Source organism: Lactuca virosa, chromosome 5 (genome assembly GCF_052849685.1).
Source record: "Lactuca virosa cultivar CGN04683 chromosome 5, Lactuca_virosa_CGN04683_v6, whole genome shotgun sequence".
Taxonomy (NCBI): Eukaryota; Viridiplantae; Streptophyta; class Magnoliopsida; order Asterales; family Asteraceae; genus Lactuca; species Lactuca virosa.
In genome coordinates, this window is record NC_136430.1 from 408813227 (window position 1) to 408885315 (window position 72089).

The following is a 72089-nucleotide window of genomic DNA, read 5'->3' on the forward strand; positions in this document are numbered from 1 at the left end:
GGAGTTGAAGAAGAGCTTACTGTATGATGTTACACTGACGTTGGTTTCAACACTGATCGAGATAACTCACGATCACAGTCGGGATATATGTCCACACTTAATGGAGGAGACATTGCCTGGAAGAGTTCAAAGAAATAAGTGGTTGCACTTTCTACAACAGAATCAGAGTACATAGTTGCGTGTGAAGCGACTAAAGAAGTTGATTGGATGAAGAAATTCATCGGTGATTTGGATGTTGTTTCAAGCATCAAAAATGCCATTGAGACGCTTTGTGACAACACTGGTGCCATCGCTATCGCAAAAGACTCGATGGTTACCAATAAGACTAGACACATTCAACGAAAATTCAATTTCATTCAACACGAATTAGAATTAGGAAATGTACGCATTGAAAAGATTCATACAGATAATAATCTGGCAGATCTGTTCACAAAGGCTCTACCTCAAAGCAAGTTTGAGATTCATGCAAAAGGAATCAGTCTACGATTAGCTAGTGATTGGATTTAAATCTATACTTGACTAATATCTGGATATTCAAAACTATATAGCAATGATATGTAATCTCCTTTAAATATGAGATATCTCATTTGTGTTGAATATTATTGTGTTCTTTATTAGCATGGTATTTAATCCTTGAATAATGTAGTTATTCAAAATTTGTCCATAGTTAGTCACTGTTGCGGGAGAAACTGTGAATTAAGACTAATATGAATCGGCTTGGTTGATTTCAAGAGGTGAAATAGCAAGGTGTTGCATCCAAATTCATATGTACTTGTTTGAGAACAATTATTGGAAATCACCCGCAGCAAGAGTCACTCCATGGATTGATATCATAAGTGAATCTTGATCACAGGTAAATATCTTTATGTCTTTCGACCTGAGATTCATATTGGAGAACTTGAGTATGGAGATTGTTATACTTTGACATGGTTAAACGTTGTTCGTAACTGTGCAATTATAAAAGCCTCCGTTGGGTATAGCATGAACTCTATGAGAGTGTGTATGTAGTCAAGATGGGATTTGTTCCTCTTATGTGTTGAGAGTTATACATCTAAGGCACCTTTCTTATAAGTTGGATGGAAAATCAGAATGATCATGTTCCATGTCTCATATCCAACATGATGTCTGTAACAAAGAGAATATTGATACACACTTACCTTATACCTCAATTGTAGCTAGTTAGCTCCTAGAATTGGATGTTGATTGATGGCACCCCTTCATATGTAGTTAGGGGCAGTAGCTCGTTGCTATATGCCAACTACTATCTATGTCAGTCTATAATGAATATTGTGTAAGTGGGAGATTGTTAGATCTATCTGCTCAATAATCATTATTGAATGACATTGCTAATGAAATATGATCCTATAGGGTCACACCTTAATCAATTTGGTACTTACTAAATATTTATTAAGTATTTCATATTAATAAATAAATTCAACTCTTGTATTTAATTAGAGAAAAATTGTTGTTCTATGAAAACAATATTGTAATAAGAAAAAGATAGTCTTTATATGATAAAGTATCATATAATAAGTCATGTACAAAGTTTTGGACACTTTCGTTAACCATGATTAAATCAAAGGCTTACTCTACCATGGTTAAAAGACTAGTGAACATTTTTTATATCTTTTAGGCCCTATGGCCGAAAGTATGTAGAGGGATGGAGGTTGCTTGTCAACCACCATCAACTTGTCCTCCATGCCTCTCCTTTATAGCCCATACCTAGAATATTATATTCAAGAGGCCATACTTGGATGGGGTTATAAATAGAGGGTCTTATACATGGAGAAGTTGCTAGTTTTTTTTTGGTCTAAAAACTCCTTCTCTTTTCTCTCAAAAACCGTAAGCTCATAGGAGCTTGGAGCTCCCTCCTCTTTTGAAGAAACTACTTGCTTTTGGTGTTCATTTTGTGTCTTCCTTCAGTGCTTAATTGATTAAGAAATTAAGGCTTAAAGAACAAATTTGTACAAGAATAAATATCTAGCAATTTTGGTACCTTATTCTTGTTGGTGGATTACTTGTAGAAAATATCAAGCTTCTTGCTCTTGCCATCTACTTCAACACCCCAAATCCAAGAGGGTCCAAAGGCTACAAAGGTTGTTATTTCTAAACACCCTATGGTTGTTGTAACATCATTCTAACCTCTTTAAAAGGATCCTTGATGGTTTGTTTTGTTGTCACACTCGAAACTTATAAGAAATTTTTAAAGCTTCCGTTGCTGGTTTTTGTGAAAAACTATCTATTTTATGCAACAAAAACCTTCACTCTCATGTATCTCTCTCTCTTTCTCTTTCTCACATCTCTTTCTCTCTCTCTCTCTCCCTCTCTCTCTCTCTCTCTCTCTCTCTCTCTCTCTCTCTCTCTCTCTCTCCTTCTTTCTTGCTACATGGACCGCATTGGACCACCACTCACGTACATCACCACCTTCACCTCTTTGCTTGCATTCATTTGACTATAAATAGAGAGCTTGAGCTCTTATTCTCATCACCAATCCATCATCTCCATCTCTCAAACTCACCCTCTCAATATCTCTTGCTTTTCTCAGTTGAAAAAGCACCACCAATCACCACCACAACTCCACCATTCTTTAGCTACTGTTTTAGGCAATGAAACTCCACCTAAACACCTCTCCTTTCCCTCCCCTCCCTCCTCCCTCTCGTCGTTCTCACCGGATGGAAGCAAAAACAAAGCAGCAAGAGGCTGTCGGAGCAACCTCCTGCCGCCCACTACCACCATGCCGATAACCCACAACCATCGGGTTGCTGTTGTTTTCGATCATCACCATCCCCCTCCCTCCTCACTTCCTTCCCTCGCCCATCGATTTACTGTCGACAAAATAGAAGAGGATCACGAGATAGCAAGGTCGCCACCCCACTACCATCGTGAGACCATCCCATCGGCCACCACCAATCTTGCGACACCATCACCACCTAACTAGTGCCACTGTAAGTATTCGACCACCACCACTACTCATCCGATACGAGAGACCCAATTTTATAGGCCGTGTTCCTTCTCTGCGTGAAGTCATAACCAGGAGGGAGAATGAGCACTATTCAAACTTCCATTTAAATTGTTTAAGAACAACCCCTCTTCCAAATTGTTAACAAAATCAGTCCCAAAAAATCCAAACTTCATTGCAATTAAATTAAAAAGGTCCCCCACTTGATACTTGTTTGCAAATAGGTCCCAACCCTTAAACTTGGTTACCATATAATCGAAATCAGTCCCTATAGTTGGTTAAATTACAAAACCACCTCCATTCTTATTAAATAATACCAAAACTTCCCTTTTTGTTAATTAGGTAACAAAAATAATCCCGGTGGTCCACTTAAAATGAAAAGGACATCACGTAGCGGTTTCTCACGTCACGCTTCACACCAACAAACTTAGTTCTTGAATTTACGCATTTAAGGTGAGTGTTTACGGCCCCTTTTTAATGTTTTTATTATTTTGGGGGGAGAATACTCGTGAAACACGTATATCGATTATGAAAAATGCATACAAAATTCATATCTAGCATACTAAGTATTATATCATATATTTGTTTATCATGACATGCTTATGTTATAGTGGGTTAAGCATATTGAGAACTAGAAAATATAACATATCATAATGCTATGATTTGCATGAGATGATGCATGTGTCACAAATGTCTATAAATTTTATTATAATTAAACATATATCAAGCATGTATTTATACATATGTTAAAATATTTATGTATAAGATATAACACATATATCTTGAAATTTTATACATGCATTCGAGAAACATAGTACCTATTTAAGAAGGTAATATACATTTTCACGAATATATAGAACTTACGCGGCTTTAATAGTCAACCTTTATCGTCTATCATAGTTAATAGCATTTATAGTGTGACACTATTCATTACCTAAGTTTGGTCACTTAGTATACCCTCTTGACTATAACCTTAATCCTCGGAGCGAGATACGTATGTATAGATCTATACGGGTTGACACTCCTACCTGCGGTTGCTAGCTACAACCTCGACAGATCAATCGAAGCGGGTGATATTTATCTTTAGTCTTTATCCACGACGTCAAATGAAGCATTGTAAGGGGTTATATCTATTCACGTAGCTCGGTTATAAGAATCACTATAAGCATTAACTGGATTATTTATCTAGAAATCACGGATTCAGTTTCTCTTTTTATCAAACATTTTAAAACATCGTTTTAACTACAAAACATATGCTTTTTAGACTTTTAAAAGTATTATTATTGTGGTTCGCAGAAATCTTGTAACTCTCACCAACCTTTGTGTTGACTCTCAAACTACATGTATTCTCAGGAGATCACTAAACCAACTTTTAGCAAAAGAGATAGTCATGGATTCTGGGCAATCTAGTTTTCTCTAGCTTTTGTTATATCATGCAATCTGTTAAGGCAAATTCATGAACTTAGTATTATTATATGTATAAACCATGTATTCAAACCTTAAATTGGAATATAATTGGTGTGTTGTTATTGTTGTAACTTTTGATGTATATTCAATTTGCTTTTGATCCATGAACTGAGTCGCACAGCCCAGCATGTTCCGCCACCTCGGTCGGGGGTGTGGCAAATAGGTTGTACAAAAATAGAATTCCAGTTGAAAGACTCATTTGTTTACATAGTCGTGTAGGAGATCAAAACTGGTTGTGGCATGCAAGACTAGGTCATGCTAACTTTAACACAATTTCATATATGTCATAAAAAGATTTGGTTATTGGCTTACCATCACAGAGAATAACCAACTATATGATTCATGGATAGTAGTAAAAGCATAGTCGAAAACCTTTCCCTAAAACCTCTAAATATCGAGCAAAAGAAACCTTGGAACTGATTCATGGAGATCTATATAGACCAATCTCACCATCTACTATTGCTGGAAATAGGTATGTTTTTGTCTTAATCGATGATTACTAACGTTTTATGTGGTGTTATCTTATGAAAGAAAAAAGCGATGCAATAACCTATTTCAATAATGTAACATCCGGATTCCCAGGTATCTTATTTTAAGTATTTACCTTGAGTTTTAGGGAGGGACTCGGCGAGTAGGCGCTTAGACTCGCCGAGTAGGATCGCGAATTCTTGCCTAGATTAATGAGGGACTCGACGAGTCGATGCGTGGACTCGGCGAGTCTGCGCTGTAAAGTGAAACCCTAAATCTCAGGGCCTGAGCCCTATTTAAAGGCCTTTATGGCCTCCATTTGTGACTACCAGTCCAGAGAGAGATACCCTAGCGATTGTGAGCGAGTTGTGAGAGAGTTTGAGCCTTTTTGATCATTTTTGGTGTGATTTTGCAAAGGACAAAGTGTTTCCAGGAAAGGGAGGTCAAGAGGATTTCATTTCAGTGGGTTTTCGGCTTGGATCTTCAAGTTTGAGGTAGCTATTTGATCCTATCCTTCTGTTTTGCTTAAGGGCATTGAATTTAGGGCTTTCTATACCCTTTTATGGCTTGTTTAGTTGTGTATAGTGTCCCATTGAGTGCTAAACTCTAGATCTGGACCTTTTGAGGTCCAGAGAGCCTGAACCATGCTTCTTTTTGTAGTTCTATGAAGGAAATGGACATAGGTTGCCATGTTAGAAGGGATTTCACCAAAATAAGCCTAAAGTGCCTTGCATGTGTACCAAGATTCGACCTTTACGTGTTTATTGGTCATGGGGAAGTCAAATCTATAGATTGGAGAAGCAGATCTGACCTCAGGAGGTCAGATGAGTGTTTTCATGGGAGGAACTCGCCGAGCCCATAAGGGACTCAACGAGTCGAGTCGGGTTGCCCCGCGATTCGCGACCTGTGATAACCCGATGAGTGCAGGGTTGACTCAGCGAGTCGAGTGTGGACTAGGGGCGAAGAGAACACGCATGTACTCGTCGAGTCACACGAGTGCACTCGACGAGTCCTGTCAATGTTGACCGTTGACTTTGTTGACTTTTAGGGTTTAGTCAGTGTTTGGACTTATGAGCCATTAGAGGGGTAGAATGGTCTTTTACCCTTCTTAGAGAACTTATAGAGAGGGGTTAGCCTAGTCTTTAGAAGTTGTATTAATTAGAGTAATTATTTATGTGATTAGGCGGAGGCTAGTGCAGTATTTCAGAGTTTGAGGTTTACCGAGTTACCCGAGGTGAGTCTTCTCACTATACATTACCTTGAGTGGTAATTAGAGTTATGTGACAGAGTATCTTGTATGCTATGTATGTGATGTGTTGCACTGCATTATTTCTATGTGATTTATGCTGTGTGTATTCCAGAGTTTACAGAGTTAGGACCGGAAGGTCCACAGAGTTAGGACCAGAGGGTCCACAGAGTTAGGGCCGGTGGGCCCACAGAGTTATAGCCTCGAGTGGCTAACATGTGTTATATGTGGTATTTTGGGGAACTCACTAAGAATTTATGCTTACAGTGTTTTGTGTTATGTGTTTCAGGTACCAGTGAGGATCGCGGGAAGGCGCCGGCATGATCAGTACACACTATTAGAGTTTTATACATTTTGATCTTAGGATGTGTTTTTATGGATTTAAGATGTGATACATTGAGATTTGAGAATATTTGTGAATGTAATTATATTTTTAAAAGTGAAAAATTATTTTGAAAAATTACGGTGTTACAAAGAAGTTAAAGGTGTAGAAAAAGAAACCAACAACTCAATCCACGTGTTTTGAACAGATAGAGGCGGAGAGTTTACGTCACAAGAGTTCAACACTCTGTGTGAAGGTCACGGAATGATAAGACACCTCACAGCTCCATACATGCTACAATAGAACGACGTAGTGGAAAGACGGAATCGTACTCTTATTGAAATGACATGAAACATCTTTAAAGCAAAACAAGTTCCTAACTACCTTTGGGAGAAGCAATAAACCATGCAACCTACATCATAAATCGAATCCTAACAAAAGCAGTGAAAGAAGCAACTATATTATATCAGCTATACTACAATTGAAAACCCAATGTTGAACAATATTTGGATGTGTGGCCTATGCAAAAATAGTTGGAACTCAGTTAAGAAAGCTTGATGATCGTTTAAGAAAAACGATTCATCTTGGATCAGAACCAAGAACGAAAGCATATCAGTTGTATGACCCAATTTGTCGCAAAATTATTGTATCTCAAGACGTAATTTTTGACGAAAACACAAAATTATTGTATCCGAGCTTGGTTACGACATGACAGGTGATAGCACCTGCTCCTGCGACGTTGAGGATCACTGATGGCCTTCAGGACCGGGCAGAGGCGCCTACAGCGAGGAGCAGGGCTTTCCAGCCGACCACAGAGGAGGCGCGGGCAGCTTCCGATGTTGCAGGTGCGTATCTTTTACTTTCCTATCAGCTTTTATTTATGATTTTATTGTTATGGTACTGCATCGATAGTAGTAAATGTATTTTAGAGTTATATTCTTCAACTCATGTTCGGATTATATGCCATCTGCATACCATGGATTTTAGAGTAGTAGTTCGAAGTCGTCCCCTTTTAAAGTGGATGCTCATGATGCGGTAACTGCAGCAAATGTGACTGGAACTCGGGAAGTGTTCTGCTAGCCTTCAAGAGTTGTATTGTTTAGTATTGGTTAGTTTGGATCACTAACAGTGGTAAGCGTTGGTTGCCAGCAGATTGATCATTGGATGGTAAGAAGGATTGGGAATCCTTTCCAAGCTGTGAGCTATAAAGATTTTGTCGAATCAAAGTGGGGAGAACCATCCAAGTATTCTGGAACAGGAGTATATGCGAAACCAGGATGAGTTCACATTCTCATCGAGGGGGAAAGCAGCCCAAGTGGTTGTTTGGATAGAGAAGTGTGTGAGTTGAGAGTATGGGAAACTTCCCAACGTTGGGTTCGCGTCATCTTGGTATTCAATAGCTGGTTTTGGGAAACCAGGTTGAGGAATTCTCGTCAGGACGCGATTTAGTCAGGATGTTAGACTGCGTGAGTGCTCGACATTGGATGTTTTTGGTTGTTAGTCAGCAGTTAGACAGTGTGGAAAGTGTTGTAAGACTGCGGGATAGCCGTAGCATTCGCCAACAGTTAGACAGTCTGGAATATGTTGTAAGACTGCGGGATAGTCGTAACATTCACCAGCAGTTAGACAGTGTGGGAAGTGTTGTAAGACTGTGGGATAGCCGTAGCATTCACCAGCAGTTAGACAGTGTGGGAAGTGTTGTAAGAGTGCGGGATAGCCGTAACATTCACCAGCATTCAGATAGTGTGAAAAGTATTGTAAGACTGCAGGATAGTCGTAGCATACATTAGTGGCCTAGATAGTGGAGTGTGAGCGGGGGCCCGTATCTCCTAGTCAGCAGAGTGTGGGCGAGGCCCGTATCTCCTAGTTAGCGTGATCGGAATCAGGAAAGGATAGTTTTATGGGATTCGAGGTGGAGTTGGACCGGTGTAGTCCTAGATGGCGGAGTGTGGGTGGGGGCCCGTATCTCCTAGTCAACGGAGTGTGGGTGGGGGACCGTATCTCCTAGATAGCATAGTGTGGGCGAGGCCCATATCTCCTAGTTATAGAGCCCGGAGTGGCAATATGGATATAGTAGTTTTCGATGACCGAAGTTTCTTCGGAAGTCGCTGGGAGCGACTGAGAGGGTGTTCTTTAGTTCAGCAACCAGGTGGGAGTCTGGTATTCCAGATAATGGCAGATCAGTTGGGACCAGGGTGGTCTCGGTTCATCCGGAAAGCGAATAAGAAGCAGCATGATGTTCGGACAGGAGTAGTGATGCGAGGATTTTTATGTGGAGTAGTTTGCTGATCGAAGGTACTAAGCCACTTATAGTTGGGTTGAATAATCTCAGAGTAATTGGTTTGACCCTGTTGCGTAGCTCTCGTCTGAGTCTAACCGTTGCAGGGATGAATCTTCTACTCGAAGGATTATCTTAGCCTTCTGTCAAGTATAATTGTTCTGCAGATAGTTATGCATGGGCAATCTGTCAGGGAGACGAACCTGTACGGACCCAGACTCTGGGGAGGCAGAAGCGATTTGTAGAAGCTCAAACTTCGCTTTCTTCATGATAGAGGTCCGGCTTGGCGTTCGGTTGTCTTGAGAAGATTGTTTTACGCGTGGAATCATAGGTTGCGTTCCTCAGATCATTTGTTGGGATATGGGTGTTAGTAAGGACCCATTTACTCTGCCCCTTGGACCCCGCTAGGGGCGCTGCCCCTAGATCCCGCCAAAGGGGCGCTGCCACTTTGGAAACCCCAGACCCAGGGACGCTGCCCCTGGACCCCCGACTTGTCGTCGAACCGGCTTCTAACTAGATCTTATACATGTGTGCACTCCGCACAACCCTGAACATATATTAGAGTACAAATTATGAAGCCCCTTAGCTCACATGTTAATTCCAGTTACATAAAATGACATGGTGACATTAAAATCACCAACATCAACCTTCAAATATCACACCATTTTTGTCTTGGTTTATTTTTTACATCAAATATAAAGGCCAAAAATGAAAGACCTCTAAAAACACTATTTTAAAGGTTGGTTGGAGTGAAATCATCATTTTTGTGTTAAACCATCACAATTTTTGTGTTTATCGTTAGAGAAGCTCTGAGTAGTTTGTATTATAGCTAATAGTACAAGCTACATTGCATAGTATACAATTAAATCAATTGCTTAAATTACAATTTCAAATCATTAACTTGATATAATCTGTTACTTTCAACCTTTTTATTTTGTCAAAAGATATTTTTTATCCCTTTACGTTTTATAATATCACTTTCACCCCTAATTTTGTATAATTCGTCAAATGCAACCCTCTATTTTGTAAAATATTCGTTTTTCTCCCTGTCCCTCTAATATATATAATATGATTTTACTCTTCTACTTTATAAAATGCATTTTTCATCCCTCTATTTTTTTTTAAATGTTATTACATGTTTGTCAATGTGTAATGTACAACTTTAATCCTTCAACTTTGAATAATCCGTCACTTGCAACCTCTTTATTTTGTAAAATGATATTTTCATCCATTTACTTTTTAAAATATCATTTTCATCCCACCACCTTTAGCTATGTAAAATATTATTTTTACCCTTTTGTTTTTTAGACTTACGTTTTTATTCCCCGTACCTACCGTATTATATATAATATAATGTACTACTATACTTTATAAAATACATTTTCCATCCCTCTATTTTTTTTAAATTTTACTATCACCAGCAGTTAGACAGTGTGGGAAGTGTTGTAAGACTGCGGGATAGCCGTAACATTCACCAGCATTCAGATAGTGTGAAAAGTGTTGTAAGATTGCAGGATAGTCGTAGCATGCATTAGTGGCCTAGATAGTGGAGTGTGAGCAGGGGCCCGTATCTCCTAGTCAGCAGAGTGTGGGCGAGGCCCGTATCTCCTAGTTAGCGTGATCGGAATCAGGAAAGGATAGTTTTATGGGATTCGAGATGGAGTTGGACCGGTGTAGTCCTAGATGGCGGAGTGTGGGTGGGGGCCCGTATCTCCTAGTCAGCGGAGTGTGGGTGGGGGCCCGTATCTCCTAGATAGCATAGTGTGGGTGAGGCCCATATCTCCTAGTTATAGAGCCCGGTGTGGCAATATGGATATAGTAGTTTTCGATGACCGAAGTTTCTTCGGAAGTCGCTGGGAGCGACTGAGAGGGTGTTCTTTAGTTCAGCAACCGGGTGGAAGTCCGGTATTCCAGATAATGGCAGATCAGTTGGGACCCGGGTGGTCTCGGTTCATCCGGAAATCGAATAAGAAGCAGCATGATGTTCGGACAGGAGTAGTGATGCGAGGATTTTTATGTGGAGTAGTTTTCTGATCGAAGGTACTAAGCCACTTATAGTTGTTGGATTAATGTATAAGTCCATAACTATAATTGGTAAGACTTGACCCGACCCGACATGGTCCATTTGGGTTGCATGGCATCGGGACAATTGGATAGACAAGATGAGGAAAAAGGATACTAGTGATTTATATTAATATATTATAAGTTCTAATATATTAATATATAATCATATTATTTAATTAGTATTGATCAAGAATTAATTTATAATTAATTAAGTGATCAAAAGGAACTAATTAAATATGGACTCTAAGATATATGTGTGTGATGGGCCAAGTTCATTTAGGTTGGGCTAAGCTTTCATGGATAGTCCATGGAGTGTTTAACCCATGGATCATATGAAATGAAATGTCATGGGTATTAGGGTTTAACCCTAATCTCCACACTATATAAAGATGTTCTTGGTTGGTGAAATGGGCACAAGTGTGTGTACACAAAAGGGCAAGGCCGATTTCACTAGAGAGAACCAAAGTATCCTTATTCTCAAGATTATTCCAAGTGTTCATGGTGTTGTGTGAACCATTTGAGGTGTCACACTTGGGGCACTAGGCACTCAAGCTTCATGAAGACAAGTTACATCAAAAAAGGTATGTATTCTATCTATTTTATTACCCAAGTATATGATATTTGTATGCTAGTATAGGGTAATATCTTGAAAACTTAATATTTGCATGTATAATAGAGAAAACATAGATCCAAGGTATTTAGGGTTGTATGTGCACCATAGGATGTTGTAGTATACTAAAACCCAACAGTGGTATCAGAGCCATGGGTTGTTTTCTGTTATATTCATGCAAATGTTTGATTTTCAAAGTTGAAAAAAAAACATGAAGTTTGTCAAATTTTAAGATAATTACTTGTTTTGTGAAAAACTAATTATTTGTAAAATTTGAATCATTTGCTATATGAGTTGAATTAGGTCAAATTTAGTAAAAGATAAAATGATATGATTATTTTATTAGTTTTAAAAGTTTGATCTAAATGTTTTAAGGAGTTACAAATTTTTTCATAAAATTTTGGAGCTCAAAAAGTTTTTTTTTTAAAGTTGTGATCTTATGTGTTTTGAAACCTCCATAAGTTATGGATATGAAAAGGTTTTAAAAAAGAAAAAAAATTGATTCAAAGTTTTTATGGAGTTACAAAATTTGGTATTAATGTATTAAAGAATTCTATAACTTATTCTTAAGTTATGGAACATGAAAAGTTTCATCATAAAACAAGCATTTAACTCCATAAGTTATGGATTACCAAAAGTTCTATGTTTCCTTGATTTATGAGTTAGTTTAGATTAATGGAAATAATATTGTGTTTTAGTTGTTTTCAATCCTAATTAATCTAAAAGTTGTTCATAAAATGTGTTTTTTTTGTAACTTGTCCTCAAGTTATATGAAAAGTCACATTTATGAATATTAAAAACTCATAGATATGCCTTAGATTACAAAAATAATGAAGAGTCTTTTCTTATAAATAGTTTTTATGGCTCCATAACTTGTCCTCAAGTTATGGATGTCCAAGAGTCTCTTCATTAAAAGTTTTAAAGCTTTACTTAAAACTCATAAGTTATGAAAATCCAAGAGTTTTGAATAGTTCAAAACTTGCCCTCAAGTTTTGGAATTTGAAAAGTTTTCTCTAATGAATATTTTAATTCCAAGTTAAGCCCTTAGAATTTTAAAAGTTAAATTTCAACCCTTATACTTTATAATATTATAAGTTAATAATATATATGTGTGTATAAGAGCAAGTCAGTCTTACCATTAGTAGGCCTCATTCACGAAGCCGGTCTATAAGGGGGGTATAAGGTTGTTGCCTATAAAATGGCAGCTTAATGGGTGTCCACTCTCACCCACCGCTTCTTTGACTGGTGGAGGGTCGTTAGCCGAACAGGTAGGACAAGGACTATAATTCTCCCTTCATTAAAAGTATTAATGATAAATACTAAGTAACTAAACACTTATAAATTCTCAATCTTAGTTACTTAGGAAAATGTGAATAAGGTGCTAATCCATGAAATTACACTTTGCACTTTGGTTAAACCGTTAGTGGAGCGTGTGTGGTTAACCGGCACACTAACCTGGATTTAAGAAGGTAGGCAAAGGGTAACTTAATATTTATCATAGTATTGGTGGAGCTCGTGTGGTTAACCGGCACATCGATTGAGGGGTAAATATTAAGGGTACCAAGTATATTTGCATGGTTACTTCACACCTTGTTTTGTGATCCTCGGCATCCCAGTCACAAAACCTGAAGGGCACACTTGAGATTGAAACATGCCATTGAAAAGTTCAATGAATCTCAAAAGATCTAGGAGTTTCAAATCCAATTAAAACTTAATTATATTTCGTTTTTCATGGTGGAAATTGGTAAATCGTCATTTACCTACCTTCAACTATTTTATAACTCAGATTACGGCATCCCTCTTCCAGTTATAAATAGGTTATTGGATCCTAGCCTTAATATTTCATGTTGGGTGTTATATTAAGGACTTTAAATCAACTATCTTGAATATCTCCCAAAAGATGTCTAGCTCAGACATCTATGATCTTCCCAAATCTCTTGGAACTTTACTTCCTCCACCTCCTCCAATTATTCTCCCTAACCCACAAGTTCAAAGGTCACTCAATCTCTATTGGCATGCAAGGTCTATGTGTGATCGCATCTTGGAGATGAAGTCACATATTGACAAGCCAGGAGAGTTGGGTGTCAAAGTCTTAAGAAGGTTGGATGTTCAATCACTTTCTAAGTCACTTAGTGAGTTCCTTTGGGACTACTATGAAACAGACTATGACATGACCCTTAATGATCTTATCTATTTGCTTGGTCAACAATGATTTAAGGACTAGTAAAGCAAATTGATTAGGAGATCAACTTCCCAATGGACATTGACAATGGTAACATTGGATATCTAGAAAAGCCTTCTCATCCCAAAGAAAGGGTTTGACCATAGTCAACTAGGTTGACCAAATGGTAAAGAGAAAGGCTAAGTCTGCGATAGTCCCATGTACCATTCCCAGTGAGTCCATATGTTTCTCTTGCCAAAGGAAGGGGCATTGATTGCGAAGCTACCTATTTACCTGAAAGATCATAAGGTTGATCAAGTCAAGAAGTTTGACTCTGCTTCAGGTAAAGTTCACTATCTAACTCTGTTAAGTTTCTATTCTGAGATTCTTATTACATGATGTGACTTGGTCACATGTTGATGTTTTAAGAATCAAAGAAAAGTGAAGAAACTTAAAGGAAGAATATGCTGATTCTAATCGCGAAGATGGTTTTCGATCGCATGGTAGTGTCTAAATTTACCAAATAAGGAAAGTTTCTCATCACCCAAGTTTCAATTGGACCGAAACTTGGAATCATGCAAGTTGTATAGTATGATGAATGAGAACTTTCAGCTTTCGAAAATTAAGACTAATTCCTTGTTCACATGTATATGTGAGTCAAGTAAATGACTAAAGGGATCGAGTACACATTCTTGTGCACTGGTCAAGTCCACCACAAAGATCGATAAGACTATTCGTCATGATTTACTAAAGTTTAGTAAATATGGTTATACTTACAGGCTTAAGTGTAATTCTGAAGCATTGGAAAAGTCTCGATGTATGGCAGAACGAATGAGAAGAATCAAATTAGGCAGAAAGATAAAAGTTTCTCAAATCTGAAAAGATGGGAGAGTACTTTAGTATCATGTTTTGTGATCATCTTAATGATTTAAGAACCACATCACAATTGGTCATCTAAGGACATCTTAGTGCATTCTTATGACTAAGAAGAGGAGTCATGAATTGTTGAAATGGTTAAATCAAGAAGATGAGTCATACTTCGTTTCAAAACAAGTCTTAGAGTCATACTCCAAGACTATAAGTTGAGTGACATATCTTAAAGAAAGGTTTATAACACTTGTCAAATGTAAGAGTAAAAGTGACCTACTCTTGTACATTTGAAGTTGGTAAGTTGTGATGTTTTGGATTAAACAAAGACCAACTAAGGCCAATTATGTGAAGTGTTTGTCTTGATTAGAATCCACACTATCTCTTGAATATTTGGCAAGAAAGTCTTAGAGGTCAAGGAGACAGTGGGAGTCTAAAAGATCCTGAAAGGGTTTCAAGAAGTAATCAAGAATAAAACCTGTATTTCATCACTAGCACACAACTAGAGGCTTATAACCTATCATGTTGACATTTCTGTGCCCATTCCAGTTAAGTTGGCTATATATTTGAGTTCTACATGTTCTCAATTGTTTGCATAACTACTTGGAAGCAATGGCAGTCCCTTGTGCTGCCAGGTGGCAAGAGGTTAAGATTGCACAAGTTCAATCCATATGAGTTAGGATTTGTCACTAACCTAGTCTTGTGATTATGGTTTGACAAATTCACATGGATAAGAACACATACACCATAAAATCTCAGTGTCATAAGGTTTCTCTCCGATTCATGAAAATGATGGTGAGGAAACACTTCCACCAAGTAGATTTGAAGCAGATGGCAAAAGGTCTAAACAATTGAGACTATGATTACGACATCCCTTTTCATAGTTCTGAAATTGTTTAGACACACATGCATGCTATCTAAGGAAAGGTGTATGATTTTGATAAAGTCTTATCAAGGCAATCTCGTCTCAGAAATCAGAAATTTGGTAAGAAAGTCTGTAAAGTATTGACTTCTAGAAGTCCAGCTGATTTCTGACTACGTGTCAAAGCTAGTGGGAGCATAAGTGTTATGCTAATAATCATCATGTTAGTGGGAGCATGATAATTATTGTTAGTGTTGCAAGTTAGCAATGTTAATTATAGAAAACAAAAGTTTCAATTTGTGAGGCTGCAGGGGTTGAAAGAGTTGTTTTGCTATAATTAAGGGAGATGATATACTTCATTTCAGTTCTAAAGGATTAGATTGAGACCTTAATCATCTTTAGTCAAGAATATATATACATGAATTTCATGTTGGATTGGTTCAACTTAAGGAAATTCCATATATTGTGTTCTCAAAATTCGATTATGATTACGGCATCCCTCTTCATAGTCAAATTTAGAGAACATGGCAAATAAAAATTTGTGTCTTTATGTGAGACATCATGAATCGTGTACCATTTGCTTTGGGTACAGGATCGATTGCATGTGCTATAATATTTGTCATTTCTAAAATTTTCCAAATGCCCAGAGGCATTAAGAAGGGAAAAGGTCTAGAATTGGATATGACTAAAATTATTAAGCAATTGTCGAGGACAATCTGAGGTTTACCAAAGATTGGTTGCTCAGGGACAGTTAGAAGTATAGTGCTAATTTTTGGAAGGACCATATTGACATATTCTGAAAAGTGGCATCTCTTATTCAGAAGTGATAGTCAAAATGAGAATATGGAGTTGTCTCCATAGGTGGAAGTTATCTGTGTAAGATTAGAAAACTTAATGCAAGAAGCATGTCCAAAGCAATGTACTTTGAATATGAGACTTAGTTTCCATGGAGTTGATCTCCATTGGAATACCTTATAATGACTGTTGACAAGTCTTTGTGACTTTGTACATATTCATTACAGGAGGGTCAGTGCATATAAGTTTAAAATCTAAACAGATTTCGATAAATGATAGGAATTTGAAATTCTCACATTTTTCAATAAGGATTTGGAAGTGTGAAATTAGAATCATTGAAATTATGTTCAATTGGTTTATTTCACAAAGTAAGGATCATAGAAAAACATAGAGTGCATACTCGGTGTATGGCAAAGCTATTGTTTTGAAAAACATAGTGTACTTGCTTGGAGCATGGGACAACTAGTGTTTTTAATTCAAGTATAAAGTTGGTGAAACCGAAACAATGAATAATGAGTAATCAGTATGGTGATAAATAAAAGTGTCTTATTTATATTCATAGGTTTTGATACCATATTAGATTCAATTATTCTTGTGTTTCACTTTGCATGTTTTGACTTCCAGAATAAACCAGGTCATTCTTCTTGCATGACTAAGTTATTCAAACTATCCACAGTCGGTCATATGTTGGAAGTAGATATGAATCAAGACTATCATGGGTTGGCTTGTAGAGGTCTAAGATGTTGGACAAAGTGGTGCTACAACACTCATGAGTGCGCATAAGTTCTGAGTATTGGATTCAACCCACGCTCATTTGAATCACTTCATGGATTTTATCACGAGTGATCATGAGACGATAATATCTTATATTCTTCAAACCTAGAGATATGAGTTGTTACTATGAGTTGGTTGTACATTGATTGCACGAAAACGCATTCGGTAACTCGATGTTATAAAACGTGCCTTTGTGTATGATTCAACAAGTAGTAGAACAAGCCATATGAGTCGAAGTTTATCCATTCCTTTTACCTTCGGGATAAAAGCGATATATGTGGGCCCCTCGATGATTTAGCAATGACACATGTGAGTGCTTGGCCAAGCCAGGACTGATTTGATTTGTTCAATCAGTCAGTCGTCATAAATCGGAAATCGGGAAACAACAAATGGATAGAGAGAATGATTTATAATCCATGTCTCAGTCCATATGATATCTAGAATGGAGGAATATATGATCCCTTATCTAATGGACAAGTCATTGACAAGATCAGAGTTCAGTTAACACGTCAGAGTTCGACAGAAGCTTTTGAGAGCTACGATTGCTAGTCGGGTTTTGAAGTCATACTCAATAATAGTTTTAGACTTATCCAAGTGGGAGACTGTTGGATTAATGTCTAAGTCCATAACTATAATTGGTAAGACTTGACCCGACCCGACATGGTCCATTTGGGTTGCATGGCATCGGGACAATTGGATAGACAAGATGAGGAAAAAGGATACTAGTGATTTATATTAATATATTATAAGTTCTAATATATTAACATATAATCATATTATTTAATTAGTATTGATCAAGAATTAATTTATAATTAATTAAGTGATCAAAAGGAACTAATTAAATATGGACTCTAAGATATATGTGTGTGATGGGCCAAGTTCATTTAGGTTGGGCTAAGCTTTCATGGATAGTCCATGGAGTGTTTAACCCATGGATCATATGAAATGAAAGGTCATGGGTATTAGGGTTTAACCCTAATCTCCACACTATATAAAGATGTTCTTGGTTGGTGAAATGGGCACAAGTGTGTGTACACAAAAGGGCAAGGCCGATTTCACTAGAGAGAACCAAAATATCCTTATTCTCAAGGTTATTCCAAGTGTTCATGGTGTTGTGTGAACCATTTGAGGTGTCACACTTGGGGCACTAGGCACTCAAGCTTCATGAAGACAAGTTACATCAAAAAAGGTATGTATTCTATCTATTTTATTACCCAAGTATATGATATTTGTATGCTAGTATAGGGTAATATCTTGGAAACTTCATATTTGCATGTATAATAGAGAAAACATAGATCCAAGGTATTTAGGGTTGTATGTGCACCATAGGATGTTGTAGTATACTAAAACCCAACAATAGTTCGGTTGAATAATCTCAGAGTAATTGGTTTGACCCTGTTGCACAGCTCTCGTCTAAGTCTAACCGTTGCAGGGATGAATCTTCTACTCGAAGGATTATCTTAGCCTTCTGTCAAGTATAATTGTTCTTCAGATAGTTATGCATGGGCAATCTGTCAGGGAGACGAACCTGTACGGACCCAGACTCTGGGGAGGCAGAAGCGATTTGTAGAAGCTCAAAGTTCGCTTTCTTCATGATAGAGGTCCGACTTGGCGTTCGGTTGTCTTGAGAAGATTGTTTTACGCGTGGAATCATAGGTTGCGTTCCTCAGATCATTTGTTGGGATATGGGTGTTAGTAAGGACCCATTTACTCTGCCCCTTGGACCCCGCTAGGGGCGCTGCCCCTAGATCCCGCCAAAGGGGCGCTGCCACTTTGGAAACCCCGGACCCAGGGACGTTGCCCCTGGACCCCCGACTTGTCGTCGAACCGGCTTCTAATTAGATCTTATATATGTGTGCACCCCGCACAACCCTGAACATATATTAGAGTACAAATTATGAAGCCCCTTAGCTCACATGTTAGTTCCAGTTACACAAAATGACATGGTGACATTAAAATCACCAACATCAACCTTCAAATATCACACCATTTTTGTCTTGGTTTATTTTTTACATCAAATGTAAAGGCCAAAAATGAAAGACCTCTAAAAACACTATTTTAAAGGTTGGTTGGAGTGAAATCATCATTTTTGTGTTAAACCATCACAATTTTTGTGTTTATCGTTAGAGAAGCTCTGAGTAGTTTGTATTATAGCTAATAGTACAAGCTACATTGCATAGTATACAATTAAATCAATTGCTTAAATTACAATTTCAAATCATTAACTTGATATAATCTGTTACTTTCAACCTTTTTATTTTGTCAAAAGATATTTTTTATCCCTTTACGTTTTATAATATCACTTTCACCCCTAATTTTGTATAATTCGTCAATTGCAACCCTCTATTTTGTAAAATATTCGTTTTTCTCCCTGTCCCTCTAATATATATAATATGATTTTACTCTTCTACTTTATAAAATGCATTTTTCATCCCTCTATTTTTTTTAAATGTTATTACATGTTTGTCAATGTGTAATGTACAACTTTAATCCTTCAACTTTGAATAATCCGTCACTTGCAACCTCTTTATTTTGTAAAATGATATTTTCATCCATTTACTTTTTAAAATATCATTTTCATCCCACCACCTTTAGCTATGTAAAATATTATTTTTACCCTTTTGTTTTTTAGACTTACGTTTTTATTCCCCGTACCTACCGTATTATATATAATATAATGTACTACTATACTTTATAAAATACATTTTCTATCCCTCTATTTTTTTTAAATTTTACTATCACTAGCAGTTAGACATTGTGGGAAGTGTTGTAAGACTGCGGGATAGCCGTAACATTCACCAGCATTCAGATAGTGTGAAAAGTGTTGTAAGATTGCAGGATAGTCGTAGCATACATTAGTGGCCTGGATAGTGGAGTGTGAGCGGGGGCCCGTATCTCCTAGTCAGCGGAGTGTGGGCGAGGCCCGTATCTCCTAGTTAGCGTGATCGGAATCAGGAAAGGATAGTTTTATGGGATTCGAGGTGGAGTTGGACCGGTGTAGTCCTAGATGGCGGAGTGTGGGTGGGGGCCCGTATCTCCTAGTCAGCGGAGTGTGGGTGGGGGCCCGTATCTCCTAGATAGCATAGTGTGGGCGAGGCCCATATCTCCTAGTTATAGAGCCCGGTGTGGCAATATGGATATAGTAGTTTTCGATGACCAAAGTTTCTTCGGAAGTCGCTGGGAGCGACTGAGAGTCTCAATTACTAATTTCTAATATAAGTTAACAAGGAATATTGATTAAACTAATATTAAGAAGGTTTTAATAAGTTTAATCAATTCTATTTTGAGTTTTGTTAAATTGATTATTTTGTCTTAAATTAGTTATTTCAGACTTTGTTTTTTATATTCCGTGGGGACTGACCACAAATATTTAATAAGTACTTTTTTTCATTTGCATAATTTTTTTCAAAATATAAAATCTATCAACTTATTCATGTGTAAATAGATTTTAATATAAATTAAATTTCCTAAAATTTCGGAATTATTGATCAGATTTCAAAAGTTGTTTTTAAAACTCCAAGTATATTAATTAATTTCTTTTTCTCGGAATTTTGGACCAAATTTTTTTTTTTCAAAAAAAATATTTTTCGATGGTCCGGAATGACCAATTCCAAAAATGTTGGTTACTTTTCAAAAAAATATATTTGTTATTTTCTTTAATAATAACTTAAAATATGGTTAGTTTAGTTAATTTTTCAGTTTAATATTTATTTTATAATTATAATCTTAGTTAAGGCCACAAACTAAATGGTCATTGAACTAAACATATATTTTCTCTTAATGGGTTGAGGTTGAAGTTTCGTGGTAGATAGAATATACATCACCATCACCCATACTAAAAAAAATTAAAGTCACAAGGGCAATCAACTTGAAGATTGCATACTCAATATGTGCGAATTTCCCGATTAACATATGATATCTGATCTCAACGATCAAGCACTTGGATGATAGCCAAAGAAATTCCCTCCGATTCAAATCGATGAAAACATGGGCAACAATATGGAAGTTGACCATAGTATGAGGGATGTTTATGTAATTTCACTTTAGCAACAGCCAACAAGTGTAGTTATTTGGTTGTAGGATGTGGGCCCGAAAGTGTCAAGATGTACATGATGGTACAATGCTTATGATTTAATCCATACGGTTTTATTTCTGGGTATTTAGCCTATGAAAAGTTTCCAAAATGTATGTACATGCTAGGGTGAGCATAGTGCGGTTCGGTGCGGTTTTTGGACCAAACCGAACCGCAAACCGCAAGTTGCGGTTATTCATAATGAAAAACCGAACCTTGCGGTTTTGTTTCGGTGCGGTTTTGCGGTTATTTCGGTGCGGTTTCGGTTTTTTTAACCGAAAAATAAATTGGTTTGGTTTTGCGGTTAAAATCAATGTTTTAAAACCTGGGTCGACCCGGCCGGTTCAACCGGTTGGACCGTGACCCGGGGTAGAAGGCGGGTCAATTGAAAACGATTTTTTGTAAAAATACGGACCGGATCGAACCGGCCGGGTTTCCCCTAAGCCGCAGTTCGACCGCTTATGTTGAACCGGTTAAAACCGGATTGACCCGTTTTAATAGGGTTTGGATAGTTGGATACAAGTAGCGAACCTCAAAACAACGAGCCGTTTGCGGTTTCTTCAATGTTTTTCAATGTTTAAACTTTGTGGACATCAAATTATTGGTTTTATATGTTTATGTATTATGCAGGAAAGTAAAAATATATAAAAATAGAAAAAGATCATAAACCGGGTTGAACCGGTTGACCCGTGAACCGGTCATCACACCGGGTTAACCAAAAACCCGGGTTTTAAAACATTGGTTAAAATGATACGGTTTTTCATGTCCAAATAAAACCAACTCGGTCAAAAATGGAACCAAAAGTTGAAATGAGAACAACTCGGATTAAAATAGAACCAACTCGGTCCATAACAGTTTAACTTTGTAGAATGTAACCACTTGGTTCAAAGGAACCAACCGGTCGGTAGAACCAAATCTCTTATACATAGCATCTTTAACTATGTTCATTTATAAGTTATATTCCTCATTTTTTTTTCTTTATCAAGTGATATGGGATAGCCACAACAAATATATAAGCAATTTGTCTGTTGCATTTTTTTACACATTTTCTTTTATTATTTTGCACACACAACACATATATATTATTTTAAATCAACTATATATTAATTTATTGTACTGTTTTACATACAACAAGACATATGATTTCTTAGTTTACACATGATTTCACATAATTTATTCTTTTACACACACACACACACACACACATATATATATATATATATATATATATATATATATATATATATATATATATATATATATATATCGGTACGGTTCGGTTTTTTTGCGGTTTTTTCAAAACTAGAAACCGCACCGCACCGAAAACTTTTGGTTTTTGCAAAGGTAGAAACCGCACCGTCGGTTTTTGTTTTGGTTTCGGTTTTTCGGTCTCGGTTTTACGGTTTTTTTGTGGTTTTTCGGTTTGCGGTTCGGTTTTTGCTTACATGATGGTACAATGCTTATGATTTAATCCATACGGTTTTATTTCTGGGTATTTAGTCGATGAAAAATTTCCAAAATGTTTGATATGTCGAATTGTCATCATCATTTATTAACCTTAAGCGTACATACCCGGAAAAGGGGGTTCTTGTTTGGTAAGGATAGATCAATGTATATTATAATGTTTGTAGTTAGTCTCATAATAACTCGCAAGAAATTAAGTGATAAGTGACATTTATATTGACCTACATAGAAGATAAAGACAATTAATTGGATGGCTTTTTATGATGAAACAAATAAAATGGTGAGTGAATGTTAACATTTCTTTCAAAACGAGTTGTCCTTTCTACTATTCGTAGTAGAACTGATATTCAATTTCAAATATTATTTTTGAGAGAAAGTTAATCATTTATATTGTTGATTGTTCTAAATTAAATAAACAACTTATACATTCTTTGATAATCAATTGCTTAAAGGATGATAAAGATTTGAGAAGCCATAAGGAAAGTTTCAAATATACACTTTGGTTTATGTTTGTTCTATATCTTATTTCTAGAATATAATAGAGGTCATTCACGGTGTTGAGGGGTAAAGTGGGCAGCTGTACAGGACCTATTTTTTTTATTATATATTATATATATACATTTATTTAAAAATAAAAAACTTATAATAGCGATAGAACCCTTTTTCTTTGAATCATCCTGAGCATTTAAAGATATTTACATCCTCAGGACCGGCCCTAATAGAGGTCATCCAATCTAATTGGTTAGAGATAAATTATTTATTTGAAACCTATATTAAATTATATTTCACATTCCTTAAATAGATGACAATTATAATAGTTATATTTCAATAAGTTTTTATATTCCTCTTATTATACATATTTTATTACTATAAAAATGTGAGTTATTTGTGTAAACACGCTCGCAAATTACATATAAAATTTCTCTAGATAAAAAAAAAAAAAAAAACAATGGACAAACATGAGAGTTTTTGCGTCCGTTAGGGCGTTCTCCACATTTCAATACAAGTTTCAACATTGAAGCTTTTAATTACATTGTTTATATATCACTACAGTAACTTAATAATTTTTGTTCTTTTCGTAGATTAAAATGACCGTACAGTTTAAAAGCTTCTTTAATAAATGAAGCATCTTTAATAAATGAATGTTTTTTTTGCCATTTGTCAAAATCTCAAGTATTTTGCCATATGTAATTTTGTGGGAGTTTTAGAATTATTATTTTCCACTTGTCATTTTCTGAGAATTTCCATTTTTTTTTTAAATCCACAAAATTCTAACGAATTTTATAAAGAAGAAGAATCATTCTATTAATTTGATAATAAAGTCTCATAAATGCTCTAAATAATATTTGATTTTTTTTATAAATCTTTTAAAAGATTACATTATGTTATGTAAAAGTGTTATTTTAAAAAACATTTAATGTTTAAATATTGATATTAAATTTTTATTTTTAATAAACTATTGTAGTACACGGGTCTCACACCTAGTAAAAAGAATATATACTTGAATGAAACCATCATAAGCGCATGCATCTCAAAAAATACAAATTTTGATAGTTTATTATTTTGTATGTTTTGTAATTAAATATCAAGTATATATATATATATATATATATATATATATATATATATATATATATATATATATATATAGAGAGAGAGAGAGAGACAGGGGGTTCAATTGAGAAAAAAATTAAGAATAGGGGAACTATTATCAGCAAATCATTTAATGAGCTTAAAAAACGCGTTGACAAACTTGTAAATAATCCAAATACATTAATGAGCGATAACAAATTTGTAAATAATCCAAAAACATTAAACCGTCAGGGCATTTGAGTAATTCCATCGCACATCAAATCTCGACAGCAAAACCATCATTTCCCTCTTCGAACAAATCATCGTTACCCCCTAACACGAAAACCATTTGCAGAAGGATTCAATCACATAAAGCATTCTCAACATCGCGAAGAACAAATCAAAGAAAAATGTCGTCCGACGAAAACCTAAACGAAACCATTTCCTCACTGTTGACTATGAAAGGTAATCATCGGCGTTTTTTTTCTTGGATTTTTAACGATTTGTAATCATTTCTAAACTTATCACTTGATTACTTGAAATTTTTCGTAATCATTGTTCATTATTAGTTGATTTAGAACTAAAAATTTTGTATTCACACTGTTCATTCTTCAAACTAGGTTGTTTACTTCAAAATTTGTGATCCTCGTTCATTCTCGTAATACTCCTTCATTATTAATTGATTTACTTGAAATTTTTGTAAGAATCATCCATTATTAATTGATATATATAAATGATTTTACATATTCTCTTCATTTTTCATATTTATTCACAACTTTTGTGTTAAAATATAAAAGTTACTTCACATTTCGCTTATGTTGTCCTAATATTGACTACTTACCCTTACAGAAACAACACCAACAGTAAATCATACATATAAACAAAAAACAAAAACCAAGGAAAAAGGTAAATAAAATAGGTATTCCACTTAGATCTGATTAACTTTATTCATAAGTGATTGCAAACATTTAGATGAGATTTTACTTAAAAATACAACAGAAAATGAAGATACTGAAAATAATTTTGTTTTGATATGTTTTTTTTTTTTTTACTTCTGAACACAAACAAAACTAAGTTATATATATGTTATATTCACGAATAGAAAATAATTTCCTATCATATATACATTATTCAAATATGAATACAACAAAAATGACTTATATTTGTTCTATTCACATATGAATATAACATACATATTCATATGTGAATAAAAATTATGAATATATATATATATATATATATATATATATATATATATATATATATATATATATATATATATATATTATTCAAATATTCATTTATGAATATCAAATTCATTATCTTCTACTCACTAATGAATGAAGGTAAGAAGACTAACATTTCCGATAAAGACCCATCAACAATGAGAGAAACACGATCAATGCAGAAAAATCACAAAGGTATAAAATTCATATCATATCTTTTATATCCATGCTATAATTTATGACTAACTTGTATATCTCTGCTATAATTTATGACTATATGTTTTATATTAAAAAACAACTATTGAATTCCTGTATTCATATATGAATAAATATATAAGGCTTAGCTTTGTTTATATTCAAAAGCTAATCATATGTGAATGAAAACAATTATTCATACGTTTATGTTCTTTTGTTTTGGAAAATTTTTGTTTTGAAATTACTGATTGATCTTCAGTATCTTCACATATATATATATATATATATATATATATATATATATATATATATATATATATATATATATATATATATATATATATATATATATATATATATATAGGGTTGAGATCGGTTGAGAACTCATAGTTTCCCGAGAACCCGAGAACTAAAAGTGGAGCGTTAGATCAAAATTAACTCATTAAGGGCATGATCGTCATCTTACCGATCTCATTTAATGTTTAATTTTTTTTGTTATTGGAAATATTAATAAAATGCTCTAAAAATTAACATAATAAATCAAATTTCAGATTTTTTTTTTAATTTTCGTTTTTTGAGATTTTTTACCTTTTCAGAAAACATGAATTTTTTTAAAAAAATGGAAAAAAATAATTTTTTAAAAAACTATAATCTTTTTAAAATAAACAGCATTTTTTTAAAAAAAAACTGTATTTTTTCCAAAAAAACTGCAATTTAAAAAACTGTAATTTTTTCAAAAAAAACTACATTTAAAAAAAATTGCAGTTTTTTTAAAAAATAACTGTATTTTTTTTATAAAAAAACTGCATTTTTTTAAAAAGTAAATATTTAAAAATCAGTAAATTAAAAAAAACTAGAATATTTAAAAAAAAAAACTCTAACTTTTTAACCAAAAAAATCAAAGTTTTATGTGCATATATGCATATTTTTTTAAATCCATATATGCATATTTCTTATACTATAATATTCATAAGTAAATCATAAAAAATCTCATTTTTATTAATCAATCTATAAACATAATAATACAAAATTTTTATTTGATACAAAATAAAATATAAAAAATAAAAAATGCTACAAAGATTCATAGTATTGTCATTTCTTCATATCAAAATTTCCATATTTTCTTCAATGTATCACTTTTCACATCTGCAATATTTTCCACATCAAAATATTACATTTTTGAGGGGTGGATGTAATTTTAAAATTTGAAGCTTGTATGCATAGGATTTCATGTTTAATGTAGCAAATCATTTGTTTATTTTAATACATGGTTGCGGGTAAATGCTACTAAAAGGCGCAAAAGTAGAGCTTTGGAAGTTAATTTTGGACTGGGAACACAATGCAAACCCACTCACCGCCACTATTGATTGCATGCTATCAAGTTTATTATGTGCGGAAGATAATTAGTTTATGTTATGAATATGATGATGATCCCAAGAATGTGGATGATCGATTATGGGATTATGAGAATCATCAAAAAATTAATCAAAATCAGCCCACAATTAAAAATTATGCTACACTGTACTCAGTTCTTGCTTTTCCTTTGCAAAGTGATGATAAACTTCAATTGCTTCTTCTAATGACAAAACAACATCTCCTTTCTTAGGAACCAAATCCTTTGCAATTATAGGACGATACAAATCATCTTGAAGCGAGCAAGTGTTTCCTGTCAAGAAATTAACATTTAAATTTCATAAATAATTAATTCATCTTGTTATATATAATAGATAAAAACTTGCCTTTATATTCTTCCACGATTGTTGATCTTGAAGTTACTCTTGATGAATTTATGCAAAGAGTTGGTTTCCTTGTTGATGAAATCAGATGTTGAATTAATTTTTTCTTGTGAAGACATATCTTACAAGATTAATTAAATCTTATAAACAACTCTCAATGTTTATGTATATACGAGAGATACAAAGATGTTAATTGAATTGACTTAATTTTAAATTTATGAAGATGTCGTGAAAGAGTTGAAGTAATGGTTTGATTTGCAAAAGTTATTAAATTGCAGTTTTTAAATTATAACCGATCCTGAAAGTGAGGAATTCTTATTTTTGTAAATTACATAAGTAACCTTTTTACATAATTAAAACAGTTTTTAGTTAAACATTATGGTTAATGATGTGTAATCTCCTTATTGGATGTTTTCATTTTCACATAATATTTGCATTTTTGCATGAGCCTTCCCCTATATAATATATATATATATATATATATATATATATATATATATATATATATATATGAATAAGTAATGGTTTGCATTACTTATTCATATATGAATATCAATTAGTTATCATTTATCTGCAGTTGTTCTATGCTGATAACATTCACTTATAAGCTTTAACGGTAACATGTAAACGTCCAACAATTTGTTATTGGAGTTCAGAGAAGACTAGATATGGAGAGACATTTGAACAAGAAAAATGTAGATTTGGACTTGGAGAATTAAATGAAGAATTTGTTAATGAACAAGATGAAGGAGATACAGATCTCGAAGACAATGATTTGATAAAGATGAAGATGATTCTGTAGAGGTAATTATTTTGAACATGTTAATAAAATATGATTGCATTAAATTATTATATTAATTTCTAATCACACTTCTTTTTATTACATAGGCATATGAATCAAAATTATCTAAAATGCTTAATAGTTTTGAGAGGATGAAGGAAAAGCTGATTTCAAAACTCAATGATGCGATAACAAAGTTCCCTGAAAAGGAAAGTTTTAGGATTTTCAAAGAAAGATGAAAAATATATTTGTTGAAGAAAAAACTGAAAGCACAAAACCTTTTGAATTTCCAAGTAATGAAACTAGAGTTGAAGGTATCAATTTGACACCTATAATGGGTCAAAAAACAAATGATCAAAAAGAAAATGAAGATAAAGAGGGAAATGGTGAAGAAGACAATGATAATGATGAAAGTCAACCGAAAGTAGATTATTTGCTTGATTCAAATGAAGCAGAGAATGAAGGAATAAATAATTATGGAGATAATAATAAAAAAGAAGGTGAAACTGAAGTAAAAGAGAAAGATGGAAAGAACAATGAAAATGAGAATGGTGAAGAGAAAAACGATGATAAGGTTGAAGAAACAAATAATCATGAAGAGACTATTCAACAAAGTGAAAATGAAAATATGTTGGATAAAGTTGTTGACAACATTGTGGACAATGTCATTGGAATTGGATTTTCAAGTTTAAATAGTCAAGAAGATTAAATCTGTAATGACCCTGAAATGAAAACTATTTTGGATAATATTGATATAGGTAAATTTTGACTTACGTTTATTTTATAAAAATATTAATACACAATAACAATTTTTTTTATTAAATTTTGCCCAAGGTCACCAATGACTAGAAGTAAAACTAATACTCTGATCAGTCAAGTTATTCAAGGTATGTTACTATTAACTTATTATTTATTCACTAATTCATTAATTAATTATATTTAATATATAAAATTAAACGGATCTTGCATAAAAGGGAAAATCAGAAGGTGTACATAAACAAGGAAAAAAAAAGAAAGGGAGATGATACAGGTAAATGAATGATTCAATATATATTACAATACTTATATTGATTTTTTTAATAACATTGTTTATTCATAAGTGAATAAGACACTATATAAATGAGTAAAAAAGATAGAATATGCATATATGATGTATATGTTTCAGGCAAGGAAAACTCTGAACATGGAAATAAAGGAGGAGCAGAAACTAAGAACACAAAAGATGGAGGTGCAGATAAACAAACAGAAATTGAGAAAGGAAATGCAGATGATAGAGGTAAATAGTTGATTCACTAATAAATGAATATAATAAGTTTGATTATTTACAATTGAATAACACAATATACGAATAAATAAAAAATATAGTATTATTTATTCATAAATAATGATTACTTATTCACAAGTGAATTACTTATTCAAAAAATTAACATATTTATATACGTTCTTTATCTTTCAGGAAAGAAAAAGTATGAAAATGAAAAAAAAAGGAGGAGAAGATGACAAGACAAAAGGATATGAAGGAGGTAACAATTTGGAAAAACATTTTAAAATATAAAATAATATTATAATTAACATACAACTATTTATATGATAAATCTCCTGGCATGCAGATAATACTCATCCAAGCTTTAGTCTAGGTCTCAGTCAAGATTCAGATCAAACTTCAAGTAAAAAATCTAATGAATCTTCACCAAAAAAACCACTTACAAAGAAACAAATCAAAGATGACCATCAGAGGGTTGTGATCAGATTAGCAAACAAAAATGTTCTTAATCCAAATCCAATCTCTGTAGCAATTCCTACAGAAGTAGGACCATCAAAGCATGATCTGGATGAACCAAGAGAGAAGAAGCTTGTCGATGCTTTCAAATCACCTTACAAATGCTTAATAATAAACACAAAACCTAAGCTCACATCAGGAGTGTATTTTCTATGAGTGGTTGTTCAACTTGCAAGGGAATACATCGTAAGTAACTTTATTTTATAGACATTCATATATGATTATTATATAGATAATAATGTATGTCATTCTGATTATGGAAAGAGCAATTATAGAAAGTCTATATGCAAGCACATAGATTTTTGGAGAAGTTTTAGACACTTGGGTTGATTTACTTAACCACCAAGAATTGGGAAGGAATTTCGGAAATTCACCATACAAACTCTTCTTGAAAGTTGGAGTTTCTGTAAGTTTATGTTCTAACCTTAATTTCTTCTTTATTGATAAATGAACATGCCAATATGATGTATTTATTTATGAATATTATATTTATTTACAACTGAAATTCACATATGATTATACCAATATGATGTATTCTTTAAGATAATTATGTATATTCAACTGAAATTCACATATGATTATGTATTCATCTTTGAATATAAAAATCAAAAATAAATATCTTTAATATATACTTATGATTATTATACCAACATGATGTATTTATTTATGATTAACAACTTGCTAATCCTTTAAAATTATATTGTTTCCGGTTGTCAGAAGTGCTCACATTTTTGTGATTGTCTTCAACTTAAAGAAACCATCAATTTAAATTCTAGACAACAGTGCAGTTGAGGGGGGTTATGAAGGGAAATATGGAGTACTATTGAAACCTTTGGTATGTACCCAATTCACAACATCATAAAAGAACCAATTTATTACATATCTAACTTTTATTTTATTTAATGATCAGAAAAATTTGTTTGTGAGATACTTTAAAGAAATAAACCATCCAAGAGCCAATGCTATCTCAAAAGAAAGTATCACACCCCAACGACTTGAAATGCCATGGAGAATAGTTAAAAACAAAGTTGATTGTGGGGTCTTTGTAATGAGACATATGGAGACCTATACGGGACAACCAATCTCAAAGTGGAAACCAGGTCTTCATAAAGAAAGTGCAATTCAACAAACTACTTTAGAGAAGCTCAGAAAAAGGTATGCACACCGAATGCTAACTTCTGAAATTAACATGTTGAAGGCTAAGGTGTTGGATCTTGCAGAAAAATATCAAAATGTTGAATTCAAAGTGCGTACCGCTCATGCAAACAATTCAAAAAAGGTTAAAAGAATATTAAGGATTGCTTGTGATGAAATGTGGTGGTATATAACAGTTTGTGTTGAAGTTTAATGAATTTGAAGTACATGTAAGATGATTGTGTGAAACAAGTTTTAGATGGTTTTTTAAGTGTTATTGAACATCGTTTAAATAGTTTGTGAAATGCTTATGAACAGGTTTTATTATCTTGTGTTCAATGATTATGTAATAGAAACAAGTTTGCTTATTTCTGTTAGTTTTTTATATTCAAATATTTTCAAAGTTTATTTCTGTTTATTCATAAATGAATACGAATATGATATATTCATTTATGATTAAGTTAGGAGTAATATGTCAGTATAACAAAGTTCAGATGTGAATATAGCAAAGTTCAGATATGAATATAACAAAGTTCAGATATGAATATAACAAAGTTCAGATATGAATATAACTTATTTATTAGTATAACAAAGTTCATATATTTGTATTCATTTATGATGTATTCATTTCTGCTAGTTTTCAATTTTATTTAAGTTTATTCATAATTGAATACCAACATTATATATTCATTTACCTTTAATATGTAAATAATAACATCTTCAATGATAAATGAATCTACATATTATGTATTCATTTATGAATAATTTACAAATAACATGTGTATTTCACATATAAATTTACCATATCAATATAACTTATTTAATAGTAAATTAAAAAACAAATATGATATATTCATTTTAAAAGAACATATATTTCACATATCAATTTACCATATCAATATAAATGTGTATTATTTATGCATGAATATTATTGTTTATGGTTATTATCTGCATATATTCATAAATGAATAAAACCAAAAAACATAAAAAAAAAAACAAAAACCCTAAATGTCTTTTGTTGATTGAGCAACTGCAATTCTTACTGGACATGTACGTAAATTGTGAGGAACTCGTTTTCCACATCCTAAACACATTCTATGTTCTTTTTTAGAATTTTCATATGCTACTTCACCTGCACTTGGAATTCTTTTCTTGATTCCAGAACCTTTATTGCTTTGAACTTGAGGAACATGAATATTAATCTCTTTTGGAATAGGAATAGAAACATCCATAAGCTTGCATACGACTTCACCATTTGTTTTGCTTTTCAATCCAACAAATGTATAATCACTCTCACTCTCAAATTCCTTCAACAACATCTGTTGTTTCTCAGCAAACAAAGTCAATTTCTTTTTGTCATCTCTTACAATATCCAAACATGATTCAAAATTATAATATGAATCATTGACTAGCTTCACATTCTCACAATCCCCTAAATCAGATTGAAGAGAACTAAAACGATAATTTCTTGATATCACATCCTTTCTCCATCTTTTTAGAATGTACCTTTCAGGAATTTCTTTAACACCACATCTCATCATTATTGTAAAAGCATGCCTGCATAAAACAACCATACGCTTGAAATGTTCACAACTGCAATTTATTTCTTTCTCTTCAGTTTTTACTTCAACCTGATACAAAAACATAATAAAAAAAATGAAAAAACAATTTAAACAAAAATTACACATTTACATTCATATATGAATACTCATATATAAACAATCATATATAAGTATTCATATATAAATATTACATTCTAATCATATACAATAATACATATTCATATATGAATATTAATAAATAAATATTCATATATGAATAATCACATTGTAAATATTCATATAAGATATGAATTTAAATTCATATATGAACATGTTCTAATTTTAAAATATAAGAATATTCATATATGAATATTCTCATATTCATATATAAACATTACATTTTTCATAAAAAAAACTATTAAATTACCTTAAATTCATTTTTAAATTCGCTTTTACTGTTGTTGTGTTGCACAATGTAAACTTCCCACTCATCTTCAATACCAACATACAAATATGTATAGAAAAAACTTGCTTTATATATTTTCTTTTGCACCTCAAAAAATAATGTACTTGTATAAACCTTTGATGCTTGTAGTTCTATTTCTCGAGGTATTTGCATTTTATATGATGCTTTCTTTGATGCCTTATCAAGCTCTCGTTGAGTATTCATTTGCTTTTGAATGGCAGTGTCGTAATTCATCATGAAATTCAAAAGTAAATTACCACTTTCTGAGTAGGTATTAAAGAATGAATTCATACTCTCTGACCTCGATGTAGTCTTCATCAACCCACACATTGTAATATCATTAAAATATCCAGGTATCCATGAATCACGTTTTGTAAACATGTCTTTAAACCATCTCGTGTCTTCCATATTGAATTCCTTCATAAGCAAACCCCACTTCACCTCAAAGACATCAGGTTTCATATTAATGTCCCAAACAAGCTTCGAGAATCTTTTTCTAAAGTCGGTGTTCGTAAATAAATCATCTGATATCTGTATTAAAACAAAAATAAAATAAAATTCTATATTTATTCATAAATGAATAAATATTAATAAGTAAAATAACAATAAATATTCATAAATGAATATACTAATATTTGAAAAAATTACTATATTCATCTATGAATAACTAAATACTATCTAACATATTTGAAATATATTAAAATAATACCTTGTTTTTCAACTTCTTCATTATATGTCACATACATAATCGGTGCTTTGAATTAGGAAACACATTCTCAATAGCTTGTTTTATTGCAACATCTTGATCGGTTAAAACAAGTGTTGGTTCTTTCCCATGAGTTTTAAGAAACGCTTTAAGCAACCAAGAGTAGGACTCAATGCTTTCATTGCTTAGCAACCCCGCTCCAATAATTTTTTATGATGGTCAATAGCAGTAAATGGAACAAAAATCATTCGATGCCTAACACACACAAAAAAAAGTGTTCATTAAAGTCAATTTTTGATGTATTCATAAGTGAATATAAAAATATTCATGTATGAATACAGTTACAGTATATTATTAGAATAATTTCAACAATAAAAACTGAACATTAAACATAAAGTTAAAATATTCATAGATGAATAAACTTTAAAAAAGTAGATAGAATAACTTACTTGTTTGTTTGGAAAGTCACATCAAACGAGATAACATCACCAAATTTAGCATAATATGCCTTCTCCATTTCATCAGCCCAAAACATAGAGTCCAAAACATCATCTTGACAATTAAACTCAAATGAGTAATTAGGATAGTGAGCTCGACGGTCATTCATTGTGTTTACTATCATTTAGGCATCTTTATAACCTATAACCCTGTTGATATCTCTCCTTAAATTTTTATAGTCAACTACTTTGGGCTTTACAAACTCATAATCACCTCTCAGACTTTCCCTCAACTTATGAGCCATAGTTGGACCGATTTTTGATATGGAAGCACGCACTATAAACTCTTTTTCTGAATATGACATTTGCCTCGCATTTTTTAAATCACTTCTCTTCTCAAGTGGATGGTTGTGATGTTCATCAAACTGAAAAACTTTATAATCTGGAGTTTCATACACAGATTCAAATATAATCTTTGCTTGACAACCAATAACTCTTGAATTTGAATTTCGTTTCCTCCTAACAACATTTGTACCCAATGTGTCACAAGATTTCTTTTTCTGTTTGCCACCACGATTACATATAACATGTTTCTTCTTTATAATCTTGTTATCAAACCTTGACTGTGTACTCAGTCCCACATCAAAACCACCAATTTCAGCATACTCAGAATACATTTTGATGGCCAACTTTAATGATTTGAAGATTAAACCTTTAAATGAAATAAGTTGAACAAGTACATCTGACTTATAGACATGTTCTCCAATTACATCACCACAATATTGCGTATCATCTACTGAACTCGAAGATTCACCAACTAAAAAGTTATAAATCTAAATCAATCTAATAATGCATGAATAAAACAATCATATATCAATAAAACAATCATATATGAATACATGAAATTCATATGAATAAAACAAAACACAATGTTTATTAAGGGATTAGTAAAACATTTATATATGAATACATAAAATTCACGAGGATTCAAAATATATAAAATAAACATAACTTATTCATATATGAATAAAACGAAAATAATAATAAATTCGAAATTACAATTATCACACGTTTATTCATATATGAATAAGACAACAATTTATTCATATTAACATATTCATATGTCAATACATGATAATCAACAAAATTAAAAACAATAAAATAATTCAATAAGTGATACCTTCAAAAAATGAGTTCTCAACATCTTCTTCTTCACTCTCACACATAGAAGAATACAAATCATCATCAATAACACTAGAATTTGACATAATAAACCAAATGATATATATAAATAAACAAAAACAATCTTAATATCGATGAAAATCATAATAAAATATAATAGAAACTGAACGACAACAAAATTAAAAAAAAAAAACACAAAGAAAGTCGTAAATATGAAAACCTAATTAATTTCGAATATATCTCACCTCAGCATACAAAATATCTGAAAGAAACTTAAATCAACTAGATCAGATGATGAAATTAAACAATCTCTCTCATTCCAGAGCATAATAACTACAACGATATATCCGATAGAAAATTAAATTGGCTCCGATTTGAAATAGAGATCTCAAACTACAGAACAAAAATCCGATTAAACAACTTCAATACAGATTCGAAACTTCAGGATAAACGGAGATAATACGCTTAATTCCTAACAAATTATATAAAGCAATAATCTTGATAATGAAATCCGATATATCCGATTCAAACGATATACAAACCTGATCAAATCAGAAACTGAATACGGAGAAGAAAACTGAAATACAGATGCGAAACTTCACGATTAATGGAAAAATACGTATAATTGCTAACGAGTTATATAAAGAAAAGAATCTTGATAATGAATTCCTTCATATCCGATTCAAATGAGCTAAAGATATCATCAAATCGGAAACTGATTACAACGAACAAGTAAATTCAATATAAAAAAGTGACTAATTTAAAAAGATACCCTTAATGAAAAATGACACGCACATTTTTTTAAGGTTTACATGTTAGATAAATGATTGACTGAGAATGGTTCCCCCATTCTCTATCTTTTTTATTTTCTCAATTGAACTTACCTCTCTCTCTCTCTCTCTCTCTATATATATATATATATATATATATATATATATATATATATATATATATATATATATATATGCTAGGTTATAATGTGGATGAACAATTATTGTGCGGACGTGTGGACAATTATTATTCTATGCAAATTACTAAGAGAATAGGTTGTTTGCTAATGTGAATACGTTCAACTTTACACAACTATCGTCATTTTCATGCATTCTCACTAGTTCTTATTAATTTTTGTTCTCACGCATCGTTTTTTACTCATTTTATTCTTACAGAATACGACTCAATAAACATCCTGACAACATTCTGACATAATGAGAATAATAATTAAAAGTCTATAATAACCTTCTAGACGATTTAATTAGTGAGAATGCGTGATAATGACAATAGTTATGTAAGATTGAACGTATTCACATTACCAAACAACATATTTTCTTTGTCATTTTCACAGAATAACATTGTCCACACGTCCACACAATAGATGTAAATCAATATATATATATATATATATATATATATATATATATATATATATATATATATATATTGATTTGGGTGTTTATAGTTTTGAAAGGATTTTATGTAAAGTTAATTACTTCTAAGTATTATATTTTAGTCTTCGTAGTTAAATTATCATTTTGTAAAATCACAAAATTTCCATGAATACTTGAAATAACTATTTTGAAGATGAAATTATGTATTTAAGATTAATAATTTTTTAACATATTAATTTTTTTTATAACGGTGACATTATATAAACTAGCAAAAGCTAGAACAAAAGAACATTAAGTAATTACATTCAAAGGATTTTGCACCCAATAAACCCATTTAACACAAAGATTAGAACACCTAGAATTAAACCAAAAGAAAGATTGAGATTAGATGAAATCCCATAGCCCCGCCTTCACCGATTTGGCCTTCTCGAACAACAACCGGTTACGAAAAACCCAAATCGCCCAAAACATATTTAAAACGGTCGCTTCCAATCATATTTTTACAGAGAGAGACAACCTCACAAAATCTATCCACGAAAGCCATTCAGAGATAGACGAGTGGACTGGAAGGTCCAAATCCCACCATCTACCCAAAAGATTCCACAAAGCAGGCGCAACCTCACAAGAGAAGAAAATATGATTAACTATTTCAACATCCACATCACAAGGACATAAAATAGAGTGAACCTCAACACCCCGTCTATCCAAGTTAATTCTAGTAGGAATCTTATTCAAACTAAACCTCCAAAACAGAATGTTAACTTTAGACGAAATAAAATTATTTCATCTGGTGGGATGCAGAAAAGAGTCCAAAATAACAGAATTAATTAATCATGGCACGGGCTGAAGCTACCGAAAAACCATTAGAAGGATCAACTGACCAAATCCAAGAATCTCGATTCTCCACCAACGAAACACCATCAAGACAACTTCTCAATGGATCAAACTGGAGAAACTCCTCGTCGCCTCGAGGAGGTCTTCTAAGCACAGAAAACCAATCAACAACCGAATCCGATCCACAACCATGCAATTATTTTGAAGGTCAAGGGCAAAAATCCTAGGAAATTGAGATTTTAACGAACAATCACCACTCCACACGTCGAAGGTCAATATCTTTAAGGAAAGAAGGTCAATATCTTTAAGACAAAGAAGGTCAATATCTTTAAGACAAAGACTTTTAGTGGATCTAATAACCCCGAGCCAAGAAGACGAAGCACTCTTAACAGAGGCATTGGCAATTCCACCATCATTACCATAGATACTTCTAGGATGCATTCTAAAACGCCAAATCCATTTGAACAAAAGTGCTCTATTAAGAGCCAAAATACTTTCAATACCCAGCCCACCACGAGCTTGATTAGCTAAACACTTTTTCCAAGAAACCCAAGTAATCTTTCGATCCTCCAAGCCTCCACCATTAAAGAAGTTATTACGCATAGATTCTAAGTTTTTTTCCACAACAGCCGACATTCTATATAAAGACATACAGAAAGTCGGTAAATTCCCCAAAATCGCTTTAATCAAGGTAAGCCTCCCGCCAATAGAGAGGGTATGATCCTTCCAAGCCGACAATTTAGATTTAAACTTATCGATAACCCCCTTCCAACTAACAATACACGACATATTACACCCGATCGGAACACCAAGATAAGTCTTCGGAAACGAGGAGGCCCAGAACCAAGAACCGAAGCCATGTCTACAACCTCCCCATGAGAAACACCAACACCAAATAAGTTGCTCTTATGAACATTTATTTTAAGGCCCAAAGAGAGGAAAAAACACCGCAACATGCTAATTAAATTACTAGAATTACGTAAGGACCATTCCCCCATGAAAACAACATCATCAGCATACATCAAATGAGAAATATGGAAATGGCTCTAACCAATAGATGCAACTCTAAAAGGCCAGTGGAAATAGCTTTATAGCTTTATGAATGACCACATGTAAACCTTCCATCACAATGATAAAAATAAATGGAGACAATGGGTCACCTTGATGAAGACCTGTACAAATTTCAAACTCGCCAGTCGGGGCACCATTAATTAAGATCGAAGCACGAGCATTCCAAAGACACCCCTCAATCCATCTTCTCCATTTATACCTAAAACCCATCTTTGCCATAATCAAATCTTGGAAATCCCATTACAAAGAACTGTAAGCTTTTTGAAATAAATTTTAAAGACTAACAAGCTTTTCTTACGTTTTTTAAACCACTCCATCACTTCATTAAGCACCATAGGACCACCCTGCATATTTCTACTTTTAACAAAGGTAGACTGCACAAAGCTAATACTATTACCAGTAACCAAACTATACGATTAGCTAGCTATTTGCCAATGATTTTGTATTGATAACCTACCAGACTAATAGGTCTAAAATCCGAAACAAACTTTGGAGAAGAAACTTTAGGAATCAAGATGATAAATGAAGAATTACAACCGTTGGGAAAGTGAGTTGTAGCAAAAAATCTTCAACAAAGGGAACAACATCATTCTCAATTGTCGTCCGAAAATCTTTAAAAAAAGAAAAAGAAAATCCATCTGGACCCGGGGCACGGTCACTACCACAATCCCAAACTGCCCGTTTAGTCTCCTCCTGAGTAAAGCAAGCTTCCAAGCATTCAGACTGCATAGAGGACAAATGATAAGGGAACTCTGCATCACACCAAACTCGGGGACCAAGAGGAGGAGAAAAACGCTTCTTAAAGTGTTCAAAAAAAAATCTTCTTTTATTAAGAACGGGTCTTCAATCCAACCACCATCTTTCATTATGCCTTTAATCGTTGTTTCCTTCGTTTTTTTCTTGAGAATACCATGAATTTTTTTTTGAATTTTCATCCCCTTCAATAGCCCATTTGACTTTAGCTTTTTGAGCTAAATCTTTAGCATCAATGCTATGTAAATCAGATAATTTTTTTATCCCCTCCTTCATGGATAATAAATCTTCATTAGACGCAACACCTTGATCAACTTGATTATCCACGACAATAATATGAGAGGAAAGTTTCTCTTTTTCTTCCATATTTGATTTACGAATTGAAGCATTCCAAACTCAAATAACTTTCTTTAAGTTTTGGAGTTTCTTGTTAAACATGACGATACCATTAGCATGGGAAATGCTATCATTTAACCAAGTATCTATCACCAATTTATGAAAGTCCTCCATATCTAACCACAAATTAAAGAAGCGGAAAAGAATAGGACCAAAATCCATAACTTTTTCTTTAAGCAAGATAGGACGATGATCGGGAATGAACTTGTGAGAACCACAATAGAAACACCACAAAACACATCCAAGAAACTATCCGACACTAAGAATCTATCCAATTTACTCATTTTAGAAACCCATTTGTCCATCCAATTGAAAGTATAACCATCCAAATTCACCTCAATAAATTCTTCCTCCAAAATAAAATCATTGAAAAAAATCAGCATTACTTTGGTAAAAAACCGATCCAAATCTCTCAGAAGCCTCACATACCTCATTAAAATTTCCCATAACAACCACCATGCCATTCCAATTTGTAATCAGGTTTAATAGTTTAGTCCAAAGATGCCTTTTATCCGTGATAGATTGGGGGGCATAAACAGAGACAAACAGTAAATGACTATTAGAAGATAACCAAATCCCTTCCACCGCAACAAAGTTTGTCACATAAAAATTTAGTTTTTTAGAAAATCAAATTATTCCAAACGCATAAGATACCTCCAGAAAGATCTCTAGCAGAACTACATTCGAAATCAAAAAAGGCATTACCCCACAACTAACGAATAGACCACAAATTAGTATGCACAGTTTTAGTTTCTTGAATCACTAGAAAATTAACCCGATGAAAGTCACATAAGTTTTGAAGCCATCTTCTCTTCTCCAAGCCTCCAAACCCTTGCACATTAATGGAAAGAACATTCATTGATAACCAAAATGTTCTCCATTAGCAGCAATAATATTCTCAAGATTTTTTTCACAGCCTGACATATCCCACCCCAAAGCTTTTCCGACATCAATACTAGCTTCCATTTGGTCTATTATAGAGAAACCCAAAGTTGATTTTTTAGAGATAAAATCTAAAGAACTATCTTGCTCTTTCCTAACTGAACCAACACTATTGAATCCAAGGTCACCATCATCTTCCTCATTATTCACATTAGGAATAACCTCAGCATCACTATCATCACCATCAGGCTTGTTACCACCAAGAGAAATAGAAGGAGTAAAATCGGGAGGGAATTGAGGTTCCGACTCAACTGGAAGATCTTCCTAAACGTGAACTGATTGCTTTGTAGCCTCCTTATTAATAAGTGATTCAAGCTGGAATGGATCATTATCTTCCTTTGCATCAGATTTGGGAACATCATGAGCATATGTTTCTTAAAAAACAGGAACATCAGAAATATTACACGGTATGACAACGTCATCAAGTTGAATCGACTGCACAGACACATCATCATCGCTATCCACCATTTCCCCCTCTTCCACATCCGTATCATTATCCTCCTTAAAACCTTTTTTAAAAGTTGGAATCCAAGAATTAAGAATCACAAGCTATTAAGGTTTTGGAAGGAGGAATAGGAGATTCCACCTTCTTTTCATTCTTATTTTTAGCTCTTGATAGATAGAAACTGGGCATAAGAATTCCTCCCCGCCACTTTCTTGGGATCAATGGAAGGATTCTGATTTGGAACAATCGTAGGTTTTTTAATTTCCCTAGAAAACCTAGCCTTATTTGCATGTAGACAAAGGTTTCCGACTCGGATATTACACAGGGATTTAAGAAGAGTTTCCTGATTCGAAACCTTAATGAATCTAACAAAACCAAACATTTTCCCCAACTTGTTTATCTTTTTGGCAATAAAAACATCAGCCACTACACCCATTCGACCACAAATATTCCACAACTCTCGAACATATAAGTGAGAAGGGAAATTAGAGAAACGTAAGCAGTGAACACAATCTTTACAAATTGGGTTTCTTTGGAATCATTGTTTCGATGTTGCCCCAGCTTTTGAAACACCGACGATTTTTTCTTACCTTGCACCGTAGTCCACTCTCCATTTCCCATCATCGCGATCACCAACAATACAAAGAATCACAGGCGCAACCAACATTTGAACCCGCCGGAGGACCACTGCTATTTCACCCTCAACCTGCTCCTTGAAACACCCTTTGAAAGAGGGATTTTGAAACACTGACGATCGTTTCTCACTTCAACTCTCCTTTTATCTTCAAATATTTGACGAAATAATAAATATGAAGTAGACTCTTAGCACAATGGCACTCTAGGATTTGAATGTCATTTTTATTTTCTTCAAAACAAATCTATATCTTAAACCATATTTATTTAAAACATTCTAAGACTTTTCAACTTAGCTATTAATTACTAAAGCTTAAAAGGTTTTAAAATAGTAGTACTTAAATTGTTAATTAAAATGTGGTGCTAAATTTTATTTTGGTTTCTTTAACTTCCACAATATAATGTAATTAAAACTTTTAAGTTATTTGTTGTATTTTTTATTTGTTTTTAATAACAAAAATATTAATATGTATAACCTTTAAAAAGCCAAATCAAAGAAACAAATACATAGATTTTATCGAACACCATATTTTTTTATATAAAAGTTCAATATTGTTTTAAATAATACTTACTATGTAATATGTAACATTATATTACCTTTTTAATTTCTTTTTCATTAAAAACATAATCATAAAATGAGTCCAACATGTTATTTACAAGGTTCTAAAAAGCTCGTCATGGCTCCAAGACTTGTATGTACCGTCAAGCTTTACCAAAACGCCGCCTTGACTCATATATGTGTATACAAATGAATAATAGTAGAAAATACATATAAAAATATGAATTGTATACAAAATTGCCGCCTTAAGTCACGCCTTACAAACGACGTGGCTCGTCAAGGCTCGGAAAAGCTTGAGGCTTGAGATTGTCGCCAAGTCACGCCTTACGTTATTTAGAACCTTGGTTATTTATCATAGATTTCTCTTATTTATTTAAGGTTTTTGTTATACCAACGGTTTAATCTATGCTATTAATAAATGAATATAATGAAACAAATGTTTATCTATATTTTATATTATGTACCAACAGAAATTATTGTTATATTTTTTTATGATTGTGATATTTTTTTCAAATGGCTATATATATATATATATATATATATATATATATATATATATATATATATATATATATATATATATATATATATATATATATATATTCAAAATTATAATTTAAATTTTTGGTAAAGACATTAAACTTCTTTATTAATTTAATTCAACATTAGTGTTTCAATTTTTGAACCAAATGACTTCTAGCACAGCGGTACCGGGTGTTACCCTCCCTCCTAGAGGTTGAGGGTTCAAGTCTTATTGGAGACATAAGTGGTATTAGGAGTAGTTTAGGAATAGTGTAGATTTACCGTTCTAACAAAAATTAGTTAATTTGAATATCATGTTAAATGTCTGATAAACAAATAAAATGTTTAGATGTGTTTTTAAAATAAGCAATTTTTTACAAACAAGTAATTCTTTACTTAAATAACAATACAATTAGTTGAAGAAAACATTAAATAAAAATATTCATTTAACTAAAAGCTATATAAAATTAAATAACCATGTTACCATGAAATTAGTGGTTCGTATTCAAAAAAGTTATCATGATCAAAACTGAAAATGTTTAAAATGGTCATTTCATATTAACTATTTGAAAATGATTAAATGGAAATTTATACACATTTAGTCATATGCAACCCAGAAACATGGACTATTGATATCATGTGGTTTGAGATATATTTATCTTGAGCCACTGTGATGGTGCACCCTTTACGATTGCAGTTGGTGCACTGTAAGTCTCGGCATGCGCCACTGTGATGGAAATTGCATTAATCGCACTTGGGTAGAGTGCCTGCGTAAGGCCTCGTAGGTGTTGGTGTGGTTGATGATGGTGCAGCTGGAGTTGGTGTGATATGAGTGGTAGCAGCGTGGACTACTACAGTTTGCTGTTTCTTAGATGATTCTTGATTTTGTCGCCCTTTTCTTTTGTTTCCCCAGTGGTTCTTGTTGTTGTCCTCCTTCTTTGTTTCAGCGTTGGGAGTCTTTGTGCCCTTGTTATCCCCATGGTCGTACAACTTCTGTGCTAGGCGCTTAGCACTATCGAACGTTGAGGGGTTCGCAACAATTACATTCCCCTGGATCGGAAGAGTTAACCCCCAAATAAAGCGCTCAACTTTCTTGCCTTTAGAAGTTATCATTCCTGGGCACAAGAGTGCCAGCTCACTGAACCTGACAATATATGCTTCGATGTCGGAGTTTTTCACGGTAAGATTCCACAATTCTAGTTCGAGCTTTTGTACTTCGCCTCAGGGACAGTACTCATCCAACATCATAGTTTTGAGGTCTTCCCATGAAATGGCATTTGCGACTGGGAGAGTTAGGGTCTTGATGTGGCCATTCCACCACGAAAGAGCCCTGTCAGCAAAAGTATAGGCTGCAAACTTCACCTTGCTCTCTTCGGGACAGCCGCAGATTTCGAAGACCGATTCGATTTTCTCGAACCACCGAGTGAGGGCTATCACACCTCCGCTTCCATTAAATGGCTTCGGTTTTGCATTAGTGAAGTCTTTATAAGTGCAAGTTTTCGGGTGCCCCTGATGATCATCGTGATTGGAACTTCCTGTTCCATTTCTGTTGCCTCCTTTGTTGGCGCCTTGGTTGATGTGTGCTAATGCTACAGCAACTGCAGCTGAGACTGTCGCCTGAAAAGCAGTAGACTCCATCTCCAGTGAAGGCGGTGACGACGCTGTTGTAGTTTTTTTGCGTATATTTCCTCTAGGCATTTTCTGCTATGAGACAGGAATGGCGATGAGTTTATGAGTTCCTTTGTTTCTAACGGTTACGGTGGTTCGAGTGTACTTATAATTGAACTGTATTATATCAAATATAAATGAAAAGAGGAAACATAGCAGATAACAACATCACAAATAAAACACAGAACCGTTTCATTAATGATAATTTCTTAGTACATAAATGCATGAAAATTGACCTTTAAAAGGTCTACAATACATAGAGAATAAAAATCCGTCAGCATAACGACTCTACGAGTAGTGTAATCACTTAATCATAGGGTCAGTCCTATATACATAAAGTAAAAGAAAAGAGAGTCCCATCAATAGCAGTGGTGAGTAGGAGGGGTCCTACTCACGCCGGGAGGTATCTGGTGATGTCGATAACGAAGTAGAAGCGCCCTGGAGTTTGGCTAGCTGGCGCTCGGTGACTCGTATCCTCACCTCTAGTGCGGCCTTCCGCTCCTGATATTCCCGCACTATGTCCTGGGTCTGCCTTTCAGCACGCTCCACCGCGGCTCTCATCTGGGCCATCTGGTTGGCCGTCGCCTGTGCCTGGTCCCCGATGTCCCTGGTCTGTCGAACCATAACGAGAAGAGCTCGGTCCGCTGGCCCTCCATGGCTAAGGTCGTAAAATCTCTGCTCCATGCCAAACGGTGGACGTTGTCCCTGATTCCTGCTCCACCTCCATATATCGTGGGCCCACAGGGGCATAGGGCCATTGGGGCCCATCGGATGTACGGGTACCCTAGCCATGTAGGGTGGGTCAATGACTTCAGACTCTGCATCCGAGTCATTCTCTTCCTCCTCTTCATCCTCATTGACTTCCTCGTCGACTTCTTCCTCTTCCGAGTCTTCCATGGGCTCTTCTTCTGGGTCCTCCTCTATCCAACCTCCATTTCCCTGATTGGAAAAATAGGGGTCGCCTGGCAAATGAAATCATGCCATGTCGTCTGTACGTAAGTACAAGAGAAGATGCATGAAGACTCCACATAATGCCAAAATACTCCTATAGTATTTTAAATGTTTATGTTCGGTTCTTTAAAACTTTTGGGTATTAGGTTGGTAAGTTTTAGATTCGCTGTCCACCCCGATCACTCCCAAACACATGTTGGTCGTATTTTGAATAAATATAGTTGATCAGGCCATATTTACCCCCGAATACGATTACATAACTGCCTGGGTTTAACCACGATGTCCAACTATTCTAAAGACTTTTAATTGTTTATTATTATGACACCACCCCTAATATGCGCACACATGCATATATTTTATTTTTTTCAGAGTGTTTTAGTCTCATTGTATTTATAGTTGCATATCTTGTATGGTTAGATATGTTAGTTCACTATAAACAATGCTCTGATACCAATCTGTTACACCCCCGAACCGGGACGGCGGAAACGTCCGGGGGCGGGTGACTTCATCTTGTAATATCATAACAGTTGATCATAAATGAAACATAACCATCCAAAAATCATACATTACAGATACCAACATGTATTATTTACAACTTTGAGTTTGTTCATAAAATTACATCCCAAAATAACACAATGTATGATATTTCAAAAATACAACAATTATCCAAAATTCCATAGCTGCAAAACCTGCTTACTGAGTCCTTGAGAATACAAGTCGTTTTGAAAAGCGTCAACATAAAATGTTGGTGAGTTCATAAGCATGTTTGTAAGAAAACTTTGTAATAGTTTGTAAACTTCTAGAAAAATCCAATATTTTCTGTAAAAATAGTTTGTGAGTCTCGTTTCAAATCATGTATAATTGCATGTGTATTCGTTGTTTACCTTGTTTGAAATTATATAGAGAGTGTTCCTCAGAAAATCCTATATTTTCTATTTTACAAAAAGTTGTGGTCCCAAAACCCTAAGACCCGAGTGGTGAAATTAGTTGCAAAATAGACGACACGTAGTTTTGTACTTTATAAAATGAGTATAGTGTGTGTTTTGTGTAAATTTTAAAATAATATTGTTATTCTCTATGTGAGTCGTTACAACCATAATGATATGACTAAAGCGCCTGTCTTGAAGTTCTTCAGGCGTCGGTTTCTAAAGATAATTGTCACCCTAGACTGACCTATCTAGCTGTAGCGAACAGCTCAAGTGTAGGGGTGTCAACCCCGTATAGATCTATACACAATATCCCGCTCTCCCTCCAGGAGACTCTGGTTATAACTACAGGACTTATGATGTACATTAGGTAGGTACGAGTGAAGGAGTGTCTCACAAGAGCCTTAACGGAATTTACGCGAACATTGAATTCCATTATTTAACGTTATAAATAATGTTACTAGTGTATATTTTCGACTACAAATTATAACACGCAATAACTCTTGTCGTAATTTATACAGTTTACTATGAGTGTTTAAAAATAACCCATTTGTACTTTTTTTGTCCAAAAATAGTCCATTTTTACCATAATTGTCAAAAATAGCCCATTTTTACTATTGTTGTAAAAAAATAGCTCATTTTTACCATAATTGTCAAAAATAGCCCATTTTTTACTATTGTTGTAAAAAAATAGCCCATTTTTACCATAATTGTAAAAAATAGCCCATTTTTACTATTGTTGTCAAAAACAACCCATTTTTACCATAATTGTCAAAACTAGCCCATTTTTACCATTATTGTCAAAAATAGCCCATTTTTACCATAATGGTCAAAAATAGCCCATTTTGAGTGAAATTTCCATATTTTTCCATTTTTCAAGTTTTCGTGACAAAAATTTGCTTTAACATTTTCTTGGACATATTTTTTGTGATCTTTAACACAAATCAAGAAAATCATTTCTTTTCACCTAGTAACTTGTTTCCATTTTTAACAACCACCAAGATAAATGAAAACATATCAAGATAGCTAAGCTCCAACAACTTGAGACTTAGCAAAATCTCGAGTTCTTGGAGTGTAAGCATAAAATATTAATATTTCATCACACATAAACATACATACACACAAATACATGCAATATACAAAGATCTTCACAAGACTAGACTTGTATCCTCCCCCAAAAGAAAGAAAAACTCGAAAATAAGGGGTATGTCACCTTGGGGCTTTTTCGAAGTGTAGAGGGAAGAAGATGAAAGATTTTCGAATCCTAGCTTGTGCATTGAAGAGATTCCGAAATGATGGTGTTCCAAAAGCTTAAACACAAAAATGGAGTTGTATGAGGAAGTATTTTTAGTGTAACTTGGAACAAAACTATAGAGTTTACCAAAAACTTACCAAGTTATGAAGCTTCAAGAAGACTTTCTTGGAACACACACACAAACCCACGAATTTTGAAGAAGGAAAATGAGAGAGTTTCTTGAGTGTTGAGAGAAGATGAGAGAAGAGTGTAAGTTGGAAGTGAAAAGTGGAGAGGGGATGGGGGGAGAAGTCGGCTATCCAAAAGAAGGGGGTGATAGGGGTTGACTTCTAGCTAGATGATGTGAAGGCCATGGTTATTTGTTGGATAATAAACATTGATACATGGAGTGTAAATTTTGATGTGGCAACTTTATTATCCTCATAGTCTTTTTTTTATAAATGTGGGCTTGCCGACCCAAAGGGGGTCCTCGGCCCAAAAGAGTGGCCCAAGAGGAGTAGTCCGATTTTCGGTTTGGCCCAATAAGGGTTTTCGGCCCATTAAAGCTTAATAAGTGGTTTTTGGTTCAAAGGCCCCAAAAATATTAATTTAGGCCCACTAAAGCCCATGTGTGTGTTTTCAGCTGAAAATAATATTAAATAAAAGTCTTTGACCCATTAGGGCCCAAAAGAAAGTTTTCGGCCCAAATAGAAGGTTCATTAATGAATTGCGGCCCATTAATGTGAAAAATAAGGTTTTCGGCCCAATAGGGCCCAAAGGATGACTTTTGGTCCAAAATAGAATCTAATTGAGGTTTTCGGCCCATTAGAGCCCTAAAGAGAGTTTTCGGCCCAAAAGGACCAATTTGAGAGGTTATCGGCCCATTAAGGGCCAATAAGAGAGTCTTGGCCCTAATAGGGGCTTGGGCCGAGAAAACTTGAGCTAAGGCCCAAAATGATAAATTTTGGCTTATTGGGTCGAGTTTTGGGTTTACACAAAGTGGTTTCGCCTTGAATCACAATTTTTGGATGAACAACTTAAATAACATTTAATTTTGATTTATACTAAACGTAGGGTTACAAGGTTACACGAAGAAGTTATCTTGTACAAGGATAGAAATCATAACTCTAATTTGCTAGTTGTGACAAAGACAAAACCTAGGTTTAAACTATTAATGAATCAAATCGTAACACCCATCACAACTCTATTCAAGTCATGTAAGAACTTGAAAAATTCACTTGATCTATATGTTCAATCATTAGCTTCTAGTAGATTATTTTACTTGGTAACAAGTTTATAAAGTTAAAATATAGTTATAACATAGATTAAAACCCCTAAATCAACATTGATGATTGAAATTCAATTGGAGCAAGTAAGATAATGATCAATTGATACTTAAAAGACTTATAGTCATCTAGAACCACCATTAGACTCTATAATTTAATTAAAATTTAGGATTTCGGAGGAATTATCGAATCCTAGCTTGATCTATGAAGGAGTCATGAGAAGATATAACTTCTAACGAGTAATATGTGATGATCCTAACTTTAATCCCCCAAAACGCACCTCAAGCCCCTCTAATTTCTCTCTAATGATGATGTATCAATCCAACTTTCTACTCCCAAGCATAAAAACATTTTTTTGATTTATATGCAGATGGGAGGGGTTTTTATACTCTCATTTATAGCTAAGTAACATCTTATGTCCTATATCTTCCAATCTTTTCAACTTGTACTTAACTTCACATCAGACATCACACAATCTTACAATTTTGTTACCTTAACCCTTTGTAACTAAATTCTTGAATACTTGTACCATGTCATAAGTCAAGACAAGGTTAAACAAGTTTCCTAAAGTTGATACTTTCAGTACTTATTTCTTAAATTTCACACTAATAAATTATCTAACTTCTATAATCTTTGGAACGTTTTCTTATTCATATAAACCTAGCAAACATATTTCTTAACCTAATGGACCCAAATTTGAACAATGATAAGTCAAAACAAGGTTTCACAGTTTTGTAAAATTTTGTCCCCCTTTCATAGATTTTCTTAAATGCCGTCTACAAATAATTATACTTTAAGGAGTCAACATTAAACCTCTAAATATCAATTAATTAAAATCTAATCCCAAAACTTAGTCATGATATAGGTCATATATAAGTTTTAGGAATTTTGCAAGTTTGGTCTCTTATTTTGTAAATTTCTAAAAATGGCATTGAGGCCCTAGAGTGTGGATGTTACATTATCTAATGAAATTTTACATATTTTTTAATTTATGCAACAATGTTTTTGGTGAATCATGTAACTAAATTTTATTGTATGACCAAAATATGAAACAGTAGTTGTGAGACTTATTTATTACATGGGTTAATTAAAAAAAAGTTAAATATAAAAGTCAAAATATTTGAGAACTTTGAATTTATAAGAAAATAAAAAAAAAGAATGAATTATTATAATTAAAATGTTTTTGTCTTTTAAATTTAAACAAATAATATAAATAAATAAACAAAAGAAACTAATTAGCTTTAATTTTGAAACTTTGAAATTAAAAGGTAAGTTTATTAATGAAATTGATATCCATCTATTATTACATTTATTGTAATTAGCATATTATAATAATATGTGGAATTTAATAAAATATAAAAACTAATAAAATGACATGTGTAAACAAATTAGTTCAAAATAACCACAAAATGACGTTTGACAAATTGAATGAGAATGTGACATGTGACAAAAAAAAACATTCATTTATTATAGTAGAAGACTAGATGTGACACCCATGTATTACATGGTTTAATTTAAAAAAAAGTTAAATATAAAAGTCAAAATATTTGAAAACTTTGAGTTTATAAAAAAATAAGAAAAATAATGAATTATTATAATGAAATTGTTTTTTATCATTTAAATTTAAACAAATAATTTAAATAAATAAACAAAAGAAACTAATGAGCTTTAATTTTGGGAATTTTGAAATTTAAAGATAAATTAATTAATGAAATTGATATCCATTTATTACTAGATTTATTGTAATTTTTATATTAAACTATTATGTGAAATTTAATAAAATAGAAAAACTCATAAAATGACATGTAGAAAAAATAACCATAAAATGTCATTTGGCAAATTGAATAAGAATGTGATAAGTGAAAAAAAAAAACCTTTATTTATTAGAGTAGATTAGTTATGATATTGCTTTAATGATTGTCTTGCAACAATGTTTAATTTTTGTCGATGTTATATAAAAATGTTTTAACCTTTTCTAATTCATACCATATTTGTTGTACTAACTTTTTTTTACTAAGTTATGCATTAAAATTCATTATTTTACCAATAAAAATTATGCAACATTGTCTGAACTCGTTGACCGCAGTGGCATAGCCAGAATCTTGTTTTAGGGTAGGCCAAATAATTTACAAAATACGAATGGTAGCAAAATACTTCAAATGATAACAAAATGTAACAATGTATACAACAAAATGTATTCTCTTCATATAGATTTTTGAAGTTTTTAATGGACGAGCCATATGTCAATTCACGTCCCTTGTCACTATATATATATATATATATATATATATATATATATATATAACCTCAAAATTTTGTGGGTGGGCCAAGGCCCACTCTTGTACTAATGTGGCTACGCCACTGGTTGACCGTGTTACTTTTAGAATTTATATATTATATCGATTATAATACATATACTTATTCTTCAACCACAAATCAAATTTATTTTAATAATGAACTAATTACAACACCACTTAATAGTTTCTTTAACTTATATCTTAAACGAAAATTTCTTTTCAATTTTAAACTAGTTAACCACAAAACCCAAAAGTTATATATATATATATATATATATATATATATATATATATATATATATATATATATATATATATATATATATATATATACTAGGCAATTCTAATGGTGGTCGTATGGACAACCCAATGTTTTCATATATTATGTAAAAGGTAATGTTTAGATGAAGTTTTGGTTATTTAACAGGATGTTATATTGAAAAGAAAACGGGTGTAAAATTCTACAACACTCAAAGAAATGAAAGTACATTGCCATTTCTTTTCATTTAGGAAAATTTCCAAGATGGTTTATATACAGAAAAATTTGTATAAGGTCGAAATACAATGATATATAATATAAAGTGAGTGTCAAGGAGTTCATAGATTACTATACAAATGACCAGTTCATCTTTAGTGTGTTTTAGTTATAGTACCATTCATCATGTCGTCTCAACTCCTTCAATTATATATATACCTCCACACGTCAGACAACCCTCATGCCACCATCAGTTCTCTTTTCAACACTACTCACTCACTGACTAAGCTTTACTTAAGATTAAGGAAAATGAAATGCAATCATTGGTGTCCTGTTGCAAAGATATCAATTTGTATAGCTATAACCAACACAAAAATGAATTTGATATGCGCCAACGATATAGAATCACAAAACTTGCTCTTATACTTGCACATAGTACCAAATTCTCAAATAATTTGGGACAAAATAAACATTCTTAATGTTGATAGCTTCTTGACATGTGGCAAAACCCTACACTAATTAAAAAAAAAAGATAAACGAATTTAAAAATGAGGAATTGAAACAAACCATCAAAATGGAAGCTAGAAGTCCATCTCCATCATTACATATTTCATGAAAATAAAGAAACCAATCAATTTATAAATGACATATCCCATATTCTTCCATTTTACTGGAGACCAAAACCACGAGATATCCAAAAGACCCACCTATTTTTAGAATCAAAATTAGTACATCAAAAATATAAAAACATATTCTTTTTACTACAATCAAACCTTACCACCAACTTTGTCGCAAATGTCTTGGTACATTATATAGCTTCCTTTTGTGACACACACCTGCAAACATTACCCGATTTATGATTGTTTGAAAAAATGTATTTAAAATTAATAAAAAAAAATAAAAGGAAATACATAACATAAACGAAACAAAATATCGGGTATTATAGTGTCTACCTTGAGTTTAGAAGGATTTTTTACCATGATCTAGTTTCATATTTGCAGTACACATGTTTTATTCTCTTATGGTGGAAACTTCTAATGAGATACATCATTTCCTAGTAAAAATTTCTTTATTGGATGAACATAATAAAACACATGCATGTTTAAAAATCTAGTATAAATATTTGAGATTTATGAAAAAGGAAGTATTATCCAAACAATAGCCCAAAAAATGATAAGAAATATTTTTCTTTAAAAATTGAAATGGTTGCTTCGATGATGCTCTCACCTAATTCTATATTCAACCTATCATGCTTTCTTTGCTCTAACGGGCTATGGGAGATCTGAAACAATAAAGAAAAAACTGAAATCAAAATATTAACATCAATTGGTCAACATGTTGGAAAGCGGGTTAATGAATGGGAAGAGTAAAGTGTTTTACTCCATTTTTTAATGTTATTCAGCATATGCAGCGTTTTGCAAAAAGCATCATCAAGTAAGCATTGCTTTTTTCAGGTGAGATGCAACCTTGAGCAACCAAAGGATTTGCATCATGCCCTAATCAAGGTATGGAGTTTTAATGTTGGAATTAGAAATTACTTTTTGTTAGTAATTATTAATTAATGATCATAATTTTAACATCTGGTACAACAAAAGAGAGAGGAGAATGGTGGGATGTCAAGTCCACCAAAAAAATTACATCATTTTGCTTGCATGTAAAACGTAATATAGTAGTAAATATGGGATCGATACACGGGGAAATTGTTGTATTCAATCACCGTTGCAATCCAATTGAACAAGTTAAATAAAACTAACTACAATTAAACTAAAAAGGGATGGGGTTGTGAATTGTTTGAAAACAAAAAGAATTGAATAACTAAAAAGCTTGCAATTAAGCAAAATGGTGAGATGCTCAAATATTAGAGAAAATTGGTCAACCAAGGCAATTCGATACCATGAATATTTATTTTTCTATCATTAGGATTCAATATGTAAGCTTATCATTCATCTCAAATTGGTTAAAGCAATCATGAATCATGATATGACAGAATTCCTCAAAGGTTGTATGGAGGTTGGGGAAGCCCACAACACACTTTCTTAATCGTAATCAAGAACCGAACTGAAGCAACTAAACTCAATATAATTGATTAACCTTAAGAAGAAAGGAATTCCCCATTCCTAGAGGATGTCAATGCTTACACATCTGTAAAGGAGTCATGATCCATAAACTAGACATGATTTTTACCATCATAAAAACATTGTTCTAAGAAAATTCAATGATTCAATACTAAACCAAATAAAAAGACTAAAAATTGCTTATCAAGTACCAAAATCACGATCAAAATATTAAACAAGCATAATAATTATGAACTATAATCATAAACATGAGATAAATGATAACCAACAAATGAATCCTTCAAAACTCACAAATATCTAAGGGTTTTAGCCCAAGTCAACCAAAATAAAGAGATTAACTACTCATGCCAACAAGACAATGATTAAAAAAGAGTTTTAACATCTAGAGATTAGTAATTACTAGAAGAATGAGAAGAATGTAGCCGATCTAATGTTTTTGACTTTTTTCTTCCACTACTCCACCCCGCTACTCAAGATTCCATTGGTCCCCTCTACACCTCACATTGATACAAATTTAACCAATCATCTTCAGGCTTTAATATGGATAGTCCAAGGCCATTTCCATGACCCATCTTCAAAAGTCCATTTCATCTATGTATTCATTACACCAAGCCCAATTCTTTAAGAATGGATCCGTAAAGCCCAATAACTCATCGAAAGCCCACTAAGCCCAAAAAGAAGGTAATTCATAACTGCAATGAGACTCCAAAAACCTACAAAACACCTTATGTAAAAGAGAAAGTATCCGATATGATCCAAGATAAAAAGGGAGAGAAAAATAAAATGTAATATCTATAAAAAGGATAAACATGCTAAAAATATATATAAAAGAAGTAAATAAAATAAACTATCAAATCATGTCAATCTTAAACCTTACTTGTCCTCAAGTAAGAACAAGACTAAAATATACTCTGTATAAGCTAGGCTAAAAGGAAAAAAAGAAAAGTACCATAGAACTTGGTCAAATTCAGTCAACATGGCCAGAATCAGTTTTGTATGGACCCTACACATCTTCCAAATGTTCCCCACTTTAGAGCCATAAACCAAATTTGTAAACTACTTGAAGGGTAAATATACCCCGTTTGAAGGTGGTAGCCATTAGAGTGCACAAGACAAAGGAAATAGGGGGATGTGCCCAATGGGGGCACTATACAACAATGTAGACCATAATGCAAGAAGGAAATATGCCTCTTTATACACGATGATTCCTAGATTGGTTAGGCTAATTTTATCATAATTAAATAGGGTTTACAGCACAGCCTCCGTGCAAACATCCAGTTCGAGGGTTTCTCCCTTGTACTATCCTTTACATTCTACAATCTCACATTCATTGCCTTTTCTCACCAAAATAAAAAATAAAAAATACAAATTAATCTAAGAAATAGACACAAGACATCCAAAATCTCCATCATTGAATTTCTGTTATTTGGTCTTCCATCCCTTTGCTTCTTAATTTTTCTCCTCTCCTCTTTTCTTTTCTTTTTTGTTTTTTTAGAGGAAAGAAATATTGAAATTGGATTCTTTTTTTTTTGCTTCATTTCTTTATTTTTCTTTATTTTTATTGCTTTTCTCTATGACTTTTCTCTTTATTGCATTTCTTCGAATCTTCTTTTATGGTCTCTTTTTGTTGCTTTTCCAATTTTCTTCATTTTTTGTTTGTTTTGTTCTTGTATTTCTTCTTTAAAGGTCTAAGAAATTTCACCATATAACATAGGACTCCAATAATGTGCAAAAGGGAGTAATAGATGGAGGCTAACATGAACACATAATAATCGTTGCCAACGTATAAAGATCTACTATAAAATTGTAGGATATGAATCAAAAATAGGTGTTACCGAAAAAACTGTGGTCCAAAAAATATGAGTTGGGGGACCGGCCTCAAAGGTCATCAATGTATGATGAGATGAACAAAACATATCTAACTATCTACTCTAGACCCCTAGAAAACTACTTATCTTAGAAAGGTGGTGAGAATCTAACTAAGCAAGGCTTGAGTGAGACTCGGGAGTACTAAAGGGTGTTCACCCCCAAACCAAGATGCAATTTTTAATGTCTTTAAAATACTTTACCAGGCAAATCTTCGCTTGTACACATCGTCCTGACTAACCATTTCCATACGCATCTAGACCCAATCAAGCTACATGCATCTGACCCCCATACAAGCAGTCTCAAAGTGGTATGTGAGGCTCAAAATGTGTCATATTTGTCCAATACAAGAAATTCCATATCAAGACCCGAGACTTATCTATGATTCAATACTTATGACTCGACGTTTTGGTACATGTAGGGTTGAGAAAACTAGAGAGAACAAAACTACATGAAGACCTAAGCTAAAATGTAACTAAAAAGTATGAAAAGAAGAAAAGAAAAAATATACAATATTTTTGAAACTTTTATGCAATTTTTATGAATGCCTTAAATGAATTACTCTAAGTGCAACTATATACAACCTAAAGGTAATTAAAATAAATTATAAGAATACCTCACCCCAAGCTTAAAATTTAGGATTGTCCTGAATGCTTAGGATGTGAGTAAGGAAGGATCATATCGGGATCAAGGTAACGAAGGACCGCGATGACGGTAACCTCCCTTGGGTTGGTAATGGTGCCATAGATCCTCCAGGTAGTTTTTATTGTGGGTCAGCTGCTCTTCTATGCGTCGAATGTGTAACATCCTGTTTCGAATCGTCCGTGATTAGGGTTCGTGGGCTGCAAACCGGGCATGAGGAAGTCTCGGGGTTGAGACGAGTTGCTAGAAGCGTAGGCCATCTCGTCACCTTTCCGTGGGTATGAGGTTCATTTGAATCAGAGTTATATCGAGGAAGCGATGGAAGTTTGAAGTTGTGGCAGGATGAGTCCCTTATTTGAGAAAGGTGGCAGCTGAGTACACTGGGCATACATGTGTGTACGCTTAGCGTACTGATGTGCCTTAAATTGAAGCAGAGTCACCCAGTACGCTGGGCGTACCAGAGGGTACGCTGGGCATACTAGGTCCAGAAAGAAACCCTAATATTTTGGAGTGTCTCTATTTAAGGAACATTATGTCTTCATATCGAGCCACCATTTCCAGATTTCAACTCTCTCAAAGCCCTAATTCCTGTTCTTTGAGCTTGAGTGTCCATTGTGAGCTTATGAGTGTTCTTGTGAGATTTTTGGAGTGAAGAAGGAGCATGGAAGAGAATAGAGTTCGAGTCCAGGCTTTGGATCTAAGCTTTTCTGTGGATGGAGCATCAGTTGAAGGTATAAAGCTTAAAGTTTTCCCATCCTTTTGATCTGTGCATGATATGGTCCATTTTAGGGTTTTTGGTCCCAAATCTTGAAGCTTTATGAGTTGTTACACTCCAAAGCCTAATGTTTGTCCTTTAAAGTGTTTCTAGTGAAGAGGATCCATAAAAATGAGGTCTTGGACGTTGGAATCAAGCTATGCATGAGTTATGAGCTTTTTGAGATAAGAGAGTGAGTGTTTTGGGTGTTTGTGACCTTCTCAGCCATGCAAAGGCTTAAAGTCACCGACTTTATGGAGTAAGAGCCATTAGGGAGTCCAGATCTGGGATTTGAGTTAATGTCTTAACTGATTAAGACCAAATGAGTAGAAAGAGTGAATCTGGGGAGTACGCTGAGCGTAATTCCTGTACGCCCCACGTATTGCCCTAGTGTCCCCGATGGCCAATCTGGATTCGTGAGTACGCTGAGCGTACCAAGAGAGGTACGCCCCGCGTAACCTCACTGTGGACTTTTGGGCTAAGTCTCATTTTAGGCCTTGAGTGTTGGGCCTGGAGTTTGGGTTTGTTGCAATAGAGTTTCGGACCAGAGGAATATGTATATGTGTTTTGGGCCCTTGAGTTGGGCCATTTATTATTGGGCCTTGGTGGGCCCAATGGGTTTTAGGTTATTGATGGGATGGTTAGTGGACTACCTTTAGACCTAATGAGTGAGAGTTTGGACTTAGTTCCTAATTGGGTTAATTGTGGATTTGGCTCAGAGTTAGAGGCTGGTGCGTAGCAGCAGCGTTTATAGGGGCTGTTCATCATCCGAGGTGAGTCCTCTCACTATACTTACCATGAGTGGTATCCTTGTGTGACTGAGCTGTCTTATGTGCTTATCTGTGTATTGTGATATTCTGCATTATGTCTTTGTGATTTATGCTGAGTATTATTATTATTATTATATATTATTATTATTATTATTATTATTATTATTATTATTATTATTATTATAAGCTTATTGAGTTGGGACCGGAGGGTCCACCCAAGTTTTGGGACCGGAGGGTCCCACTGAGACACATCGACCGGAGGGTCTTATCTGAGTATAGCCATGAGAGGCTACTGAGATATGTGTGGTATTTTGGGAAACTCACTAAGCTTCGTGCTTACCGTTTTATGTGATATGTGTTTTAGGTTTTTCTCAGAATCGCGGGAAGGCGCCGACTTGATTTTACAGACCAGAGAAAGAGTTATATTTCGAGGATCCTGGATTATTAATCAAACAATTATGGAGTTGCGTTGTAAATTAAATAAATGAGATTTTGTGAAATGTGTTATGAGAACTATGTGATTTTTAAAATGAAAAATTTGTTTGAAAAATTACGGTGTTACAGAATGGCTGCTTTATTCTGGTTGCCCTGCAGGCGCAAGGCGGAAAGTTGACTGTAGATATCAAGATGAAGCTTAGGACTCGAATCATGCTAGTGCAGAAACTTCTGGTACTGAGGTGATGGCTGGAATTTTGCTCCTGAGGACTGACCATGAAAATATTGTGCCACTTGTTGGACAACGTGGTCATAATGGTCCTCGGACTTAAAGGGGCTATCATCACTGGCATCATCCATCTCCATGTCGTCATCATCATTATCATCATCACCATCATTAGCATGCTCCTCTGTGTGTAGCTCCTCGGGTAGGAACTAAGACTCGGGGTCACTAGTGGTAAAGGCTGAGATGATAGGATGTGGTAAGATGTAGACTGGCTCCTTGTCATGATTTAGCCAAGTGTGATTATCATTGTCGGCAGGGAGACACAATTCCATCCGGGTGAGGGCTATGCGGTCAAGGATAAATGATGTAAGGATATTTTTGTTGACTCGGATTGAAGTATGTAAGACCTCTGAGTTGGGTCCAAAACCCTATTTTGGAAAGCGCTTGAAACTAATCCATTATTGGCTATAAATGTCGGTGTTGTGGATGTCATGTGTGCCCATTATGGTGTTGAGGGTGTCATATATGAGTCGGTGCTTCCATTCCATTAATCGAAATATGAGCACCTCTGTTGTGTCATCCTGTGCATAAGTGGAAAGGAACTTGAATGTGGGTTGCATGTATGTTTGCGCGGAAAGATTTAGGTTTGCCGACCCATGTTGAAGAACATCTGTTGCAAGTAATGTTCAATGCTAAGGCTTAGTATTAAGTTGTGGTAGAACTTGGTGGCCCTAACTACATGTTTATGGAGATTAGCTCTGAATTGTTTGATTGCACTAGTGAAGGCATAGTCACCGTCACGATTAACATGCTCAGTTGCGGCTTTTCTGGTTCATCTTAACGATTGAGCATCGCAGGAAAAACCATGAGAAGTGTAAATGGTTTTGTTCTTCCCTATTATACCTGTTAATGAAACCTAGAAAACAACAAAAACTTAACAAATATTATCCCTCACACTCGCCTCACACCAATCCAATCAATTCAATTCTAGATAAACTAGGCAATCACTCCAAGTTTTCAATTTGGCACAATTCAATTCAATTCAAAGCAATTCAATCAAGTCAAAGCAATCCAATTATAAGAAATTAAATGCAAAGCAATCTAATTAATAACATATGCCCACTAAAACCGGTAACTTTGAATGGAATGAACCTAAAAAGAATGTACCAAATTCGAGTGTTGAAACTCGAAACCGCAAAAACCGCACCCCAAGCTTGAATTTAACCCGAAATATTGAGTCTTTTAAATCTCCGGCGAGAAACAAATATTCTGAAATTTTTCGTCAAACAGAGTGATGGCGGCCGGCGGCAGAGCTAGGTTTTCTGGCGAGCTTATTTAGCCCCGAAAATTAAAGATTGGTTTTCACAGAGATGTTTGGTGAAGAATTCCCTAAGAAATTTCTAAAATTGATGGATATTGGTGGAGATATGGACCTTTTTCGATTTTCTGGAGAAGGTTGAAGAAGGTAGAAGTGATGGCTGTTGGACGACGGTGTGGGGATGGTGGTGGTCGTTGCTAGATGGTGGTTGTAGGGCGGAGGTTCAACAATGTTTACATGGACGGAGGAGGGAGCGAAGGTGGGTTATGTCACAATTTTCTGGTGAAGAGTGGTAAAGAGGGTTGTTTGGGTTGTTGTTATCGTCTGAAAATGGAGGAAGGAAGAACATCTGTTGTTGGTGGCTGAGAGGATGTGGTGGCAGCAACCAGAGGCAGCTCTGTTGCTTTTGGGTTTGTCGCCGGAAGCAAGGGTTTGGGGGAAAGCTGCTTTCGATCATGGGAGGCAAAAGGTATGGAAAGTTGAGTCCGATGGAGGGGATAAAAGGTAGGTTGGGTTGGTATAGGGTTTCTGGGTGGAGTTAACAGGTTTGGAGTTGGGTTCAACAAGTGGATGGGTAAGGAATATTTGTGGTCCGATTCTTGGTAGGTCAGAAAATGAATAAGCGAGCATTAGGCTTTAGTCGTGTCCGAGATTGCGAGGGTAGGCAGTAGCCGCGCAAGAGGCTACGAGGGTAGGAGCTGAGTCGCACAAACCTGCATGGGTAGAGGGTCAGCTATGGAACTTCATCAGAGAACAACCCGGATTGGAGCATTTTTGAGCTGATGTTTGTGCGGGTAAGCCTTGGATCATGCAAACGTGCGCAGGTGAGCACCCCGGTCGCGCAAATTACTGAAACATGATGTTTTTCATTCTTTTTCGCTCCACGAACCCCAGTTTTTCTTCCAAACTTCACAAAAGTCATTGTTACACCCCAAGATGCTTATTTTAACCAACCTCATGCCCAGAAACATCTAAACTTCAGTTAGAGATTACTTATTCACTGTGCATTTATTTAACGTCTTTGCCAAAACATGGTCCTGCTTCCTTCAATCTTCAAAAATCGGGGTTTCCAATGTTACAATGTCGAATTCCCCATGTCAAGTCCTTCATAAAATGGTTTCAAATGGTGTCCCTTCACTTTGAAGATTTGATTCATTTCCAAACTATTGAGTTCAACCGTACAATGATCAAATACTTTTACAACAATAAAGGGTATGTGCCATTGAGATCACAATTTTCCCGAGAATAGCTTTAAAAGTGAATGTAAAGAAGAACATTTTTACCCGGAATAAAATGCTTTCGAGTGATGTGCTTATCAAGAAATTCCTTTTTCTTTTCTTTGTAGATGCTTGCATTTTCATAAGACTCCTTTATCAACTCTTCTATTTTTTGAAGTTGCATCTTTCTGTGTTTCCCAGTTTCGTCTAAATTGAAATTGCAAAATTTTAACCACCCAATATGCCTTATTTTCCAATTCCACCAGTAAGTGACATGACTTTCCATATACGAGGCGGAATAGAGACATGCCAATTGGAGTTTTGTAGGCGGTTCGGTATGCCCACCATGCATCTTCTAACTTTAAACTCCAATCTTTTCGAGTAGTGTTGACTGTCTTCTCAAGAATTTTTTTGACCTCTCTATTTGTTACTTCAGCGTGGCCATTTGTTTCCAGATGATAAGTGGTGGATATCCGGTATGTGACAACATATCTCCTCATCATGGATTCCATCATTTTGTTGCAAAAATGAGTGCCTCGATCACCCACTAGCACTTGGTACACCATATCTTGCAAAAATATTTGACTTCAAGAAGTCAATGATGGTTCTAGCATTATCATGTCTTGTAGCCTTTGCTTCTACCCACTTGGACATGTAGTCAACCGCTAAGAGTATGTAGGTATAACTGAAAGAGATGGGTAATGGGCACATGAACTCAATTCCCCAAACATCAAAGATTTCACAAATGAGGATAGGGTTTTGAATCATTTCGTTCTTAATGGATATGGTTCCCATTCTTTGACATTTATCACAACTCTTGCAAAATAGATAGGTATCTCTTGACATTGTTAGCCAATAGAGTCCACATTTTAGCACCTTCCACATGGTTTGTTTTAACCAAAATGACCTTCACATGCATACTCGTGACAAAACTTTAAGATTGGTTTAACCTCATTTTGGTGAACACACCTTCGTATTAGTTGATCCGGACAATGTTTCCTAAGATATGGGTCGTCCCACACATAATATTTGGAGTCACTCTTCAATTTGACTTTATAATACTTGGTAAATGTTTATGGGATTTCTTTAGTAACCAAGAAATTGACAATATACACATACCATGGAATGGTGTTAGAAATGTAGAAGAGATGTTCATCCGGGAACTCATCATGGATCGAAGAAGAGGATCCTTCAACATTCAGTTGACTTAAATGGTCTACAACTAAGGTTTCTGTGACATCCCCAAATTCACGGTCATTTTAAAAATTTTATTGATGCTTATTTAAAATTTAAAGTATCCTTTTTGAAAAGTAGTATTGTGGAATTTGTTCCCAGAAAACATAATAATGATGTTATTAAAGCATTTCCGAAGAAATGTATTGCCAAAATTCTATATAATGGCACACACAGTATTTTTTATTATAAACTTGATTATTTTGATATAATATTTGTACTTTGTTGATTGAAAAATAGCAAAATCAATTACTATATTTATAATTTATCAAATGGAAAGGGAGAAGCATACCTTCAGATTAACGAGGGGCCAGTAGGAGCCTCTCTTACTAATCCTTTCTTTTAGATTTTGACATCTGACAATTCTCAACCTCAAAAGTGAAGGCAACAATAATTTAAAAAAATTAAGACAAAGGGTATGAAGTTAGAAAAAAATGATACCTAAAAGCAATCACACATGGCTGGCTACCATCGTTGGCAGCTCTCTTGTTGCCATACTTGGCCGCCAACAGCGTCGACGCCACTTTTGATCAAAATAACAACCGTTGCTACGTCTTCTTTGAATTCTTTTGGCATTTGTATAACTTTAGTAACTCATTTTGCTTTTTGGAAATTTGGCAGGCCATATTGAGATATTTGAATAAGTTTCAATGGGACTCCATCAACTCATCTCCCATCTATATCCCCATGATATACAAAATTAATATGAAGGTAAGCCCTTCCTAAGCCCCTCGCTCTACCTTTAACCTCTTTTAGTTTATACATTTTGCTTTCACTCTAAAAGTAGATCTTAAGATCATATCTTAACATAAAGTTGTATACTTGTATATCAGAAAAAATAAATTTGTCTGAACACATTTTGATTTTTCAGTTTTTAATTGTATTCATTAATAAATAAATTAGTTTAGGATTTCTATTTTACTTGGTATTCATTACTAAATAAACCATATTAGTAGTTTTTTTTTACTACATTGATGATCAAGTAATATAACTGCTATTCATTGATTAAAGGATGATAGAATTTGTCCATGGTGTCTTATTTATCAATTATTTTTTTTATTGATTTTGATAGGCCTCATGGGAGTTCATATGATTTTTAAAGATACAAGCAAAAATTGGAATCATCAAAGTCGGAGATGAAACACTAGAATCTTCTAGGACGAAGAATAGAGGGAACTAAAGAGAATAATGTCATTCATTCCAAGTGCTTGATTCGTTTCTGACGGGTAAGTTATTTTCTTGTATATATAATTGTAAATTTTTTTCTTCATTCATTATTTCTACTATATATTTTTTATATGATTATAGAATAATGTCATTCATTTCAGGTGTTTTATTCGTTTATGATTGGAAATTATTTGCTTTTTTATATATAATGTATAGTTTTTATTCATTTATGATTACGACTATATCTTTTTTATATGATAACAACTACTGTCTATTCATGTACGCTTACAATTGTATTGAACTTTTTTTCCTATCTACAATCTGTATTTATTTATGATTAGAACTATAATATGAAGTTTTATACATAAAATAGGTAGAAACATTTTTCATTGATGATCTACCCGTACAAATTCCTATTTATATATATTCACTGATGATCAACTCTGGAAATTAATAAGAAGACTTATTGATCAAACTGTGGTGTTATTTTTAACACTTATGTCATTCGAATGATGAAATATAAAAAATGAAAAGAAAAGAAAAGTTGAAAAAGCAACGATGAATTCTTATATTTTAAAAGGTAATTCATTCAATTTAATTGATTTATATTAATAGATTTTAAAAATTGAAATAAATAATTACAACATTATAGCAAACTAGCATTTAATTAAGTAGATTATCTCATTAATGTAATATTAAAATTTTTATACTACCTCTTAGAAAAAGATTGGTCCACAATTATTCTCACGTTCTCAACATTTTTACATTCTCAATATAATCTCTCTTTTGACACGCGCGCACACACACACACACACACACACACACACACACACACATATATATATATATATATATATATATATAAACTCTATGTATTAGTTGTTGTTAAAGCTATGTTTGACATAGTAGATGAAAAAATAGCTGATAGCCGAAAAACTAGTTGTTATCTGAAAAGCTAGTTGCTAGCTTATAAGTTAGCTGATAAAAAATGATGTTTGATAAAACTATCTAATAAACTACTTGGAAGATATAAAATAACATTTAGAAGAATATTTTTTTATAATTAATTATTGGTATATATGGAAAAAAAATTAAAAAAAACTTATGAAAAGCTAGTCTAAGGCACGTTTTAAAAAGCTAGCTTATAAACTACGTTTTGGTTTGCCAAAACGTGACACCTTAAACAAGCTCGAAAAATAACTCAGCTTATCAGCTAGTTGTGACGCGCCAAATACAACCTAACATAATAAAAGATTTGGCAACCTTTGGTGTTATAACTTCTACGTGTGTTCATTTTTTAATGAAACAAAAAGTATCATTTACTGCAACAAAATGATATAAGAGCGGGTTTACACCAACTGTAATCAAGGAAAAGAATATTATCATGGCATCACATAACACTAACATCATTCAACCAAAATTATAGAAGTCAATATTGTATTTCAGACTTGATAGACAAACAATTTGAAAATTAATAATGTGAACTAATATTAAATCCTTACTAATATCATACACAAACTATCAATTGCACCGATAAACTATAGTTCAGCCAATGCTCAACTAGAGTTCAAATTAAGTTTCACACTTGAATCAAAAGAGTGTTAAATTCTTTTATTTTCAAATGTTGAAACTTCGTTAGAACTTTCTCTATGTAATGAGATTGACTTGGAAAAATCTGACTAGCTGTTCTTTTCTCCTTAATATTAAGACTGTTATATGCTTTTCTTAGATATTTCATCTTAACATTTGAGGATAGGTATTTTTCGTCTCAATAATACTTTCCAGGTGTAATAACAGCTTTTCATAAAATGTATTATTCCAAGGGGTGTAACTTGTTTATAAGATAGTACGAGAAATAAAGCATGAGGTTTGTTGTAAGCTGTTTATAGAAAGTGTATTGTGTTAAGTTGTAAAGTAAAAGGAAAAGAGATAAATTATAAGTACATTTTTATTTTGGAAATTTTCAATGTGAGTTTTTTTTTTAATCTGTGATGCGCTAGTTAAAGACGGGTCAAGTTTTGGTCGATGGTTGAAGGTCGCAACATGATGATGATATTGATTGCGACACGACGAGGTGTCTGGTGTTGTACATGTGATGAAAGGTCGAGACAACGTGTGCATCAAGAGACAACATGTGTCAGATGACCGAGACGTGTGACATTAGTCGTGATGCGACAACCTTATAGTTATGGTGTGAAACCCCAAAGTCTTGATATATAAATACGGTCCTATGTTTTATAATTAAGGAGTCTATGCAATTCAAATCGGAGAGAGAGAGAGAGAGAGAGAGAGAGAAATGGAGGAAGGACTAGAGAGATGGTTCTCAGGATCATTAATCGAATAGTTGGTACTAGAACATGAGGGTACGAGTTGTCGACCGGGTTGAGGTATCCTTTTTTCTTTTATTATGTTGTCGTGTTTTATAGCATAATTACGACGGTTTGTTGGAACCCTAGTTAGTTGTAAGAAGTCATAATATGGTGCTATTATGAACTTTATTGTAAATATAATAGGTAAATTCCACGAACTGGTTGATGTGGGTTATTAACACTAAACTAGTGGAATTGTTAGAAATATGAGGTTTAGCTAATAGCTTACGAGGTTAAGTTATTTAGTAGTTGTATTGTAGAGTCTAATTAGTCCGGTGACAATTAGTTATAGATTTTAGCTCATAATGATTTGTGACAGGTTCTAAAAAACTTGTTATTTGTTGAATATGTATTGGTAGGTGGCAAGTTGAGAGACAGTGGAGGCCAGCGATCGAAGCTAGAGTTAGTCTACTAATTATCTAGGTGAGTAACTATATTATAACATATGGTGTGGTTAATGTATGTTGTTACATAATATTTGGATTAGATATATTATGATATTACTATGTTATGCATTGTTTAGATGATGATATATGGTGGTCTGATGAAATAAGTTCATGTGATAGTTGATATGCGGAGTAGATGGTGATCGTGGTGTATTTATTTTGGATGAAGTATATCCAAAGGGGTTATAGTATGGTATTGGTTATTTATTGTTTAGCCTTAATGAATTAAAAAAGAAATAAACATAAGGTGAGAAATAATAGTAGTAGGTCTCATAAGGAGTCATGAGATAATAACATGTAGGTGTAATTTAATGTATTTTAATGTGTTGTATATTGTTTGTGAAAAGTTGACTTATATGTGATGATATATATTACTATTTTATTGTAGTTGTTATTTACTAAGCATCATGGCTTACGGTGTTTTATTTGTTATTGTCTTGTAGGTTTGGTTTATTAGATTTTTTATGCATCTAAACACACAATCATGCACAACGGAAACATACAATAATCATATGTGTTCATGCACAATAAGGATCTACATTTCATGCTATTACTACTACTCTACTAAAACATAAAACAAAAGGAAGAATAACATACCTCTGATGTAGCCATTGATCTCCATGATTGGGATCTTGTCCTCCTCAAGGTTGCTTGGATGAGAGGACCCAAAACAGAATCCCTATAATGGAATCATACCCAATGACACCAAAGAGTGGAATAAAAATAACTAAGAGAAGGTTCAATTTCACAAACCCTAAGAGGGCTAGAAATCATCCCCATGGAGAGGGGAAAAAGGGTGGCAAAAAAAGTCAAGTCAATGAGTAAGGAAAAATGAGATCCCTAAGGCCCTATTTATAGCCTTGGATTCCTTCCTAGGCTATTTCCTCCATCTCATGTGGGACAAGAGGAAATTTCAAAATCATCCTTATCTATAAAAGAGATTTCATCCAACCCTAATTCCATAAGGGGTTCTGGAATATTCCTGATCAACCAATTTTTGATTAATTAATAATTAACCATTTAATTAAATAAATTGTTAAACTAATTCCCAAAATATATTTCTAATAGGTTTCTAATTATTATTAGACCATAATAATTGATAAACTAATTTATCCTTTATTTATTCTACTTAATTTGGGTCTTGAGGGCAACCCAAAACGCCCCTATTATTATTAGAAATATTACCAATAGTTAATGATCTTGGAGACTCTTTCCAATAAGGTTGTTGTCGCCCCCGACTTGGATCATGTACTTGATGCCAGTACGATTCCTCATGATAATGTCTTTTATTACAGTGTGCTAGTGTACACCAAAATCTTTTATAAGGTTAAAAATAAAATAATTTTTGAGGTGTACCTAGCATGAAATTTTGGGTGTTACATCAGGTGAGTGCCAATAATCAACATATAGACATATAATAATTGTTTATTTAGTTATGCATTTGTAATAAATACACATTTCAGCACTATTGTGCCAAAATCCGAAAATAATCATAATGGTGTTAAATCTCTCATCCCACTATTTGGGAGCTTGTTTCAAGTCAGATTTCATAGTTCTACATATTTTTTATCATGTACATGTATGAAAACACCTTCAGTTTTCTCCAAATAAATATCCTTATTAAGATAGTCATTCAAAAGTGTTGTATTCACATCCATTTGATGAATGTATAGTCATTTCAAGGCAGAGATTGCTATGAGAGTTATAATAGAGATAAACATAGCAACTAGATCATATAATCAAAGTTCTTGATACCTTCTTGTTACAAGTATCCTTTTGCAACTAATCTTGATTTATAGACATATATGGATCTATCTGGATGATATTTTCTTTTAAATATCCATTTTTATCCTATATGATTCTTTCTAATGGATGACCATCTAACTCCCAAGTTTTGTTACCCATAATCAAGATAATTTCATCATTGACATTTTCCTTCCACATATGAACATCCCTAGATGTTATGGCTTCATTAAAGGTCTTAGTATCATTATCCTACATAATGGAGATAAAGGCCTATCTCATCAATTTATTTTGAGTCTCTTCAACCAAAAGAGAGAGAAAACCATCTTAGATTTTTCTCTTTTTATCCCTTTTACTTCTCATTGGTTATTCTACACGAGATATGATATTATCTCAAGAAGTAATTGGAGCTATGTAACACCTCATTTTCGTCTTATAGTATAAATGACCATTTACATAAATCGACGTTTTTAATAGAGGACTATTTAGGATAAATGGTCTTGATGAAAGTCATAGTAATCATAAAATAAAGAGCGTGCATACATAGAATGTCCAAATCTGACTTCATATGAGGAAGCTATGATTTTTAGAGTTTCAGCGCAATTGTGTTAGCACTGAAACCAAATTTTAGATCGGTCGACTGTAAGGAAAAACAATCTAAACAAAAATCGAAGATCTCGTAAATAAGAGTTCATAGATACAAACACAGTCGAGAACGAATTTCGTATGGAAGAGTTAATATTTTTATACAGACTTTAATAGTCTAAGCCCTTTAAATGTATAAATTTAAAAATAAAGTGAGAATTTGCCGACGGAGTCTAAATGAAAGTTGTAGATCTTATCGATAGCTACGTCTGGATATAAAGAATGTCAAAAACAGAGCTCGTATGAGAAAGATACGATTTTAGAAAATAATTAAATCTCGTTGCACAAGGCACGAGAAGAACCTGTCAAAAATCACCAATAAATAGGATCAAACCCCCCTCATTTCATCCTCACACCCTTCAAATCATTCTATGGAAACTCCCTTCTCCTTGGTCTGAAATTTCTTTAGAAATTGAGTATTTGGCGAAACCCTGGGGCATCTAAGAGCCCGAATAAATAGAAGTGGACGGTATCGAACACTGCCGGCATAAATCCCAGTTTTCACTAGAAACTCTTGTATGTTAAGTTGCACTTACTACACTTTAAGTGTAACTTATATTTATATTCATAGTCGTTGTTATGAATGCATAAATAAGATTTATCAGAAATTACAGTTATAATACTGATTGATCTACTTACGTGAGAGGTGTCTAGAATGGTCACATTGGCTTGGTTGTTAGATTTCAGAAAGGTTGTATATCGGAATGGTCATGCTTCCTAGATCTCCTACATGGTTGATCCTTATTTGATAGAACTCTCAGTATTCATTGGGTTGAATGAAAAATCTAGCTTTCATTACCAAATTGTCATAAATATTAATAAGTTATAGTATTATAGGTTAATACTTGTTAGGCGAGTTACTCGCCAGTTGGATCACTAGTAGGATCACCCAAATAGTTATCAGTCATCAAAGTATTTATCCAACTGAGTTTTCTCACTATATTATGTGCTCTAGTATTTATCCTTTGTATGATAGGATATAGTTTCCCTATAGTATGCAATTAGGCTAGTTCTGTTAGTTGTCTGTAGTATTGGATGTTGTATGATATATATATATATATATATATATATATATATATATATATATATATATATATATATATATGTGTGTGTGTGTGTGTGTGTGTGTGTGTGTGTGTGTGTGTTTTGATATATTATGTGGGGAGTTGAGGGCAACCCAGCCTCGGGCTGAAGGCCAATAGACTTGGGCAGACTAGCATTATGCTAAATTCCAAGTAGCGAACTAACTTAATGCTAAAGGTAAAATGGGTAGACCAAATTTATGTTGAAGGCCAAGAGGTGGACCAGCTTTATGCTGAGGCTCATCATATCTATGCTTTGTATATGTATTCTGGTATATGGTTTTTTGGGGAACTCACTAAGTTTCACGCTTACCCAGTTGATTATAAATGTTTCTCAGGTGCTTCATTGATTGGTGAGAAGGGCAAGGTGTGATTCGTACACAGGCGCATTCGATACATGTTTTCGCATAATGTAATTATACTCTGATATATTTGAATAAATAAAAATAAAAATTTTAGGTTGAAAATGGAGATGTTACACGTTAGTAATGGAGCCCTGACTTAACAGAACTGGTTAAACACTCGTGTGATTCCATACTCAAACTAAGGATCTGGGTAATTAATAATATTTATATAAATAGAATAATATAAATAATGCAATATGTATAGTCAACAAGATCTCAGAAAGGAAGTGATTCCTAAAATATTCATATTTTTATAATTGCTGATATGTGAAATATTAGAAATGCATGATAGTATGCTAGGGACCTTTTTAAGATTTTGTAGGGTCCAAATGAAGATGACAAATGCGGAACCGAAGAATCAATGCATAATCGATAAGACCCAATCTAAAGTTTAAGTAAAATTTGTATAGATAAAACAGAAGTACAAAATTGTAGAAGCATGTGTTTGCTTAGTACAATACTCTCTCTCTCTCTCTCTCTATAACTACACTAGAAATATATACAATGGGAGCTCTCTCAAACCTATACATGAAAACTATATAAGTATATATATGCAAGCTCTACCCTAAAACCCATATCACAAAAGACAGCCTAAGACAATATCCAATGAAGAGCTTTGCACCGTAAAATTCTCCCCCTCAAAGTTTCGAATGGATGACCCAACTTCAATTTCCAAAAATAGCTACTTTGCGAACAAGACCTCAAACATTAAAAATATAGAAGAAATCAACAAATCTTCAAGTCTTCAATGATCTTCTAATCCATGCTCTAGAATGTGAGACAATAAAATCCAAAGCAACAAGAACCAAGAGGGAATTAAAAGGCCCATAAGTATCAAAAACCCACAGCAAACTACCCATTCTTGAGCTTAAAAGCACACCCCAAAAATCTTCATTAAAATCAAACCCTTCATGAAACTGAACCATTTCATAAAATTGAAGTCAAATCACTCCATAATCAACTCCCCCTCAACGTCGCATCGGTCTTCAATCATAAATGATCATTCGCCAAATATGAATATCAAAAACTTGCGATTTCGAATACCCATGTCATAATCTCTCCCCCTTTTTATAATCGAAATATGATTATAAAACTCCAAATGGGAATGAGAAAATGCTCATTGTGGATTTTGCAATACAATCATCCCCCTCGATACGAGACAAAAATGAAGCTTCAAAAACCAGAAACCCAGAAAAATATGATAATTTTCGTAAACTTGACCTCTCGTATCATTTTGACTTCAAAATGAACAAAATCTATTCATGTTTTTGGAAAACATTTTGCAAAAATAACACTCTTTGAAATCCAAAAAAAATCTCCAAAAGTTGCAAAGATTTTAATCTCTAGGTAAGAATTGTCATTTTTCTGAAACTGCAGGTACCAAATGCAAAACTATGTTATCCTCTTCCTCAATTCCAAATGCAAAAAGACGCAGTAACAACGAGAAACAGTAATAGCAAATCAAATCAGCCATATTTGAATCTCAGCTTTCAATATGCGAAAATTGGCTTTCGCATACAAAAATTTGTTTTCGTTATCAGCCTTTGTCCATGGAATTTTCGCATAATCAAAGTCCCAATTTCGACTAAGAAACTTGATTTCGACCATAAAACTTGATTTCGACCATTCACACATAGCCGCAAACTTTCTTATATGACTATGGAATCAACCTTCAACCAAAATAACGAACCAAAGGCTTCCCACTTAACACTCCAAATTTTTTGTCACACTCACAGACCTAATCTTCCTTCTCCTTCGATTCTCAAATGAAACGCAGCATCAACATTTCAATTTCAATTAGTCGTTCACAAAATTGAATACTCTTCCCAAATTAATTCTTCTCGCGATCGTCTTCCTCGTCCATTTGAAATCGCTTAGTTATCAATTGTTTCTCAATAAAAAACCATTTTTCGATTTCAGCCGTTCTCAAACTCTAAAGAAACGAAATCAACACAAAATATTCCCAACATCATAATTTCATTCACTATAAAACAGATGGTTTTACATCAACAGATTACAACTCAAAACTCTCTACACAATCACTCACACTCATTTTTCTAATCTATCACAATCTACACAAGAACATGATATACGAACAAACCCTAAACAGAAGCCCTAATCTGAAGTTAAGAGAGAGAACTGATGATACAGATGA

At 33.6% G+C, this 72089-nt stretch overlaps 1 protein-coding gene across 1 annotated transcript; it reads right to left on the reverse strand.

Moving 5' to 3' along the window:
* Positions 1–31837: 31837 nt before the first annotated feature.
* LOC145113964 (protein FAR-RED ELONGATED HYPOCOTYL 3-like) lies at positions 31838–33570 on the reverse strand. The gene is made up of 4 exons (XM_079049995.1): positions 33550–33570; positions 32945–33371; positions 32802–32866; positions 31838–32464 (listed from the first exon to the last, which is right to left on the reverse strand). The coding sequence occupies exons 1-4, from the start codon at positions 33568–33570 to the stop codon at positions 31838–31840; spliced, it is 1140 nt and encodes a 379-aa protein (XP_078906121.1).
* Between the last annotated feature and the right edge of the window lie 38519 nt (positions 33571–72089).

Excerpts from the sequence above, each read along its gene's own strand:
- LOC145113964 (XM_079049995.1), bottom strand. The coding sequence starts at position 33,570 with ATGAAGAAGTTGAAAAACAAG. Across the intron at positions 32,867-32,944 it reads AGCATCAAAGGTTTATACAA|ATGAGTGGGAAGTTTACATT; the intron begins GTACATTATTTT and ends TTGGTATTGAAG. Across the intron at positions 32,465-32,801 it reads AATTTAAAAATGAATTTAAG|GTTGAAGTAAAAACTGAAGA; the intron begins GTAATTTAATAG and ends TTTTTGTATCAG.